The sequence below is a fragment of the Pistacia vera genome, unplaced genomic scaffold, assembly GCF_008641045.1.
Source record: "Pistacia vera cultivar Batoury unplaced genomic scaffold, PisVer_v2 Contig892, whole genome shotgun sequence".
Classification (NCBI taxonomy): Eukaryota; Viridiplantae; Streptophyta; class Magnoliopsida; order Sapindales; family Anacardiaceae; genus Pistacia; species Pistacia vera.
In genome coordinates this window covers 27,037-99,125 of record NW_022196770.1, presented here as the reverse complement: position 1 = coordinate 99,125, position 72,089 = coordinate 27,037, and the positions used below count along the sequence as shown (strand labels likewise).

The following is a 72,089-nucleotide window of genomic DNA, read 5'->3' as shown; positions in this document are numbered from 1 at the left end:
TCACCTATTTCCGATTCACATCTTTCACTCAGTTTAGGACAGTCTTCAATTATAAGTTCTCTCAAAGCGATGAGACGATCCATATCCTTGGGTAAAGATGACAATTTTGGACAATTTACAACACGAAGAACTTGAAGTTTTTGCATCGACCCTGGTAGTGCCTTCAAATTGGAACAATTTAGAATCTCCAACCTTTCCAAAGTGTTAGTGGAAAACTGAATAAGCCATTGCGGGAATTCCACCAATTGTGGTAATTCTTTCATGACAAGAAGTCGAAGGTGAGGCCATGCGCTACTAAGTTCATCATGATTGTCTTGCTTATCCGATCCCATGCTCAAATCAAGATTAAGCCTTTCACAACTTACCAAAAAAAGATCTTCTAATGAGCTTAGGCTTCTCACACCGCGTGGTAATGAGATAAGTCTTGGACATTTAGAAATCCTTAGACTTTGAAGGACTCTTAGGTGACCAATATCTTCAAACAAATATTCTAAAATTATGTGCAATTGAAAATCCCCAAACGTCGAAGAGAATGCAAGCAACCAATACCATTGTGGTAGATGCTTTTGTATCGTAGTTAACAAGAGACATCTAAGACTAATTAAGTACTTTACTCTCTTGTTAACGCCTTAATTCTCACAACCCATAGTGATAGATATTGCAAATTTTGTAGCTTGTAAATGGAACTTGGAGTTCTTTCAGTTTAGGGTTGTATCCTAGATGAAGACATCTCAAATGCTTCAAATTACCATTTTTTTAGGCACTACTTCAATAGTTGAAATTTTAAGTGTAACATCCGCAAGAATTGCACCTTGAGACGATTAATTCCAAAAATGATTGGCCAGTACTTTCACCGTAATTGGAAAAAAAGTAATGCTTCTCAAATGACCCAAGTTAGGTAAAATGTGTGGAACATCTATTATAGGTGCATCAACAAAATGAAATGATAAGTGTCGATGTCTTTTTGTACAAATTTGGTTAGTGGATTCAATATAAGCACTCATTTTCATCAATGATGTGGCAAGATCATGCATAAGATCATGAATTTTAAAATAGTACAAATTCTCATAAAGTTGTACAATATCTTGGAAAAAAGATCTGACATTAATTCTTTTATATATTGCATACCAATAGTTTCCATATTTGATTTTCCTCGTGGGATTGAAGAAGCCCATGGGTCAACCAAAACTGAACGAAATCAACACTATAAAAGAATGGTCTTTTGGAAAAAGGAAGAATAAGCAAAACATTGTTTCAAGTGAGGTGACAGATGATTATTAACTTATCTTAGAGCATTTAAAATGCTTTTCATTTTGATCCAACATCCAAATCTCATTATCCCTCAAATTTTCCAGTCTCGTTCGAAGTGTGAGAATAAAGTAGACTTCTAATGCTCTTACTGCCAATGGAACACCTCCACATTTTTTTACATTCTATTCCAATTTCATAAGGTGGGATGTTGCTTTCTTGCCCTTCTTTAAATGCATATTACAAACACTAACAAGCAGTCGCTAAGAGAAAGACTTTCTAACTTGCATGTAGGTACATTGCCCATAATTGAGGCAACACGATCAAAACGTGTAGTTACAAAATTTTACTTCCACTAACACATTCTATCAATAAATTTCTTAATTCAACCCCCAACCCATATCTTCATTCCAAACATCATCCAAAAACTAACAAATATTTTCATGGCCTAAGATATCACATAGAATTCTTTGCAATGGTCTATATCTCGTGATATTTTTTGCCCAGTTGCAGATTGAATGATGTCAATTAGTAGTTTTTTTAAAACAAACTCATTTGACACACATACCCACATTTTCAATGTAAAATTTCCTCACCATTTTATCATTATAACCAATTTGGCAAGTGTGGTTTTCCTAGGCCTCCTATCCCAACAATAGGAATGACAGAAACATTTTCATGGCCTCACTTGGACGTAATAGTAATTTTATAATCTTCTCTTATCTTTATCCCTACCAATAACATCTGAAGAACGCACAAATGAGTGAGTTTCCCTCTCCTCTCCCAACCTATAACATGATTGCTATCAACTTTCTCAATGAGATTAAAATTATCCTTATCAACTGCTATTTTTGCTAACCTCTTTTAATCTCCTTAATTTTATGCCCCAACTTAAAACGGAAAGCAATTGGATTGAGGATGCAAAAAGTAGTGTACCTTTCTTTCAATGCTTTGACTATTCACCACTTGTTTATGCAAACCTCCACCTCAATCTGTCTAAAACATCTTCGGCATCATAGCAGATCTCTAAGCTTTCCCAGCCAAACTTTGAGCTTTTATTATGGATCTGCTTGTCCTCAGCATCTAAGAGAACAACTTTGATAGTGGTTAAGGTGTCAACAAGCTCTTGTGCATCTTTTGGACACCCCATGCAAAGCCCATTTCATTGGAAGCAAGGGATGATAGCTTCACAAGAGTTCCTTAGCAATGACAGAGACGATTGTTTCTGACCATTTTGAAAGAAAAGAAAATTGCAGGATTTTGTGTTTGTGATGTGTGAAGTTGATTGTTATATGAAATACTGATTAGCGAGCATCAGCATATCATATATATATTATTGGACCATACGCTTCCACACGCAATTACATCATTGCTTTGACCGAGGAAATTTCCGACACATCGCATTCTGCAATTGCAAGCTTGCTTAGTTAGCTGTATGAAACCAATTGGAATCGAACACGTATGCATAGATCAGGTAAGAGACACGTGGCAGTACTCAGATCACTAACCCGATTCTAATTAAAAATGCAACTAATGGAGTATAGTTACTTAATAATTAATTAAGTTATGATAATGACTTCTCCACCGTGACTGTTTTCACACGCTGGATTCAACTAAACTGTGGGGCATCACTTTTAGGTCTCCATTAGCCATTTGTGATCATCATCTTGGGATTAATGAATGAAATTCATATAATTTAATTAATAATTAATTGTACGCTGTATTAGGAGCAACAGTTAAAATAATTAATAACAACTTATTTGCACTTTTTATATATATATATGGGAATTGATGGCCACCCTTTGTCACGATTAATAAATTCAAGAACCATAAAAAGATTTTGTTTATTTTTTCTGGTAGCATTGTGAACGGACAAACATGCCAGGTGGGATCACCACCGCTCTAATGTGAAGTGGAAAGCTAAGTAGGAAACACGATTCATAAAGCTAAGCAATGTTACGATAGATATCTTTTCACAACATATCTTTTCACCATCATAAAATTTAACGATATACTTTATTAATTCATTTATCCAATGTTGGTTCATGCATATTATTATTATATTAATTAATATTAATATTTTTATACTCGACATTCAATTAATTGTTATTAATGTAATTATATTTATCTATCATATTCAATTAAACAAAAACAATGAATCAAATTAATTCATCAAACAAAACTTATAATCATGCATATTAATTATTATTATTAATTAACATTAATATATTTATACCTTTCATATTCAATAATATTACTAATATTAAATATCTTTATCCCTAGTCTTCATATTCAATTAAACAAAAATAATGAATCAAAATAAATTCATCGAACAAAACATATAATCATAAAACTAAATTTTAATATAAAACGTTAATCATAAAACATTAATATAAATGTGAATTATATTTGTCTAATACACACATCCAACAAACATTGAATGTATCTTGTTATATAGATATTTGTATTATATACCAAATATCTAAACCAATAACAGCAGACACTTACAACAATTTTAGCTTATGAGTTATTGTAGTGAACAAATAGAAAGTATTTTAGAATTATATAGAATTATATATATGGATATATAGATTGGCAATTAATACCTAATTGAGTTGAATATTATTCAAACAAAGAATGGTAGCTGGCCTCTGGACTTTGTTCATGATGAGTCAATGTTCAAGCAAAGATTATAATATAATATATTTTTGTAAAAAAAGGTGAAAATTCTACGATAATATTTATTAATATACCCAGAATTTTTTTTTATTAATTTGATTAGTAATGTGCTATAGATTTTTAGAATCCAAGCTTAAGCTCTGGAATTTTTTTCTTGATTGTTTAAATAAACTCTGTATCAAATAGAAATTTGGTGTTTGAATATTCACGTGTATAAATACTCATCTCTTTTGCAAATATTCTTTATTAAAAAAATAAAAGTTGGACAAAGTTCTTATGTGAAGAAATTGTTACAGGACAATATATATTTGTTTTCAATTTAGGTTTTTTTATTTATTTTTATTATAGTTCATAACATAAGTAAACTTGTCAAAATAAAATAAAATAAAAAAAAATTGATTTGGAGTTCGGAGTTTGGATTTCACATGTAGAAACTCATCCTTTTTCAAAGATATCTTTAAAAAAAAATTAAAAATTAAAAAATTAAAAAATTAAAAAAATTAAAAAAATTATTGGAGAAAGTTTATATGTGAAGAAATTGTTACAAGATCAAATTTTGTAATTTCCAAATTTGGTTGAAATTTTGTTTTCCAATAGCATCCTAACATAAGTAAACTTGGTCTAAATTTATTAAAAAACTTCATTTATGTATTAATTGAAACTTATTAATTTGTAGTTGACACCTTTAATTATTATTATTATTATTATTAGGGAGAACAATTTACACATACCCAAGGTTTATCGAAACGACAAGTTGGTACCTAAAAGGTTTTGAAATGACAAATGGGTACCTTCCGTCATGTTATGTTAGTGATTTTCATTTGATAATAGTAAAAAGACTAAATTGCCCTTGAAAATTTGATATTTTAGTTTTTTATAAATTTAAAAATTTCTAAAAAAGACCCCCTAGGTTTACTAATTTAACTAAATACCCCAATATATAAAAATTTTATAAAATAACAAAAACACCTTTGCCACCCACGGTGTCAGATTTCGGCCACCATCGTCGGAATCTGGCCAAAAATTGTGTTACGACACAGACCCGTCAGATCTGTGTTGTAACGCATCGATCTGGCCTTTTTTCGGCTAGATCTGTGGCTAATCTGGCCGTCGATGTCGCAGATAGAGTTTTGCGGCCTCGACGGCCAGATCAGCCACAGATCTGGTCGAAAAAGGCCAGATCGACACATTACGACACAGATTCGATAGGTCTGTGTCGTAACGTAATTTTTTAGTTAGATTTTGACGATAGTGGCCGAAATCTGGCACTACAAGTGGTGAAGGTGTTTTTATCATATAACAAACTTTTTTATATATGGGGTGATTAGTTAAATTAACAAACTTATAGAGTTTTTTTTAAAATTTTAAATTTATAAAAAAACTAAAATATCAAACTTTTAAAATATTTTAGTCTTTTTATTATAATTAAATGAAAATTATTAACAAGACATGATGAAAGATATTTATTTATTATTTTAAAACCTTTTAAATACCAATTTATCATATCGTAAATTTTTGATAGGTGCAAGTGGTTCCTCATATTATTCCACCAAATTAATATAGCCTATAAATTTTGCATGGTCCATCAGTCACATCAACTAAGAAAGATATTCCGGCTACTATTCTGTGGAATAATTATTCTGCAGAGTTTTTATTGAATTAATTACTGGACCATACGCTTCCACACGAAATTACATCATCACTTTGACCAAAGCAAATTTTCGACAATTCGCATTCTGCAACTTGCAAGCCAGATTTGTTAGCTGTATGAAACCAATTGGAATCGAGCACGTATGCATAGATCAGGCAAGGACACGTGGCAGTAATCAGATCACTAACCCGATTATAATTAAAAAATGCAACTGGGCCATCTCGGGCTCCACGCCTGATTCTGCTCATTTTGTCACCTTGATTTCTACGAGATGACTCTTCCACCGTTGACGTGTTTTCACATGCTGGATTCAAATAAACTGTGGGACCATCACTTTTAAGATCTTTTTGTGATGATCATCATCATCTTGAGATTAATGAATGAATTTCATCTTCAGCTAGGGCTGCTCAAGGAGGCGAGTTGCTCGTGAGTCGGTTCGACTTGGCTAGAGTACGACTCGTTAACGGTTTGCCTCGTCTGGTATCGAGCCAACTTAGTTTGATTTGTTCGAGAGAACGAGCCGAGTTCGAGCCTGCCTCGGCTCGGCTCGATAGACTCGTGAGCCGAGCCAGGCTCGAATTATCAGGGGGGTTTTAGGTGTTTTTGTAAAATATGGGGATTAAACTGAAAATTTTTAAAACTAAAAGTTTACAAAAATAGCAAAAAAAACCCCGATATTAAAATCCCTAAAACGCGACTGAAAACCATTTGCCAACGAATCCAAACCAAATCAGACTGAAAACAAGAAGAAGAAGATGGGAGGAAGGGGAGAGCAGTCAAAACCAAACAAATCAAGCAAAGTGTTGTTCAAATATGGTAAACAAGTCAAGATGCCGTTGGGGTTTGGTGTGTTGCCATTTGGCTTCTCTGTGAGGTTACTCTTTTCTCTTCTGACTAGGGAACCTTGTTAATGGTTGGTGCTGGTGATGGCATTGTTTTTGGGTGGGCTGTGTGATTTGTTTTTGGTTTTTTCTTTTTTGTTGGTGGTTGGAAGGTGGGACATGCGGCTTTGTTGGTGAGTGCTCTGGGATTATGTTTTTTTTGTTGGTTGTGTCATGTGGTGGTTTGGTTCTCTTCAAGGAAGAAGGAGGCAAGGCTTGGAGGCTACTGGACTTTTTGTTCTTGGAGTGTTTGCAGCAAATGGGTGCTTTGCAGGTGGCTGGTGTTAGCGGTCTGGTGTGTGACTTCTCTATTGGTTGGTCTGCTGATGGATCCCGGTTTTCGTTCAGCTGGTGTGGCTGTGAGAGTGTTTCGTGTGGTCTCTTAGAGGGGGTTTTGAGATGCTGGGGGTTGGGTTCTCTGCTTTGGGTTTTAATTTTAAAAAAAAAAAAATAAACTGCATATTTTAAACCCCAATAAAAGTGAACAGATGGCAAGCGGCGGTGCGGCTCCTTCAGTCCTTGTGCCATGTATTTTGTTTCTTACTAACGTTTTTTTTTTTTTTTAAACTGTCTCATCCTCTTTCTTTACTCTTTCTTTTGTTGGGGCCCTCATTTTCTTTCTCTTTCTCTACATCTGTGTATTTTGTTTCTTACCATTTTTTTTTGAAACTGTCTTGTCCTCTTTCCCTTTCTTTACTCTTCTTTTATTTGAAACAGTAAAAATTTTAAGAATTAAACAATTACAGCTTCATATCACAACTTAGAAGGAAAGGAAAATTTAGTGAAAAAATCACAGTTTAAAGCAAAATAAGAAAAAGGGCAGACGCCAAAAAAAAAAAAAAAAAGAAAGAAAAACAAAAAAAAATTGCAGTTTAGACAAAATTTACCGTTTAGAAGAAAGAAAAAAAAATTAAAGGGAAATAAGAAAAAGGGCAGGCGCCCTGCGAAATTTTGTAAAAAAAATTGAAAAAAAAAATTATTTGGAGATGGCTCGCGAGCCGGCTCGAATTCGGCTCGGTAAACCGGCTCGCGAGCTAGCTCAAAATATACTAAATTTACTATCGAGCCGAGCCGAGTCATATAATTTATGGCTCGGCTCGACTCGAACTCGGCTCGTTTACTCATTTTCTCTCACGAGCCGAGCTCGTTAAGCCGAAAACTTGGCTCGGCTCGGCTCGATAACACCCCTATCTTCAGCAATGTTACAGACACCGGTGTTTTTACACCGAAATTTTATACCGACTGACATGTGTGCTGACTCAATCATCCAAATCATTCAACGTGTTTTGGCGTTATTAAATTTGATCTAATGAACGGCCATCCATAACATATGGACGGCCGTTCACTCATATGGACGCCCGTCCATATTATATGGACGGGGTCCATTTACTATAGACGGGCGTCCTGATTTAGAGGACGCCCGTCCATTGCTAAATAAAAATAAAAAATATTAAAAAAAATTAGGGACGGCCATTCACAGGTCATGAACGGCCGTCCATAAACATTGGACGGGCGTTCATATGTTAATGGACGCCCGTCCTTTAATTTTGGATGGTTTTTAAAATATAAAAAATTAAAAAAAAATATGGGACGCTCGTCCACAAATTGTGGACGGGCGTCCCTAATGTGTGGACGAGCGTCCGTATAGAATGGACGCCCGTCCATAATTTTGTTTAAAAATTTAAAAAAAAATATTTGGACGGTCGTCCCATTCCTTAGGGACAGGCGTCCCTTAATTATGGATGGCCGTCCATAGTTAAGGGACGCCCGTCCATTCCTTAGGGACGGGCATCCCTTAAGTATGGACGGCCGTCCATACTTAAGGGACGCCCGTCCCTAAGGAATGGGACGACCGTCCCACCTCTAATTAAAATAAAAAAAAGAAATAAAAAAGTTTTAGGTTTATTTAAAACTTTTAAAATAAAAAATTAGAATTAAAAACGTTTTAGGTTTATTTTGCACTTTTTGGGAAAGCGTTTGAAAAAAAACGGGCAGCGGTCTTCTTCTTCTTTCTTCCATCTGAGCTCTGGTTCGTCGGGTTCTTCATCCCATCTGCGCGCATCTGGTTCATTCTTCTTCATCTCCAAAAAACAAATCACCGCAGTATAAGATACTTCTGTTTCTCAATTTTTATTTTTTTATTTTTTTTTGTTGTGGAATGTGTGGATTTACATTTGTGTTGAATGAGTTGATTTGATAAAGAGAAATCCAGTCAATTTGGTGGGATTGGTTTGTGTGATGACAATAGAAGTGTTCTGTTTTGAGTGTTTTGGCTTGGAAAAAGCTTACATTTGTTGTTGTGTGTATCTGCTCTCTTTGAAGGCCGTTGTTGGTTGTGTGATCTACTCTCTGGAAAAAGCTTACACTTTCGTTTTTCAATATTATGCATGATACAATTAAATTAAGCCTACAAAATACTGTCAAGTGTTATAAACAATCAGAGTTGGGAGCTTGAACTACCAATGCAGGCTTAAACATATGTTTTTGTCAGTAGACATTGTAATGCAAAACATCGGTTTTTTTTTTTTTTGTTGCTGTTGTTCCTAACTGATTGAGTAAGTTGAAGATTAGTTTAAGCTGTTGCAGGTTGAGATGAGCTGTAGATTTGGTGCTTCTAATTTGGTGAGATGAGCTGTAGATTTGGTGCTTCTAAATATTGGTTGAGAGCTGCAGATTTGTGCTTCTAAATAAGGATTATAAAGCATTTTTGCTGAAAGTTTAATGTTCAAATTTGAAGTGGATTGAGTTGAGCTGCAGGTTTAATAAGTTGAGTTGGAGTTGATTTGATTGCATTTATGTAGATTTATAATAGAAAAGACTTACTTATGGTTCTCATAACGCTTACTTTTTCTTGGTTTAATTATATGCAATGATGGCTTGGATTCCATGTGTTTATGACTTTTATGTCGACCGAAATTTACATGTAGTGGTGGCTGGTTTTATATGCTTTATGGGTTGCATTTTTGTTGAATAAAAGCAGGAATTGGAGGCTGGAATAACTGGTTCTGGACTACATATTGGGCAAAATGCGTCCAGAACCATGTAATTCCAACCTCCAATTCATGGTTCTGGACTGCTGTTTTCCCAAATTATGCAGTAAAGGTGGCTGGGATTTTATAAGGTTCTGGACTGCATTTTTGCCCATTGATGCAGGTAAAGGTGGCTAGGATTTTAAATAAAAATCCCAGCCACCTTTACCTACATAATTTGGGCAAAAATGCAGTCCAAACCATGAATTGGAGCTGGAATTACATGGTTCTGGACTGCATTTTTGGCCAATTTATGCAGGTAAAGGTGCTGGGATTTTAAATTTAAAATCCCAGCCACCTTTCTTGTATAATTTGGGCAAAAATGCAGTCACAACCATGTAATTCCAGCCTCCAATTCATTGTTCTGGACTGCATTTTTGACCACATTTGCAGGTAAAGGTGGCTGGGTTTTAATTTAAATGCATCATATAACACATACCCAAAGAAATCCCATTCAAACACATACAGAAATCAACAGCTCTTAATATGACTCTCCCAGAATGTGGATTAATTTTGATAGTATACTGTTAAAAGTGGGATACATGGTTATGCTGTATGTGTTTGGATAGTACTATGATATTTTTTTGCAGGTTTTAGATGAGCAGAAATGGTAAGGAGGAGACAAAAAACACAAGCACTCTGGTGCTGGCTCTTCGTCATCTGGAGTCCATTTTGAGACGGCAACATAAAAAGCAATACAAAGAGATGGCGAAAGATATTTTTCTGGAAGAGTTTGGATATAGAATTTATAAGTAGTTTGGGTTTAGGTGATAGATTAATGGTTGGATTCGTAATTTGAAATGGGAGCAGTTGGCGGTATTACATATGACGGATATAAGCATTTGATTTACGAGTTTTTTAGTAGTTTGGAAGTTGTGGAGACAAGTACTGATGATTTACCGCCGTATACAATGTTTTTTTATTAAGAATCAGAATTGTGTAGTGAGGCCACAGGACTTAGCAAACTGGATGGATTGATTTTGAAGGTTTGGATAGCGTACCCAAAACGTGGGATTCCAACCAGCTTGGACGGATGTTTCTGGAATAGGGGTTTATCATCCACGGTGTAAATCTACGAAGTTAAAGAATCCTGCCATGAGAGTTTTTCACAGATTTCTGACATTCACACTTTAATGGCAGGAAAGAGACAAATGGGAATGTGACAGTGAAGGATTTATGTTGATGGACAGCAGCTAACGGGAGCAAGTAAATTCAGCTCAGTTATGATTAAAAAGTTGGGAGAGATTAAAGCAGAAAAAGGTGACTTTATTGGGGGATAATTGTTACGCTAATATGTCAGAAGTTGGGTTTTCACCACCCCTTTAGATGAAGCCAATAAATAACGTTTTCTGCAAATAGTTGGGGGATGTCACATTGTCTAAAATGGGTTTGATTAAAAGAATGTGACAGGAGAATGGTTGTTGATAGGGATGAAATTGAGGAGAGGCAACGGTGCGGAGGTGTCCCTATTCTAGAGGGGAAAATGAAGGACGAGTCTATGTGCGGAAAAGAAGAAGAACGAGTATGGACCTGGATCTTCTCAGAATGTAGAACAAATGTCTTCTCAACCTTAGATGAAATAGTAAGCAGAATTGATCGGATTGAAAGGTTTCAAAGAGAGTTTTTCACGTATTGAGAGGAAAATGCAAGAACAACAGGATCAGTTGCAAAGTGTTTCAACTCGTTCGCATCAAGAATAGAAGAAACGGTTGACATCCTTGGGGAACGCATGACAGAAATATCCAACATGATGAAGAAATTCTTACCAGCCTCGTCCTCCTCCAGTCAGCCTCCACCCCCTACACTAGGATGAAGAACACTGAACAATCTCTGTCTTCTCAACATTTGTATAGTTAATAGGGCACCGACTATGAATGTTAATTGTAATTATGTGTAGTTCAAATACTGAACTGTATGTACATAAAATGTTAATTAATAAAGTTTGATTTCACAATATATTCTCAATTAGCTGAACTTCTCCAATTTCATATGACTGTTATTTTAGTATAAATGTTATGTATAGATTATATGTGGCACAGTATACTGAAATGAAATGTAGAATAATCTGAAATAAAATGTGACGATATATATACTGAAACATCCAGAATAAGGATATATATACATTTATGTTATTATTATGATTCAACACCCTACAATCAACAGTGTACTCTTACCCAACTAGCAACAAAATAATCAAATAAAACAACTGATGCCAAAAAAATATCATACCCTAAATCTAAAATGAAATGTAGAATAATCTGAAATGAAATATAACGATAATATATATTGAAAACATTCCGAATAAGGATAATATATACATTTCATTATATTATGAATTCAACACCCTACACCAACAGTCTACTCTTACCCAATCAGCAACAAAAGAATAAAACAAAACAACTGATTCGGCATATAGCTCAACTGCATTCAGCAAAATTAACCACAAGCAAGTAATTCTACCGAATACAAATGCAACAATGCTCCAACCAGTGGCAGTATCAAATCTCTCCTAACGAAACATGTTCATCATTTACATCTTCCTGTCCAGGACATAATTACTATGCTTCGAGATTCTGAACCGGACCAGTGGACAACTGTCAATGTTTAATAACCACAATTTAGCACATGTTATAGAAAACTCAAGTTTTTACAATTATCCAACATACATAACACATACCGGAGTAGCAACAATATCATTTGACAACACTGAGTTCCCAATACAGTTTCAGTAATGTTGGCTCGCTCTGCTGATGATTCTTTCCCTAAAAGTAGCATACACACTAATAATCAAGTAATATTATAATAAACTTCAAATACGTAAATAATCTTTAAAAACAAATATCATGTCAGAATGGGGTGTATAACTCATACCAAGTCTTTGTTTTCGGAGGTTTTTATTTTTAGCTCTACATACTTTCGTCAACCTTCGATTGTTTTCTTTTGCATGGAGGACGACCTTTGCTGCGAGCTACCCGTGGACTATAATAGACTATTCCCCTCTTTCTGAGGATTGTCCCCCTCTTTACTAACAAATCCCCCCTCTCTCTTCCTCTGCTCCAACTGATTTTTCACTCCAGTAATCAATTCCATCAACATGTTACAGTCTTCCTCATTGTTGATGCCATATCGCTACTCAACATTAATTAGACAACTTCTCAAACGCTGTCCTTCAACGTTTGTGCTCCACCTATTATAACTTACCTGGATTTTCGTATGACATCTTTTTATGTTTTTCCTCCACGCCGTAGAATGTACTTATCTGGAATGTGTGAAACCTTTTTATGAATCAACACAAAAGGGCATGTCTGCATAAAATCCCTTTGAACTCAAACAAATGACAATTGCGGCGAATATCACATGAAATTTCTTCAAAGTAAACCAAAGGGAACAACCGATTACTATCTCCAAACCAAATACTTCTAAAACCTGATACTCCTCATACGAATCGGACTTTTTCAGAAAAGATAATTCACAATAAATCTTCCCTGCAATCTCTTCTTGAAACTCTTTAAATTTTGCAGTTGTGTATGCATTTTGAAATTGTTTCTCAATGGGGTAATTCGTTATGCATGGTATCCAAACTTGAAAATCTAAAATCAGCCTTCCTCTCCTTTTCCACTTTATCTCGCAATGCATTATCATATTGTTCCACAAATTGTTTCAATGTTGTTTGTAATTTACATATCCATCGAAAATGCATGCATACTTTCACTACGTTAGGTATAGACATACCTGCCCAGAATGTATCTTTAAAATGCAGGCACCCACGTAATCTTTCTTTATACAATCCAGATACCATTCATTCTCAAGGTTATACACATCAATGAATTTGTTCCACCTTTCTTCGAACTCTTCACGTGCCAACGAATCATACACAATATTTTGTAACGTAAACTTATAGTTTCAATTCGTTTACTCTCTTAACTTCTCAGGCAGTTTCTTCATTATATGCCCAAACACCACCTATGTCTTGTACTAGGGAAAACAATCTCAATTGCATTTTGCATGGCCTTATCTTGATCTGTGATAATTCCTTAGGAGCAACATCCATGCATTCAAGCCAAGAACGAAAAAGCCATACAAATGTCTCTGTGTCCTTATGTGAAATTAACCCAACCTAACAATGTCGAATGTCCATGATGATCAACCCCCCAAAAGCCGCAAATGGCATATCATACTTGTTCGTCAAATACGTTGTGTCGAAGGTCACAACATCACCAAAATCTTTATGCGGCCCTACATCAGCATCAACCCATAGCACATTCTTCAATCGACTCTCTTCATCTACATCAATCATGTACCAGAAATTGGAATTCCCTTTTGCATTTTCATAAAATACTCAGCCCTGCCGAAGCATCTCTACCTCCAAGTCGTAGCCTTCTACCTTTTTCAATTAATTCCTACAATCTTTTTGTAGAAATGACAAATTCTCTACACCTCCTGCCTCAACTGAACATGACTGAAAATTTTTACACGGTCTAATCCCAGCCTAGATAACTTGAAGCCTCATTTTCACAAAAGGCTGTATCGTTTGGTTTACTTTGAAATATCTTCTTTTCGTCGGACTTGAGATCATGTTTATGTTCAAGCACAACTGACTTAATTTCCCATTTGTATTCACCATTCAAAGTTGCACTAATCCGACTCTTACATCTGTTTTTGCAACATTTGTTTTTTCAAGGTATTTCTGCATTTACTTTTCTCCTTCCCAGAACAAGAACACGCCACTGTCACGTATCTCATAATTCCATCACTCTTCTTTCTTGACGTACGTATCTTGCTTCAAAACCCATTTTATTCCCATACCTTCTGTAATACTTCACCAAACTATCAACTGAATCAAACACCATTCCAATATGAGACTCCACCTTCCTCTGCACATCCCGTATCTTCTAATTCATCACATTCATTTTCCTGATTCAATGGTTTTATAATAATAAAATTGAATGTAAACGCATCATAATAACAATACAATACACCATATTTACACAAGTTTCTAAAACAATTTACCTCAACATCATTGAAACGAGGCAAACTGGACTCTTCCATATTCAGTTATTTCATGCACAACTAATACCAGTTTTTACGTTCACGAATCTAGTTCACAACTGTCACCAACAAATATTATCTATCAAACATGTATTCAATCCATTCAAACATATATTCAATCTAAAATAGAATATAAAATAAGTCAAAAAATTTTTACCTTCACAAACAAATCCTAGCTTTAGCAGTTTGATATTTACTTTTGTTTCAAGGTTATCTCTGTAGGACGAGATATTGCTGCTGGTGCTTGGACGAGATATTGCTGCTGGTGCTTGCCTGTTGAGGAAGTAACCGGCGTCAAGGAATCACAACACGCAAGAAGGGAAGCTAAGAAAACCAAATGGCGCAGACGAAGAACAGAAGAAAAACAAATGACGGAGACGAAGGAAAAGAGAAGAAAAAAATTTGGCGCTTAAATGAAGCATATTAGACAAGCCATTCGTTATTATTAATTAAAAAAAAAAAATTTAACAAATATGGACGCCAATCCATGTATTTTGGACGGCCGTCCTAGTAGATGGACTGACGTCCATGTAGTTTGGACGGTCATCCCTAGTAGATGGACGCCAGTCCATATACTAGGGACGGCCGTCCATATTTACATTATATGACATAAATGGGACGGCCGTCCTTCTAATTTGGACGGCCGTGCCAATCCATATAGATGGACGCCCGTCCAAATTAGCAGGACGAGCGTTCATCATTTAGGGACGACCAATCCATATAGGGGGACGGCCGTCCAAATTAGCAGGACAGGCGTCCATCTCTATGGACGCCCGTCCAACATATTATATGGAATGGACGCCCGTCCTGCTAATTTGGACGGGCGTCCCATTTATGTCTGTTTTCAATCGGTCCAACGTGGCGGCTTTCACGTGTTTCGGTGCAATTTTTTAGTGCAACTTTTCGGTGGATATAGCATTTTTGTTTCATCTTTGGTTGTTTTTCGGTCAACGGCCAGATATGGTCAAAAAAAATATCATATCAATGAATAATCGATCAGTTTTGATTATAGTGTAAGTCGTTACGATAGATTTTAGTTGATAAAAATATCATATCAATGAATAATCGATCAGTTCTGATTATGATGTAAGTCGTTACGTTAGATTTTAGTTATCATCGATGATAATTGTTGGAATCTAACAAATATAAATGAATTGATGATGATTGTTGGAATCTAACAAGATGAATGAAGTATTTTTGTTAATTTTTAAACTTTTTTTTAGAGATATTTAGTGAAATTAATAAACTTAAGGGTCTAAAAAATTAAAAAAATAAACTAATATTTCTAGAATAACGTGTCAAACAATATTTGAGGAATATGATTAAGAATATGGGTGGAAATATTGAACCAAATGTATCTTAAGGCTTCATTTTGTACACTCTCTTAAATATTATTTTAGTTTTTTAATAAAATTAAAATCTAAAAATATATTTGTTTTAATATTCTTAAAATTTTATTCTATTTTATTTATCTCACAAAACATTAATAATTATTTTTTAAAATATAATCTAATTTAATTTTTTTAAATATTATTTTAAAAAGTATTTGAACAATGAACGGACCTAAACTGTGGGGCATGACTTTTAAGGTCTCCAGTAGCTCTTTGATGATGATCATCATCTTGGGATTAATGAATGAAATTCCATATAATTTAATTAATGATTAATTGTATGCTGTATTTGAGACGAGAGTCAAAATAATTAATAACAACTTATTTGCACCTTTTTTTTTCTTTCTATAGGATTGGTGGCCACCCTTTGTCACAATTAATAAATTCAAGGACCATAAAAAATAATTATAAAGGATTTTTGTTTATTTTTTTTCTGGTAGCATTGTGAACGGACAAACATGCCAGGTGGGTTCATCACCACCGTTCTAATGTTAAAGTGGAAAGCTAAGTAAGGAACACGATTCCTTCTCTGATTTGCAAAATCCTAAACCTAACTATTTTGCATTTGAAAGTGAAGTAAAACTACATTTCATAAAGCTAAAGCAAATGTTACCGATGAGTTCCCTCATTTCTTTTGATTTTACTTTTTAAATTCATTATTTTTATAGAGACTACTGCTAAGAACCAAAGAGTTCTTGATTGGGCTACGAAGTCCTCAATTAAAAAAAAAAAAAAAAAACAAATTATACGTGTAATTTTTTTTAACATTTGGTATGATGAAATAAATATAATTTAGCACAGCCAAATCTAGGTTCTTTGATGTAGTACCCATAGAATAAGATCTTTCAATCTTTTTATCCTGTCTACTTAAGAAAAACAAAAAAAGATATTTAGAAGTTATTTTTAATTTGAAATTATTCTATAAGTTACAAAATTATTAAGTTCTTCATATTTTCTATGAAATTGAGAGACGAGCTCACATTATTTACACAGTGATTTGCCTACACAATCAATTAAAGCATCGCTAATATGAAATGGTGTAACTTCAACTTTTTGACTTACTTTTTAGAGTGAAATATTATTTGAGTTATACTCACAGGTCACAATATGGTCAATGAGGTCAAGTTAGAAAAAATGGATGGAATTGGAATTAGGTGACCATCTCTTTACTATTGTCAACAAATTTCTTCATTTCAGAAATTAAACATGACAGTTCGATTCTAATTTCACAAGGTGTGGAGTATATTATATTTAGGTTGCGTTTGATTCGGAGTAATATAGGATTAATCCTGTAATCTTTGTTTAATTTTTAAGATTCTCTTATTTGGTTGTCAAGTAATAAAACGTTATGTAATCTTTTATTGCAAATAATAAAAACCTAGTGTTTACTATTGGTAATATTAAGGGGGCGTTTGGTTTGGGGAATGTTAGATTACTGAAAAGATATATTACCTTGAAGATTATTGGGAATCTTTAGGAAAATGTGTTTGGTTAGTTGGTAGGTATGTTATATTAATATGTTTGGTTATGGAGAATAAATTGGTGGGTATGTTATTTAAATTACTAAATTATCCCCTTTTCAAATATTAATATAATATTATTTTTATTATTAATTTTTGAATAATTTCTTTTAACCCCCAATATTTCAGATATAGTTAAAACATCCCCGCTTATATAAAACTTTAATTTATTATGAAATCACCCCCACCTCCTGCCGCCATCGCAGACCACTGCCTGAAGTCTTCGAAAATCCCCATCAGTAGCTCACCATGACCTAAAGGTTCCGATATGGCCGTTTCTGGCCACATCAGGCCAGATCTGGGCAAGATCTGGCCGTTAACGGCCAAATTTCGCCCAGATCTAGCTGTTAATGGCCAGGGATCTTGCTGTTAAAGGCAAGTTCCATCGATTTGGCCTGATATGACCTTTTTCGGCCATCAATATGACCAAAAACGGCCATCTCGAAGCCTCCCGAAGCCTCCCACAGAATCTTGTTCTTTTTTAGGGACTCTGGTGAATTTTCGGCGGCGGTCCATGGTGGTTGGCCGTTGTCGATGGTGGTGGCCAGGTGGCAGTGCTGGTGGTGGCTGAGTAGCAATGGTGGTCTATAAATTGTTTTAAATATAAGGACATTATTGTCCAAAATTTTAGTTAAACAAGGGTAAAATTGAAATAGGATATTAATGTAAATTTATTTTAAAATGAGGGCATTATTGTCCAAAACTTTTATTAATAAGGGATAAAATTGTAACAAAAAAAGATAACCCTGGTAATCTTATAATACCTAAGAAAATAGAGGTAATCAGATTACCTCCAATATTACCAATAGTAACTACTATTGGTATTTGAAGATTACCAGAATCTTATATTATTTGACAACTAAACATGGTAATAAAATAATATAAGATGACATTACCTCAATAATCTCATATTACTGCCAACCAAACGCCCCCTAAGGGTAATCATATTACCTTCCCAAGGGGTGTTAATATAAGATTATCGAGATAATCTTAATTTTGACCCTATTTTACTTTTAATCTTTTATCATTTCGGACACGTTTGCTCTTATATGTTTACCAAATAACAATTACTCATACCCCCTACATTTGAGAATTTGGCTAAAACACCTCAACCACAAAAAAGTTTAAAAGTTAATAAAATACCCTCAACCACCCAAGACCACCGCCGGCCGCTAGCCACCACCATTGGTCGTCAATGAAAGTTGTCATATTAGCACAAGACTAATGGGATTTTGTCAGTCGTGTGCCGGTAAGGACGTTTCCGACAATGTATCACAAATCCATGGCCGAAAACGACCAGATCTAGTCGTTTCATGGCCAAAGATGTGGCCGTGAAATGTCATAGATCTGGTCGTGAAATGGGCGCCATTATATAAAATAAAATAAAATAAAAATATATTATTATATAAAAAGGAGAGCAATTTAGTAATCTATATAACATACCCACTCATTTATCCTCCCAACCGAATATATTATTATAACATACCTACTAATTTATTCAAACTAACTAAATATATTTCTCTAAAGATTACCTGGTAATCTATCTTTCCAATAATACAACATCCCTAAACCAAACGTATTCTTAGACTATAGTATATGAATAACTTAATTCATTCTAAGTGAAAATTTGGATTTAACTTATGTGTAAGTTACAAAATTATTAACTTATGTGCTCACGTCAAGCCAAGTTAAAATAAGTCTTGAAGGAGGCGTTTGGTCGGGGGTTAAGTGGGATTACTAGGGTTATGTCATCTTATATTACTTGATTACCATGTTTGGTTGTCAAGTAATATAAGATACCGGTAATCTTCAAATACCAATAGTGGTTACTATTGGTAATATAAGAGGTAATATAATTACCTCCATTTTCTTAGGTATTTTGATATTACCAGGGTTATCTTTTTTTGTTACAATTTTATCCCTTATTAATAAAAAATTTGGACAATAATACCCCTACTTTAAAACAAATTTACATTAATATCTTATTTCAATTTTACCCTTGTTTAATTAAAATTTTGGACAATAATGCCCTTATATTTAAAATAATTTACAGACCACCACTCCCACCCAGCCACCACCACCACTCCCACCCAGCCACCACCGCCGACAATGGGCCAACCACCACGGACCGTCGCCGGAAAATCGCCGGAGTCCCTAAAAAAGAACAATATTCGGTGGGAGGCTCCGGGAGGCTTCGATATGGCCATTTCCGGCCATATTGATGACCATTTTTGGCCATATTGATGACCATTTTCAGCCATATTGATGACTGAAAATGGCCATATCAGGCCAGATTGATGGAACTAGCCGTTAATGGCCAAATCCTAGCCATTTCCAGCCAGATCTGGCCTTGATGGCCGAAAACAGCCATATCGGAACCTTTTGGTCAAGGTGAGGTACTCACGGAGACTTTCAAAGACATCCGGCGGTGGTTTGCGGTGGCGGCAGGAGCTGGAGGTGATTTCATCATAAATTAAAGTTTTATATAAGCGGGGGTGTTTTAGCTAAATCTGAAATAGTGGGGGTTAAAAGAAATTATTCCAAAATTAATAATAAAAATAATATTATATTAATATTTAAAAGGGGGATAATTTAGTAATTTAAATAACATACCCACCAATTTATTCCCCATAACCAAACATATTAATATAACATACCCACCAACTAACCAAACACATTTTCCTAAAGATTCTCAGTAATCTTCTAAGGTAATCTATCTTTCTAGTAATCCAACATTCCTAGTAATCTAACATTTCTGAATCAAACGTCCCTTAATTATTATGTTGATTGTTTTTTAAAATGAGTCTTTATTAGTGGAGTCTAGGTGTCATTAGTGGAGTCTATGTGTCCAGATAACGTGTCTTATCATCTATAGTTTAGCGGAGTTACTTTTGATGAAAATGATGAGACTTAGTAGTGTTGTAATGTAATGTCTTACTATTAATGAGACATTATGCTTATCAATAAAGATATTGAAATTTCTTGAAGTTTATTCTATTGGAGGTTGTAAATTTCCTTAAAGTAGCTTACATTGAGAATTCCAAAAAAGTGAAATTAGGTTGATCAAGAGGGAAACATGCCTTGCTTTCTCCCACTTCAAGGCCAAACGCCCACTCTTTTTCCCAACCATGCAACACATTTGAATATTATGAAAGAAGTTTTTCATATACTACTATTAAACAATCCAAATAAATAATAACAAAAAAGAGGAGGCTAGGGTTTCATTGATACTGCACAATTCAATTGAATACTAAAAGTATGATTTAACCTAAATACAAAGATATATATAGGCTAAACAAAGGAAATAATGAAAAGACAGATCTACCCTTAATAAACAATAAAACAAAATAACCCATATTTCTTAACATCTCCCCTCAAACTCACGATGCGGCGGCTACAAGCATCGAGAGTTTGCCAACTAGAAAACGAAAACGGGAAATAGAATGCGACTTGGTAAAGAAATCTGCAATCTGCAAAGAAGAAGAAACAAAGGGCAAGGTAATGGTGACAAGCTTGAGATGATGACGAGTAAGATGAAAATAGATCTCAATGTGCTTAGTTCGTTCATGAAAAACCGAGTTGTGAGCAATCTGAATAGAACTCTGGTTGTCACAATACATAGGAGTGGGATGAGAAAAAGGTGACTAAATTACCAGAATCACATAACTGACCAACAGAAGCAAGATTTAATGTAAGTTTTGGAATATGACAAACATTAGAGAGAGACAAGTGAGGTGTGACAACAGAACCAACACCTGTTAAAGGCATATGAGTGCCATCAGCAGTCATGACAGGAATAGAAGACGAAGGAGACACAGAAGCAAAAGATGAAGAATTTGGAGACATATGATGTGAAGCATCAGAATCCAAAACCCATATAGAATGTGACATACCTGAAGAATTATGAGGTAACTGACCTACGGAAGAAGAAGCAGACATAGCTTGTGGCTGTAAGGTCGAGGAAACTTCTAGAATGCTCAGCCAGAGTGCTAGGATCCGTGAAAGGACCTGATGAAACTACTGTTGCAGTATTAGATGTGGTGGTTTGTAACCCTGAGGTGGTCTTAAGCAATTAGATTGTGATTGGTTGCCAGTTCAAGCTTGAGATTGCTGCTGCGATTGATTCTGCTGCCTCAACTTAGGACACTGAGCTTCCAATGACCTTTTTGCTTACAGAAACTGCACTCATCGAAGGCAACCCTAGTGTAAGGTTTATTCTGATTATTAAGACTGGCTTTGAAGGTACTGCAAACAGAAGGATTAGAATTAGAGCAGAAAGAATTCTCTTTTCAGAATGAGACTTAAGACGTATTTCTTCAGCCAATAACTCACTGACAACTGAGTCAACAGAAGGCATTGGAGAACGATGCAAAATTGAACCTCTAAGTCCTTAAAATCACTGCGAAGTGCCGTTAAAAATTATACAACCGTTGCTGCTCCTTATGAGCAATATAGGCACCACATGCCTTTAATTCTGCAGATTCTGTAAGAGCTAATTGATCCCAAAGATTTGTCATAGCAGAATAAAACTCATGAACACTCATATTCTTCTGCTGAAGAGCTTGTAATTCTCCAATTGATACTGCTTTGCAAAATTTGACTAAGTAAATAACCTTTGTAGATGATCCCAAACCTCCTTTGCTGTCTCATACTTCGCTAATTGTGTACCTAGGAATGCCCAACAGAAGTTAATCCACGTAATAATTTTTGCATTGTTTGCTTCCCAGGCATCTATCAAAACATCATAACCCTCATCAGTATTCTTAGGTTTCACAGAAGTTCCACTAACATATCCCCACATCTTTTACCCTTAAGAAAATTTCTCATCACATAACTCCAATACGAATAATTCTTGTCATCTAACCTCACACTTACAGACTGAAGCGAATCGTCTCTTTCAGTAGCCATATTCAAACAACAAAGAAAACCAGAATGCAAAGAGGGAAAACGAATACCAGATTGTCGAAATTGAACGAATACCAACGAAATACCAGATTGCCGAAATTGACGATACCAACGAAATATCAGATTGCAGAAACTGAACGAATACCCTCTCTAAAAATTTTGGGGCTCTGCCCCGAACCTAGACAGGGCGCGCTGCCCCTGTAGACCCCAGCCAACTCACCGCGGAGTTGGATCCGTGCCAGCTATGTTTAAGATTAAGCCTCGTCTTATGAAATTTTGCTCTGATACCATGTTAAACAATCCAAAGAAATAATAATAAAAAGAGGAGGCTCAGGTTCATTAATACTGCACAATTCAATTGAATACTAAAAGTATGATTAACCTAAATACAAAGATATATATAGGCTAACAAAAGGAAATAATAAAAAGAAGATCTACCCTTAATAAACAAAAAACAAATAACCCATATTTCTTAACAAAACAACGTTGTAAGATTGGTCTAGTTCCCGATGAAATCAGGATTTTTTTCCTGTTAAAGAACAATCAAATGCCCTTGAAATTAACAAATCACTCATTGTAAGCCAAATTCAGGCATAAGGTATTGTTCAAGCATAGCGCAATTGAAAGCCACAAACATGTAGATAGGATCTTCCTTACTAATTTGCACTTTTCAAAGATTAGCAAATGTTGAGGAAATTTCCCCGCCCCCTCTAGAACTATCTATGTTACTGTTAAATTCACCAATAAAAGTTTCTGATTTCATAAGATGAATCTGAGGTGTGAAAATTATTGTTATACTTTCAAAATAACTAAAGAAAAATATGTTAAACAGAATGAATAACAAACTACATCTGCACTAGTTTAACTAAGTACCCAGTTCAGGAGGGATCTGTTCCAAATTGTTGGAACCTAGAGCCCTGCATTGCATATATAAGAAGAATATAACTCTTTACTAGTCATTACTTTTCATAATCATACATTTGTAAGATAAGTATTCATAAGTTTCCAATGATCAACATGTTTTTTCAAGCAGAATTATAGGATGAGTGTAATTGCAGGGTATGTACAGGCGCAATGCTTCACTGTGATTTTGAGTTTTCATAAATTTATTCACATATATACATATGTACTAATTTAAGTATCTACCCTTTAATTTAAGTTCTTATTTTTTGATATTAACAAACAAATATCTATGTTTGAATCTCTTATACAATCATTTTCATCAATTTCAAATAAATATGATTTATCAAAAAATAGAAATTTGTCTCCAGATTCACTAGGTAAATAGAAATCCAAATTTAAAAAAAAAAAAAAAAAAATTATAAACTTCTGAAACAAAATAGGGATCTTAACATTTGTGTCCTTAACTTTTGCAAAAGTGACAGTTTAGTCCCAAGAGCTAAACGACATAAATGCTTTTTGATTCAGTGACAATTGAGATGCATATAGAAACTTTTACTGTATATAATTCCTAATAGGTGGCCTTTAAGTGAATTTAAACTTTGCGGTCATGTTGGACACAAAGAGTCTTTACTAATCATCATATATATCAATATTTAAATCTAACAATGATTCCTTAAAATAGATCCATTGATAGGATTACTAACGGAAAATCAATTTGCACCGAAACTAGGTCGTCACCAATCTGCGTCGCGGAAGGCCGACTTCTAATAGATAATTTACTCCATTTATTCCTACAGAACTAGACAACAATACAATTTGTAAAGCCACAGAGAGAGGGTAATTATAGAAAAGAATTAAACGTCAGAAAGAAAGCAACTTAGAGCATGGAGCATGCTTATTGCATGGGAAACTTCTTTGAAGACAGTTCCATCCGAGAATAACTAGCAATCACAGAGAAGTTGTTTTGCATCTCAACCGCCAAACCCTGTCATATCCTCATTGCTGGCTGGAATTTTTTTTTTCTTTTTAATAGGGAAAGTTAGAATCCCAGATATCAAAACATGGTGGCACATTGTTAGATTCTGAAATTAATATAAGGTGAGAAAATATAATTTGAAATTTTAACAAATCTAACTACAAAACAACAGAAATTAATGGCCACCTACAATGGTGTAGCTAGCTTTTCAACCCAGAAAAATAAACTCACTTCAATCTTGATAAGTGATTAAAAAAAAAAAAAAATACACGAAACACTAACACATTTCACTATCACTACCAATAAGGGAAAATTTAGATACTTTTTAAAAGATAATGAAATCAATTGCTAACGAATCAAATGATTTTGCTAAGTAAATGAACATTGTCCAATTTCTAAATATAGTACTTAAAAAGCTAAGAAAAGCATATAAAGATCCACAATCAGGATTATATGTCGAATTAATATAGAGATGAACTTTTATACATCTATATCCAAACCTACAACCTGCAATACAATATACTCAATAACATTTCATGCCACAAAATACAACAATCCAAATATTACAAAAATTCTATCATCACTGTAATCTTACCATGTATAGCGCAAATTTGAAATTACATACTAGTCATACTTCGATATCCAAAATTCCAAAGACATTCACAATAAGCTAGTTGCAGACAAGATATTACAAGAACAAGAAATATGGTGAACTTTTTCTCTTACATCCAGTACATGGCATCAAATTCATCATCTATGTTATTGCAACAGGAAACTTCACAACATTAAAGTCCTAATAGTTGGAGGTAACAACAATAAGTTAACCAGTTACATGGATTTGTGGCAGAAGTAGCGTATTATACACTCAGTTTCAGCAGCGAAAAATTTTCACTCCCCACTGCTATCATGTCACTGAACCGAGCACATTTACGGAAAGAGGAAGGATCAACTCCAGCCAGGCTATCACATTGCATTTTACATTGGCTCTTCTTTCTGCTTAACTTCTTGTGAAAGAGGATGTAACAATTATTTTGTTCAAAAGGTATTTTGTGTCCTTAAAAACTCCAATCAGCAAACAACTTGGCTTTGAAGTAACAGTTTCCACTTCGACTCTCCAGCAACATGTTAATGACGCTGAATTGGTGACACTGACTGCACAATAGGCAACTCCATTATTCAGAGCTTCATTTCATTGAACTCTCTAAATGGGATTATCACCAAACTTTGGTTATTTCTGAAGACTCCAGGCTAGAAATATAATATAGACCATCAAAAAGCATGAGTTTTTGCATTAAGGTACTTGGAGAAAGAAAAAAAACAAGTAAAAATCAAGTTTATTCTCTTTCCTTCAAGAAGATAAATCTTTTCCCTGTCCAAGCTATCAGAGTTTGCTCTTCACCCATAATTCCAAAGCAAAACACCAAAACTGAAACATCAGCCTTTTTGTCAATGTCCACGATTGCTACTCCGGTGCCAATAGCCACTGCAAGAAAAATCTCAAAAATAAAAAGTTTGGATTATAGATTGCTCTCCGGTCATTCTTATCAATCTATGTTGAGTGTTTGAAATACTTGCAAAAAATCTACTAGATATTTTGAAATACTCAGTAGCCATTCTAAAAGAGTAAGGAAGAATGGTAGTAAGGAATGATGAAGCAGCTTACATGGTCCCACAATCTGGCTGATGTAAGTTTGTGTCATCACAGTTTGCCAATTGAAATCTAATATCTTGGGCAGAGTTTTGCATCAAGTAAAATATTACTCGTTTGACATTTATGTATGATCTTTGGCTAGAATCCTCATGAAGATATGCTAGACCTCTGCAGTTCCCAAGCATATTTTAACAGGGTAGGCCAATCAAGATGCCTCTCCCTTCTTCCTGCATAAACATAGCTGCAATCATAAGATCTTCAAGAGTTATAACTGATAATTGAGAATCACCCACAATTATCTCCAGAAATACTTGGAGCTCATTGAAATATGTCAATCAGCTCTTGGAATCCTTTGCCTACTCTTTTGCTCAGTGAGCTAATTTTAGTTTTTAGGGCTAAATTTGCAGTTTTGTTATAACTATGCATTTTACAAAGCAGTGCAAATATTTCTTTTATATTAGAACATTGAAATCATCACAAATGTATTTTGTACGTAGAATTATTGTTATAATTGATAGTAATCATAGGAGAGAAATCACATTACTAATTTGGAGTTGTTGCAAGAAAAGCAAAGTAGAAAATTTAACTAAGGTTGATCATCAATTAGCATCCTCATACCAAACAATATTGATCAAGGCTTTTGTTTTAAGATAAACAAGGAGGAGCCTAGTTCCCCAATGCAGCACATATAATTTCACAAGATTGCGATGTTGCACTGCAATTATGGTAGTGATCTCATTACAAACTATTTTTCCCTTGGTAGGATCCTATGAAATTGCTTCACAACTATACCTTCTATCAGAAAGTGTACCCTTTAACAACAGATTATATATAAATCATAGTTGCTCCATCCTTGGTGAGTATCCAAAAGCTAAAATTCACCTAGTTTTCCAGGACAAATCATTCTTTATGTCACATTGTCCACCTTCCAAATTGATTTCACGCGATTTGGAGCAAGGAATGGACACGTGAAATCTCCACAGAGGTCTGGAGGTCTGGCGCGCGCTTACCGTGACAGGAGCAGGTCACATTCTCCCTCACGTGATTTCCAAGCATAACAACCTGGATGGCTGGACTTGAGTTGAGAGGAGGAGGCTAGATCGGAGCTCAAGGATGATCAGCGATGAGTGACATCGGTGACGTGACAGACTAACAGTTAGTGAGGAGGAGAGGAGCGGGTGCGACAGTGGCAGCTAATGTGAGAATTGAGAATGAAATGAAATGAGATCGACGGTTACCCAAAAGTACAGTGAAGCACTTTTTTTTTTTTTTTTTGCGAGTATCCGCGAGTACACCTAACACAAAAAAGGGTGATTCGGGTACTGTTCACACAATTCTAACATATTAATCGATATCTATTAGAATATTCAGATATGAAATGATCTGAGGTACAATACCCGTTTTGCCAGGTCTTGATACACCATTAAGAGTGAGTTAGGGATTTGTGCAGCTTAAGAAATAATTACTTAAATCTAAATATCTCAACTAAAAGGTGTTGTAAATTATTCAAAAGTTGGATTTTTATATAATTACAAAAAAAAAAAAAAAAAAAAAAACACTTAAACAAATTTATACTCTAATTTATTTATAAATAATTTTTTAATTAAATTAATAAATATAATTAAAAAAAATTAGAAAATCCGAAAAGTGGTGGATGAATGCCCTTGCTGGTGCCAACAATGTTGCAAATCCACCCACACAAAAATGAATTCATAACCAGTTCAGTTTTGATGGAATTTTCAACTTAATTGTGTCACTCTTATTTAGCTTTCCTGCACAACTTTTAAACACAATAGAAATATTTTACTAAATGGGGTTCACTTCAATCTGAAAGCTAGCTATTGATAAATTAGTAAGTAATATTTCTTAAAAAATAATAAAACTTATTCCATTCTTGATTCAGCATCAGCCACTCTAAGCAATAGACGTAGAAGATGTTGGTGAAAGGTTGAAAGGTGGACATGATCAAAGTTAGAGGAGCTGCTTGTAATTTCACATATGTCATTTACAAGCAACGGTGTCGTTTTGTAATGGTTGTTTGTTCACTTCATTAGCTCACTATTAGTACTTTACTCTTTCAATTCAGTTAACTTTCTCTCCTTCGAAACTCAGTGTATATAATCCTAAACATTGTAATCTCTCACTTTTTACAGATCAATATATAGTACCTTCTTTTCTTCATTTTCAGTTTCTTTCAGTTTCTTTCAATTTCTTTTAGTTTCTGTTATGGTATCAGAGCCAAAGACTAACGTCAATGGCAAAAATTTCTGGAAATTTCAGCTCTAACGAGACTCAGTGAAGATGTTTGACAGCTCCACTTCAGTTTTCTCATCTAGTCTTCAAGTGTTAGTCCGAAGCTAACAAGAGATAATTATAGAGATAATTATCGCTTCTGGAGATCGCAAATCCTCAGCTATGGAGCTCATGATCTTGAAGAACACTAACAGGTCAAGCTCATGTCCTGAACCTCTTATGCTTTAGATAGTTCTTGAACATGAGCTAGGTGAAGAGGAATTAAAGAAAAACCCTAGGCAAAGAAAGAATCAATCCAGCTTATGTAACTTGGAAAAAAACTGATAAGTTTCTTGTTACGTGGCTTCTTGCGTCAATTTCTGAATGTATGTTCAGTGTTGTGTCCAAATGTAGATTTGCTACTGATATCTAGTTCGCACTTGAGACTGAACTTTTGAGTGAATAATGCTAGAGCCCCATTTAAAAAAATTTTACAAAATACAAAAGGTAACATGAGTGTGAATGAGTATGTTAAAGATGAGGGAATTGTTGAGAGTCTATCAGCAAGTGGTCAATCATTTCGATGAAGACTTGCTCCAACATGTGTAGATGGCCTGGGACCAGAATTTGATGCAGTCGTTGTCAATCTAACTTCTAGAATTGAATCAAAGTTTGATTCAATTTCATTACAGGAGGACAATTTTTATTACAAAAATATGAAAGAGGCTTGAGAAGTTTTAACTCCATTGATTTTCTTCATAGTTCCATCAATGTTGCTGCTCTTAGTATGTCCATAAAACGATCTGTGTTCAAATACTATGTTGATGCCATCTGCTCATACTGGTTCATCAAAGGAAGCTCTTGGACCTCTAATCAGTTGACCTCTCTGCAATATTCATTACCAGCATTACCACAGGTCTATCACTCATCAGCTTCTTAGAATGCTCAACACTATTCACTTGATTTTGGAAACCAAACTGGTGCCTTCAATAGTACATTTTCTTCTTATCGACCTACTGGATTTGTTGGACACTGGCAAGGCACACGGCAGAGCTAATGGTAGAGGGAAGCCAATTTGTCAATTGTGCAGCAAGATTGACATACAGCACCTCAATGTTACCATCAGTACAATGCAACTATAACGGAGCACCACCTCAGTTTTCTGGAAACCAGTCTGCTGTTGGTACTGGTTCCTAATATGTTCCATTCTGGGAACACATATTTGGTGGACAAAACCCTTCCTTCTTGAATGTTGGCTACCGAATGTTGGCACATCTAATGGAAGTCAGCAGCAAACTATGCTCCTCCCACTCAGTTGGATCAAAGATAAAAAATAAAGAAAAGGAGAAGTTTGAAATCTTAACAAGAAAGTTAAGTTCTTAAGTTTCCAGCTCTTTGGGAGAGGCCTAGAAAGTAGATTGCGGCAAGCCTCTCTAGCACATGAAAGACATAATTATAACAAAATCAAAGTCATATACCAAAATAATCAATACAAACTAAACTAGGCTTGAATTCGAAGGGTATTTTCAATACTTACAAATACTTCAATTGAGATAATTTCCAATAAATGCGGCAAGGACCAATGAAATAATTTCGTTTGATTCTACTGTAATATTAACAGAAAAAACTAAATCAAATCTAAATAATGTCCACTAATTAGAAAACGATAAAGGTCAAATTTAACTTATACAAATCAAAGGCAGGGAAATGAATGGGAAAATCCATACAAATTGTCAGAAATTTCAAAGCCACTAGTTCTTCTGGAATTACTCCTTTTATTTCCTGTGCAATACACTCTTGCAAAAATAAAGACAGTTTCAATCATAGCTCCTCAAATTTGACCCGATTACAGATGCAAGCTCTCTTGGCTTAGGAAAAGTACATTAAAAGGATAAATTGCAAACACAAATTTGGGGAAAGTTTAATCAAAAGTTAAGATCCCTCAAAGCGTTGAAATAATCTACACAGTATAGCATAAACAGTTCAATAAAAAGTTATGAAGAACTCAAAATCAATCCAATAACACAAAATTAACCCAAAACCAATTCAATCTAAGTGAATATAATTTGTCCGTGCTTGAACAAAACGTGAACACAGTTAATACGAAAGTGTTCCCAACAGTATAGCACACAACGGTTTTGAGGAAATTTTCAACTTAATTTTGTCCCTCTTTATTGGCTTCTCCTACACACTTTTAAACAAAATAGAATATATTTTGCTAAAGGGGGTTTCACTTCAATCTAAAGCTAGTTACTGATAAATTAGTAAATTTAATAATTAATTGTAAAGTAAAATACACAGATAAAAGACAGAGAGAGAGAGAGAGAGTACTACCTTCATTAGGGTCAGTAATTTGAGCAGTGGAGTTGTGGAATTCGAAGAAAAAGATGAAGCAAAATGGAAACCCTGAAGAAAAAAGTAGATTTTTCACTTTCAAATTCATGTTGTGCCTTTACATGAGAATGGTTTCTAATTATATTAGCATTTATGTTAAAGCCAATCAGGTATGCATGAAAAGACTATAAACTATTCTTCTTCTAAATAATTATGATTTACGTTAATTCCACTTTTTAAAACCGGACCTGACCGGTCGTCCAACGGTTGAACCGGAACCGGTCACGTATTCGTCTGAGTCAACATTAAAACCGTCATTATACATAAACCGCATTAACCTGGTCAAACCCAGATAAAGTCAATGAAGCAGACAAACGGTCTGATTTCAAAACCCCAACCCTACCCAATCGCACTACCGCAGCCCATTCCTCGATTTCCTTTCTCTATTTCTCAGATTCTTCTCTTCTCAGTTTCTCCACTAAATTCTCAGATTTCTCAGCTTCTTCGAAAATTTCTCATAATTTCGTTGATGATTTTTTTTTCTATAAAAACGCATGCCATCTTGTGTATGTACAGAGAAAATGGAAAACGAAAACGAAAAGGAAGACTTAGATATAATCGATTACAAGATTGAAACTTGCGATAAGAATTGAGTCTTTAAGGCCGGTGCGTGTCCAGGCAGAACCTTGACTCCACCAGATCTTCATCTTCCCCAGTTGCTTGTATATAGCATTAGTCTCCAGCTTCAATGGTTCTGGTCAGCGAAATATGTTGAGGAGGGGAACTGACTGAGTATTGTTTCACATAATCAGAGTTTTGGTGTTTGAGATGAAGAAGTGAGTCATCAGAAGAAAAAAAAACAGGGGATGTCTGCCCTTGATTAGCCATTGTTTGTCTAGTAATGGATGGTATCGGTGCTGAACCTGTTTTGTTTGGTTTTCGAATTTTCAATGTTTCCCAAAACCAAAGCATTGGCTCCCTGGAAATGTTGCAACTGTTTTCCAAGGCCAGCTGTATTCCACTACTGGTCATGGCCAATTTAAGTCTCAATTGTTGTAGAATGGGGCTGAAACTATATTGTATCAACATTTGGGTACACAAAAGCCAAGATCCTTTAATTCTATTGTTTGAGAAATTTCATACTTCTATTAAGGTTAAGGATTTGTGGAGGAAATTAAAAGATGGTGAGAATTATTTGTTGCATGAAGTGGTGTCCAATCTCATTCCAGCCAGGGCCTTTTGGATAAAGTTTTTTAAAAAATGTGCTGATGTCATCACACATGTGATGACGTCATCGATCCAAACGGCTGGACCGGTTGAACCGTGACCCGGCCAGCAGAGCGGGTTGCCCTTCAGTCCGGTTTTTAAACAACGGTAATTCTTTGCTATTAATTCAAATTCCAAACTTGGACATCAATGCTTAATACACATGCTTAATACAAAAGAAGTAAAGTACAATTCCTTTTGTCAATTGATAAAATTAGGGTTCAAAATTAGGTATTTCAACGCCATTGAATGACATATCTAGTCCAAATTAAGAAACTACAAAGTGCCCCTGCCTTGACATGTGAAAACATTCGAATTTAGAAATCTTATAATAACAAAGCCATTGAATGACATAACTACTCCAAGAAATTATTCTAGCATCTATGACTAGGGTGACTAAAAAAATGATGGTTACTTCCATGAGACATGTATAAATTATGCTACGAGCACATTCCAAAACAAGCTACAAATGGAAGAAAGGTAATCAAGAAATGATTTTAGGAGTTTACATGGTCCTTGCAACTCCTGTGCTGATGTAAGTTTTATCATCAAAAGCTTTGCAATCCAAAATTTGAAATCTTGGGACAGTGCTTGTATCAAGTAAATATTACTTACTTGACATCTCGATGTACAATCTTTGACTTTGACTCCTCGTGAAGATATGCTAGACCTCTTGCGGTTCCTAAGCATATCTTAAATTGAGTGGGCCAAATCAAGATGTACACCCTATTTCCTGCATAAATGGGGCATAATCATGAAGAACTTTTAAGAGGTATAGAAATTGAAAATTGAGGTATCAGGAATATAATTCCAAGAATGATTTGGAGCTTTAAAAACATTGACAATCTACTCTAGAAAAACATGTTGCTTGCTCTAAGAAATTAGCTAGCTATTTTTGTAGTTTTGATCTTCTTTAGAGTTGTGATGTTGTCACAAAAGGCATACTACAAAGCAGAAAAATAATTCTTCTTTAAACTTGGACTGGTTAAAATACTTAAAAGTCATTAAAATTGTATTCGTACTGCAGATTTATAGTAATAAGTGACCGTACAAGAAAGGTCCCATGTATAATGTTTCAGTTGCTTGCGAGAAACCAGATAGAAAAATTGTAAACCTAAGTTGATTATGAAGTAGTTTCCTCATACCAATAATGCTTGATCAGGCTTTTTTTCATGATATTCAAAAACAAGAGGTGCCTTGTTCCTTCCATGCAGCATCCATACAATTTCACAAGATTGCGATGTTGCACTGCAGTTATGGCCGCAATCTCGTTAATAACTGATTTTTCCCTGGTGGGATCCTTGTGAAAGTTGCTTCACAGCTATCACCCTTCCATAAGAAAAGCGTACCTGTAGTGCAGATTTAACAACATAATCATATCACTCCTTGGTGAAATGCAAAACTAAAACCACCTAGTTTTCTGTTATATTGCTATCTATGACCACGCATTAGATATAATCCATGCAACCTAAGATCCAATAACTATCTATAACATGTAACTTCTAAATGTAAGACATAAAAGTTACCTTAATAAACGTTCCAAATCCTCCCTCTCCTAGCTTATTTGATACGCACAGTCTTTTGTTCCAGATTTCAACTCGCATAAGTGAAATTTTGGTAGGTCCTATTCCAAGTAGTACTACATATTGAAGCAAGACAAATGATTACATAACCTTGAAAGACTTGCAATAGAAGAGAGAATTCACAACAGAACTTTGCTATCTTATGAAACAACTATGCTAGCCCAATTATCATTTGTAACAGAGATATTATAAATCCAGTATTATGTTTAGGAGTGCTAAAAATAATTCAACACTTCTGTTACAACCATATTCTGAATCTACTTTCATGGAGGCTTAACTTGAGCAGAAGTGAATAATGCAAATTAATTGATTTTCAGAGGATTTTAGATTATGCTATTACTGTTAATCTATTGGGTCCTCTACCTTCCGTATCATTTGTCTTCTCCCCCCCAACCCCACCATATTCTAGTTCTTCTTTATCAGTGAGAAGTATCATACACAAATTACATATTTATATGATTCATCTAAAAGAAGATTCGAGAGATCACATAGTCTACCTGGAGTGAACTAGAGCTGAAATTAATGGTCTACTAACGTGGACCGGTACACAGCAGGTCCCTTTACCAGCCCAAAATAGTGAATCTCAAGATGTTATCAGTCACCTTAGCATCAAAGCTTCTGCAATTGCTCTTCTACACCGTGCCTCTTTGTATGTCAAAATCCTTCATTGGGAGTTCTCTACATGATATTTAAGAGACAATATATACTTTCAATATAAATAATAAGATTGTAATGTAGGATCGTAAAGGACAGGGTATGTTTACAAGATCTCCAAATTACAATTTGATGACCGAATGTTTACCTGAATATACACATCCAAAACACTTCTCAAGACTCCCCATTTTCTTGAGGTTCGACTTGATAATTATTTCAGTGAAGAACAAAAGCTACATTGTAAACCCATTCTCAAGACCAAGTCCATAATATGAGTGACCCAGGGGATTGTCTGCTGTCTGATAAAGATCTGGTGTTGTAGTGTTAATCACTTTGAGCTGGATTTAGGAGTGTGTTAAATTGTCCTCAGAAAACAAGCCCAATTACTAAGTGCCCATTTTTCAGATTTAACACATTAAAAGAAGCTCCACATGTCGGCTTCCTACACATATTGCGACTCTCAACATGTACCACCACACTTAATTGCTAACCTTGAATCTGCAAGAGAAAGATAAAAGCCTAATGGAATATTAATCTGAATACAGCAAAGAATCAAACAAAATTTGAGAATAATAACTTCCAGTAACTTAATACGAAGACCATCGCTAAATCAAACTATAACAGCTGCACACATATTTATAAGACATGGAGCTTGATGGAGAACTATTATTTTGAAAGTTTATGGCCAATGCATACATATAAAACAATAGAGTTAACAAAAGGAAGGAGAAACAGAGAATCATTAGTTCAAATGTTTTTGAAATTCAGATCTAATGATGAAAAGAAGAGCAATAAATATATCATTAATATATACCTACTAAATGATGAAGAAGAAGAAAGATTCATTAGTCATAACTAATTTTCTGTCAATTTGATGATCTTGCCATCGAGTCGAATGTACGGGATATAAGAAATCTTGGACCAATCTTCACCTATTTCCCGTTCGTATCTTTTGCTCAGTTTAGGACTGTCTTCAATTGCTAGTTCTCTTAAAGAGATGAGACTATCCATATCCTTGGGTAAAGATGACAAGTTTGGGCATTTCCTAATATCAAGAACTTGAAGTTTTTGCATCAACTCTGGTAGTGCCTTCAAGTTGGAACAATTTAGAATGACCAACCTTTCCAAAGTGTTAGTGGAACACTGAATAAGCCATTGCAGGAATTCCACCAATTGTGGTAATTCTCTTGTACAAAGATATCGAAGGTGAGGCCAAGTGCTAATGAGTTCTTCATGATTGTCTTGCTTTTCCAATCCGATGCTCAAATCAAGATTAAGCCTTTCACAACCAAGCAAACAAAGATCTTCTAATGAACTTAGGCTTCTCACACCACATGGTAATGAGATAAGTCTTGGACATTCAGAAATCTTTAGAGTTTTAAGAACTCTTAGGTGACCAATATCTTCAAACAAATATTCTAAATTATTGCAATTGGAAATCCCCAAACGTCGAAGAGGATTCAAGTAACCAATACCATTGGTTGGTAGATGCTTTTGTATCGTAGTTAAGATGAGACATCTAAGACTAATTAAGTACTTTACATCTCTTGTTAATGCTTTTAATTCCTTACAATGCGATAGTGATAGAAATTGCAAATTTGCAGCTTGTAAATGGAACTTGGGAGTTCTTTTATTTTCGGGTTGCTTCTTAGATCAAGATCTCTCAAATACTTCAAATTACCAATTTTTTTAGGCACTACTTCAATATTTGAAAATGCTAAGTCTAACATCCGCAAGAATTTGCACCTTGAGACGATTAATTCCAAAAATGATTGGCTAATACCAGTACTTTCACGAGTAATTGGATAAAAAGTAATGCTTCTCAGATGACCCAAGTTAGGTGAAATGTTTGGAACATCTATTATAGTGCACCAACAAAATGAAATGATAAGTATCGATGACTTTTGGTACAAATTTGGTTAGTGGATATCACTATTAAGCTCTCATTTCTCATCAATGATGTGGCAAGATCATGCATGAGATCATGAATTTTAAACCAGTACACATTCCCATAAATTTGTTCAATATCTTGGAAAAAAGATCTCAACATTAATTCTTTTATATATTGCATACCAATATTTTCCAAATCTTGATTTTCATTGTGGGATTGAAGAAGCCCATGGTCCATCCAAAACTAAACCAAATCATCACTATCAAAGTCATAGTCTTTTGGGAAAAGGGAACAATAAACAAAACATTGTTTCAAGTGAGGTGGAAGATGATTATAACTTATTCTTAGAGCATTTAAAATGTCATTTTCTTTTTGATCCAACTTCCAAATCTCATTATCCCTCAAATTTTTCCAATCTTGTTCAGAAGTTGAGGAATAAAGTAGACTTCCTAACGCTCTTACTGCCAATGGAACATCTCCACATTTTTTTACAATATGTATTCCAATTTCCACAAGGTTGGGATGTTGCTTTTCTTGCCCTTCTTTAAATGCATTTTAACAAACACTGACAAACAATCATCAAGAGAAAGACCTTTTAACTTGTATTAGGTATAGTGCCCATAATTGAGGCAACACGATCACTACGTGTAGTTATGATAATTTTACTTTCACTAACATATTCTATCAATAAATTTTTTAATTCAAACCACTTCCCATAATCTTCATTCCAAACATCATCCAAAACTAATAAATATTTTTTATCGATTAAGATATCATGTAGGATCTTTTGCAATTGGTCAATACTCTTGTCAATATATTTTCGTCCAATTGCAGATTCGATGATGTCAATTAATAGTTTTTTCAAAACAAACTCACCTGACACACATACCCACATTTTCAACGTAAAATATTCGTCCACCATTTTATCATTATATACCATGTAATGCCCCACTTGAGGTACGTACTTCAGATTTGTTGTATGGCTTAAATGTTTATTGATTTGGTTTTAACTGAGTTTGTATGTTGAGTTAGTTGAGTGTTTGCCTTAAAATTGGTTGAGTTTTGAGGAATCTTAGAATTTCAATCTTCGCCGCGGCGACGTTGGCTTGAGTAAGACGGCGTCGACTTTGTAATTTTTCGCCGGGGCGATGGAAGTTTCTTCGCCGCGGCGACGAGTCAGTTGAAAATTCTAGAGAATTCTTCCTTTGGGGCACAATGACCATTTTACCCCTAATTAGTAGGAAAAGTGGGGAGTAAAATGTAAGGAAATTTCATGGAGAATAGGTTAGTATGGGGGGTGTGAGTGAAATGAATCAAAAGATATAGATGGAATTTCCAAGAAAGAGCAAAGGCAAAATGGGAAAGAAAGGTTATAATATGAGCTAAAAAGGGTTAAGTGTAGAGAACCCTTCATTGCACCCCTTTCCACCGCCATATCCATTCTCTAACTCTCTGAATCTTCCATTCAATTTTCCTAAGATATCTAAGGGGTTTAAGAGAGTTTTTGAGCAATTTTGAGTAGAGAGTTCATCTAAAGCATCCTAAGGTAAGGAGTCTTGCTTTAGATGTGAGTTTTGCTTATGGTTTTATTAAAGTCTTATATTGTTATTATTGTTCTTGTTGTTGTTTTAAGTTCAAGAGAGAAGACAAGACAACAAGGGGAAGGAAAAGTGGTAGAGAAGTCACTTGTTCACAAGGTAAGTAAATCCAACCCAAGTGGAGATTTAAGAACTCTTTTGAGTAGAGATTTATGTATGCATGTGTATATCTTATGTTCATTGGGAAATTGAGATGAGATGAGATTATAGACATTAATGAGTATTGAATGTATTGGAATATGAGAAGTGTTGAGATTTTATGGTGTTGAGTTGAGTTTGATTGAAGTTGAAGGGAGTTTGAGTAAACCCTATAGAAGTGTTTGTTTTATTGACAGGAAATTAGAAGTTTATGAGAGAGTTTTCTCCCATATTGGGAAGGTTCAAGAAAAGAGAAAAGTTATAGTTTAAGTAGAGTGTTATATGCACATGAGTTGTATGATGAAATGCTTAAGAGAAGCATGAGTAAGAGTAGAAAGCCTTAATTTTTTTGCTACATAGCATAATTGCATCTCATAAGTGCATTAATGAACATGAGTCACATATGTGCATTAATCATGCATTAAATATGCATTAGAAAAGAGAGTAAAAGAGAGTAGAGAAATTGAGTTTAAACTACTTTAAGAGTAAAGAGAAAGAGAGAATGAGCACTAGAGAACAAAGAGAAAAGAGAATAGAGTAGGTTATGCGATGGGGAACCTGTGAGTATGGGTAGAGTATTCCCGCATGTACACCACATTGAAAGAGCAGCATGAGTATGAGAGAGAAGTGGTGTAGGCCGTGAGAGTGCATGCGGATCTCACGGGCTACACCCAAGAGTACCCGAGAGAGAGATTATTCACTCACATGGCCAAGGGTTCCGAATTCATGCATAACCAAGTCCGATCGGCTAGAATAAGTAAAAGTCACGGAAAGTGGGAGTGAGTCCCAGCCGTGCCCCCGGTCAGATGGGGTCGTGACTTGCTAGAGAGAGAGAGTTAATAGAAAAGAGAAAGAGAAACAAAGAGAGAAAGCAAAGAGAATAATGGGGATTGTAAGGAAAGAATTAGAGAGAGAGTTACGGGGATAGATGAGTAGAGGATTTACTTACTGAGCATTGTTTTGTGCTCATCCCATTGTTTCGTATGTTTTTGCAGGATCTAGGTGAGGACACAGTCGGATGGATGTCGGCAAAGCGAAGGGAAATGGCTACACTGGTTACTTTATTGTACATAGTTTTGTATATGACATGAGTTTTGTACAAAGAATATGTATGTTTAATAAAAGAAAAATTTGGGCTCAACTTTTTATACTATTTTACATATATTTTACTATGCATATTTTATAAGAATATGAGTAGAAAGCAGTCATTACATACCAATTTGGCAAGTGTGGTTTTTCCTAGACCTCCAATCCCAACAATAAGAATGACAAAAACAATTTCATGACTATCACTAGGACATAATAGTAGTTTCATAATATTTTTTTTATCTATATCCCTACCAATGACATCTGAAGCATGCACAAATGAGTGAGTTTCCCTCTCCCAACCTATAACATGATTGCTATCAACTTTCTCAGTGAGATTAAAACTATCCTTATCAGCTGCTATTTTTGCTAACCTCTTTTTAATCCCCTTAATTTCATGCCCCAAAGTAAAATAGAAAGCAACTGGATTTGAGGATGAAAAGAAGTGGCATACCTTTCTTGTAATGCCCTGACAATTCACAACTTGCTTGCGCAAATCTTCCACTCAATCTCGTCAAAAACATCTTCAGGATCGTAGCAAATCTCCTTAAGCTTTCCTAGCCAAACTTTTAGCTTCTCATTGTGGATCTGTTTGTCCTCAGCATCTAAGAGAATAGCTTTAATAGTGGTTAAGGTGTCAGCAAGCTCTTGTGCATCGTTTTTGACACCCCATGCCAAGCCCATTTCACTGGAAGCAAGGGATGACAGCATACCCAAGACTTTCTCAGCAATAGCAGAGACGATAGTTTAGGAATCAACCATATCATTAACGATAAAGGAAAGTTTCGATACATTCTGAACGATAATGAATACCGATTACCGACTGAATTTAATGATTTCTCCAAGATAAACAAACAGTGTCCAATTTTTAAATCTTAATACTTAAAAGCTAAGAAAACTAGAAAAAGCGTAATAAAGATCCCAAATCAGGAATTGTATGCTTGAATTAATATAGAGATTGGAACTTTTATAGGTCTATATCCAAACCTTACAACCTGCAAATACAATACAACATTTCATACCACAAAAATCACATCCTAAATTACAAAAATTCTATCGATCACTGTAATCTTACCATGTATAGCGGCAAATTCTTGAAATTATACATATTGCTCATACTTCCCATATCCAAAATTTCCAAAAGACATTCCAAATATGCTAGTTGCAAATGAGATATTACAGGAACAAAATGAGATATTACAAGAACAAGAAATATAGTGAACTTTTTCCTCTCTACATCTAGTACCATACGATGGTCATCAAAATTATCATCCAATGTTTATTGGTATACGAGGATAACTTCACAACATTACAAGTCCTACGATAGTTTGGAGGATAACGATCAATAAGTTAACTAGCTGCACGGATTTACTGGGCAGAAGTAGCGGTATTATACACTCAGCTTCAGCGAGCAAAGAAATTTCTACCTCCCCTCTGCTATCATGTCACTGAACCGAGCAACATTCACTGGAGAGAGCAATGGATCAACTCCAGGGCTATCATCAATTGCATTTTCACATTGGCTCTTCTTTCTGCTGTAACTTCTAGTAGAAGAGGATGTAACAATATCTTTGTTCAAAAGGTTATTTGTTGTGTCCTTAAAATCCCAATCAGCCAAACAACTTGGCTTTGAAGTAACAGTTTCCACTTCGATCTCTCCAGCAAGCATGTTAATGATGCGTGACATTGGTGATGCTTGACTGCACAATAGAGCAACTCCAATTATTCAAGAGCTTCGATTTCATTGAACTCTACTAAACTGGGATGTATCACCCCCAAACTTTGGTTACTTTCATGAAGACTCCAGGCCTAGAAATATAATATAGACCATACAAAAAGCATGAGTTTTTGCATTAAGGTACGTTGGAGAAAGCAAAAAAAACAAGTAAAAATTCAAGTTTATTCTCTTTGCCTTTTCAAGAAGATAGATCTTTTCCCTGTCCAAGCTAGTATCAGAGTTTGCTCTTCCACTCATAATCTCCAAAGCAATAACACCAAAACTGAATACATCAGCCTTTTGNATTACAAAAATTCTATCAATCACTGTAATCTTACCATGTATAGCAGCAAATTCTCGAAATTGTACATACTGCTCATACTTCCGATATCCAGAAATTCCAAAAGACATTCCAAATAAGCTAGTTGCAGACAAGATATTACAAGAACAAGAAATATGGTGAACTTTTTTCTCTTTACATCCAGTACGATGGCTATCAAATTCATCATCTAATGTTATTGGCATACAAGGATAACTTCACAACATTAAAAGTCCTACCATAGCTTGGAGGATAACAATCAATAAGTTAACCAGTTACATGGATTTAGTGAGCAGAAGTAGCAGTATTATACACTCAGTTTCAGCAAGCGAATAAATTTCTCACTTCCCCACTGCTATCATGTCACTGAACCGAGCGACATTTACTGGAAAGAGGAACGGATCAACTCCAGTCTCCAGGGCTATCATCAGTTGCATTTTTACATTGGCTCTTCTTTCTGCTATAACTTCTTGTAAAAGAGGATGTAACAATATCTTTGCTCAAAAGGCTATTTATTGTGTCCTTAAAAACTCCAATCAGTCAAACAACTTGGCTTTGAAGTAACAGTTTCCACTTCGATCTCTCCAGCAAGCTTGTTAATGACGCATGACATTGGTGACACGTGACTGCACAATAGGCAACTCCAATTATTCGTAGAGCTTCAATTTCATTGAACTCTACTAAATTGGGATCTATCATCCCCAAACTTTGGTTATTTTCGTGAAGACTCCAGGCCTAGATATATAATATAGACCATTCAAAAAGCATGAGTTTTGGCGTTAAGGTACATTGGAGAAAGAAAACAAAACAGGTAAAAATTCAAGTTTTTTCTCTTTACCCATTCAAGAAGATAAATCTTTTCGCTATCCAAGCTACTATCAGAGTTTGCTCTTCCACCCATAATCTCCAAAGCAACAACACCAAAACTGAATACATCAGCCTTTTTCGTCAAGTGTCCATGCATTGCGTACTACGGTGCCAGATAGCCACTGCAAGAAAACCCAAAAATAAAGTTTGGATGTACAGATTGCTCTAACGGTCATTCTTATCAATACTTGTATGTTGAGTGTTTGAAATACTCGCAACAAAATCTACTAGATATTTTGAAATACTCAGCAGCTCATTCTAAAATGGAGTATTAAGGAAGAATGGTAGTTAAGGAATGATTGAAGCAGCTTACCTGGTCCCTACAACTCTGGTACTGATGTAAGTGTTAGTGTCATCACACAGATTTGCCAATTAGAAATCTGATATCTTTGGGCAGAGTTTTGCATCAAGTAAAATATTACTCATTTTGACATCTTGATGTATGATCTTTGGCCTAGAATCCTCATGAAGATATGCTAGACCTCTTGCAGTTCCCAAGCATATTTTGAACAGGTAGGCCAATCAAGATGCCTCTCCCTTCTTCCTGCATAAACATAGCTGCAATCATAAGATCTTCCAAGAGTTATTAACGTTGATAATTGAGGAATCACCCACAATTTATCTCCAGAAATGACTTGGAGCTCATTGAAATAATGTCAATCAGCTCTTTGGAAATCCTTTGCCTACTCTTTTGCTCAGTGAGCTAAATTTGTAGTTTTATTAGGGCTAAATTTGCAGTTTTGTTATAACTAGATGCATTTTACAAAGCAGTGCAAATATTTCTCTTTATATATTAGAACATTTGAAAATCATCACAAATGTATTTTGTACTGTAGAATTTATTGTTTATAATTGATAGTAAATCATAGGAGAGAAATCACATTTACTAATTTGGAGTTGCTTGCAAGAAAAGCAAAGTAGAAAATTTTAAACTAAGGTTGATCATCAATTAGCATCCTCATACCAAACAATACTTGATCAAGGCTTTTGTTTTAAAGATAAACAAGGAGGAGCCTAGTTCCCCCAATGTAGCAACCATATAATTTCACAAGACTGCGATGTTGCAATGCAATTATGATAGTGATCTCATTAACAAACTTATTTTTCCCTTGGTAGGATCCTAATGAAATTTGCTTCACAACTATTACCCTTCTATCAGAAAGTGTACCCTTTAACAACAGATTTATTAATATAAATCATAGTTGCTCCATCCTTGGTGAGTATCCAAAAGCTAAAATTCACCTAGTTTTCCAGGACAAATCATTCTTTATGTCACATTGTCCACCTTCCAAATTGATTTCATGCGATTTGGAGCAGGGAATGGACACGTGAAATCTCCACAGCGTCTGGCAGGTCTGGCATACGCTTACCATTCTGACAAGAGCAACTCACATTCTCCCTCACGTGATCTCCCATGTCAGCCCTAGATTTCCCAGGCATAACAATCTGGATGGCTGGACTTGAGTTGAGAGGAGGACTGGCTAGATCGGAGTTCAAGGGATGATCGGCAATGAGTGACATCGGTGACGGTGACAGACTAACAGTTAGTGAGAGAGAGGAGAGCAGGTGCGACAGTGGCAGCTTAATGTGAGAAATTGAGAATGAAATGAAATGAGATCGACGGTTACCCACAAGTACATGTGAAGCAATTTTTTTTTTTTTTTTTTGCGAGTATCCGCGAGTACCACCTAACCCACAAAAAAGGGTGATTCGGGTACTGTTCACACAATTCTAAACATATTAATCGATATCTATTAGAATTATTCAGATATGAAATGATCCGCGGGTACAATACCCATTTTGCCAGGTCTTGATACACCATTAAGAGTGAGTTAGGGATTTGTGCAGCTTAAGAAATAATTACTTAAATCTTAAATATCTCAACTAAAAGGTGTTTAGTAAATTAATTTCAAAAGTTGGATTTTTATATTAATTACAAAAAAAAAAAAACACCAAAAAAACCAAAAAAACACTTATAAACAAATTTATACTCTAATTTATTTATAAATTATTTTTTAATTAAATTAATAAATATAATTAAAAAAATTAGAAAATCCGAAAAGTGGTGGATGAATGCCCTCGCTGGTGCCAATAATGTTGCAAATCCACCCACCACAAAAATGAATTCATAAACAGTTCAGTTTTGATGGAATTTTCAACTTAATTTTGTCACTCTTTATTTAGCTTTCTCCTGAACAGCTTTTAAACAAAATAGAATTATATTTTACTAAATGGGGTTCACTACAATCTGAAAGCTAGCTATTGATAAATTAGTAAAGTTTAATATTTCTTAAAAAATAATTAAAACTTATTTCCATTCTTGATTCAGCATCAGCCACTCTAAGCAATAGCGTAGAAGATGTTGGTGAAAGGTTGAAAAGTGGACATGATCAAAGTTAGAGGAGCTGCTTGTAATTTCACATATGTCATTTACAAGCAACGGTGTCGTTTTGCAATGGTTGTCTTGTTCACTTCATTAGCTCACTATTAGCTACTTTACTCTTTCACTTCAGTTAACTTTCTCTCCTTCGAAACTCAGTGTATATAAATCCCTAAACATTGTAATCTCATCGCTTTTTACAGATCAATAATATCGTATCCTTCTTTTCTTCATTTTCAGTTTCTTTCAATTTCTTTCAGTTTCTGTTATGGTATCAGAGCCAAAGACTAACATCAATGGCAAGAATTTCTAGAAATTTCAGCTCTAACGAGACCTCAGTGAAGATGTTTGACAGCTCCACTTCAGTTTTCTCATCTAGTCTTCAAGTAGTCAGTCCAAAGCTAACAAGAGATAATTACAGAGATAATTATTACTTCTGGAGATCGCAAATCCTATCAGCTATTGGAGCTTATGATCTTGAAGAACACTTAACAGGTCAAGCTCAATGTCCTGAACCTCTTATTGCTTTAGATAGTTGTCTTGAACATGAGCTAGGTGAAGAAGGAATTAAAGAAACCCTAGGCAAAGAAAGAATTAATCCAGCTTATGTAACTTGGAAAAAAATTGATAAGTTTCTTGTTACGTGGCTTCTTGCATCAATTTTTGAATGTATATTCAGTGTTGTGTCCAAATGTAGATTTGCTACTGCTATCTAGTTCGCACTTGAGACTGAACTTTTAAGTGATTCTAAGGCTAGAGCCCTACATTTAAAAAATCTTTTACAAAATACTCAAAAAGGTAACATGAATGTGAATGAGTATGTTAAAAAGATGAAGGGAATTGTTGAGAGTCTATCAGCAAGTGGTCAAATCATTTCAGATGAAGACTTGCTCCAGCATGTGTTAGATGGCCTGGGACCAGAATTTGATGCAGTCGTTGTCAATCTAACTTCTAGAATTGAATCGAAGTCTGATTCAATTTCATTACAGGAGGCATAGTTTTTATTACAAAAATATGAACTGAGGCTTGAGAAGTTTAACTCCATTGATTTTCTTCATAGTTCCATCAATGTTGATGCTCTTAGTAATGTCCATAACAGATCTGTGTTCCCAAATACTATGTTGATGCCATCTGCTCATACTGGTTCATCAAAGGAAGCTCCTGGACCTCTTAATCAGTTGACCTCTCTGCAATATTCATTACCAGCATTACCACAGGTCTATCACTCATTAGCTTCTTAGAATGCTCAACACTATTCACTTGATTTTGGAAACCAAACTGGTGCCTTCAATAGTACATTTTCTTCTTATCGACCTACTGGATTTGTTGGACATGGCAGAGGTCGCAGTAGAGCTAATGGTAGAGGGAAGCCAATTTGTCAATTGTGCAGCAAGATTGGACATACAGCACCTCAATGTTACCATCGGTACAATGCCAACTATAACGGAGCACCACCTCAGTTTTCTGGAAACCAGTCTGCTGTTGGTACTGGTTCTAATATGTTCCATTCTGGGAACACATATTCTGGTGGACAAAACCCTTCCTTCTTGAATGTTGGCTATCCGAATGTTGGCACATCTAATGGAAGTCAGCAGCAAACTTATGCTCCTTCCACTCAGTTTGGATCAAAGATAAAAAATTAAAGAAAACGGAGAAAGTTTGCAAATCTTAACAAGAAAGTTAAGTTCTTAAGATTTCCAAGCTCTTTTGGGAGAGGCCTAGAAAGTAGATTGCGGCAAGCCTCTCTAGCACATGAAAGACATAATTATAACAAAATCAAAGTCATATACCAAAAATAATCATATACAAACTAAACTAGGCTTTGAATTCAAAGGGTATTTTTCAATACTTACAAATACTTCAATTGAGATAATTATCCAATAAATGCAGGCAAGGGACCAGTGAAATAATTTCTTTTGATTCTACTGTAATATTAAACAGAAAAACTAAATCAAATCTAATATAATGTCCACTAATTAGAAAACGATAAAGGTCAAATTTAACTTATACAAATCAAAGGCAGGGAAATGAATGGGAAAATCCATAAAAATTTGTCAGAAATTTCAAAGCCACTAGTTCTTCTGGAATTACTCCTTTTATTTCCTGTGCAAATACACTCTTGCAAAAAATAAATACAAGTTTCAATCATAGCTCCTCAAATTTGACCCGATTACAGATGCAAACTCTCTTGGCTTAGGAAAAGTACACTTAAAAGGATAAATTGCAAACACAAATTTAGGGAAAGTTTTAACCAAAAGTTAAGATCCCTCAAAAGCATTAGAAATAATCTACATAGTATAGCACAAACAGTTCAATAAAAAGTTATGAAGAACTCAAAAATCAATCCCAATAACACAAAATTAAACCAAAACCCAATCTCAATCTAAGTGAATATAATCTGTCCATGCTTGAACAAAATGTGAAACAAGTTAATATGAAAGTGTTCCCTACACAGTATAGCACAAATGGTTTTGAGGAAATTTTCAACTTAATTTTGTCCCTCTTTATTTGGCTTTCTCCTACACACTTTTAAACAAAATAGAATATATTTTGCTAAAGGGGGTTCACTTCAATCTAAAGCTAGTTACTGATAAATTAGTAAAATTTAATAATTAATTTGTAAAGTAAAATACACAGATAAAAGACATGGAGAGAGAGAGAGAGAGAGAGAGAGAGAGAGAGAGAGAGAGTACGTACCTTCATTAGGGTCAGTAATTTGAGTAGTGGAGTTGTGAAGTACGAAGAGAAAGATGAAGCAAAAGTGGGAAAACCCTAAAGAAAAAAGTAGAATTTTCACTTTCAAATTCATGTTTGTGCCTTTACATGAGAATGGTTTCTAATTATATTGGCATTTATGTTAAAGCCAATCAGTTATCCATGAAAAGACTATAAACTATTCTTCTTCTAAATAATTATGATTTACGTTAATTCCACTTTTTTAAAAACCAGACCTAACTGGCCGGTCCAACCGGTTGAACCGGAAACCGGTCACGTATTCGGTCCGAGTCAACATTAAAACCGTCATTATACATTAAACTGCGTTAACCCGATCAAAACCCGGATAAAGTCAATGAAGCAGACAAACCGGTCTGATTACAAAACCTCCAACCCTACCCAATCGCACTACCGCAGCCCATTCCATCGATTTCCTTTCTCTGTTTCTCAGATTCTTCTCTTTCTCAGTTTCTCTACTAAAATTTCTCAGATTTCTCAGCTTCTCTTCGAAAATTTCTCCATTAAATTTCATTGATGATTTTTTTTTCTATAAAACGTATGCACATCTTGTGTATGTACAGGAAGAAAATGGAAAACAAAAACGAAAAGGAAGACTTAGATATAATCGATTACAAGATTGAAACTTGCGATCAAGAAATTGAGTCTTTAAGGCTGGTGCGTGTCCAGGTAGAACCTTGACTCCACCAGATCTTCATCTTCCACAGTTGCTTGTATATAGCTGTTAGTCTTCAGCTTCAATTGGTTCTGGTCAGCGAAATATGTTGAGGAGGGGAACTGACTGAGTATTGTTTCCACAGAATCAGAGTTTTGGTGTTTGAGATGAAGAAGTTGAGTCATCAGAAGAAAAAAAACAGGGGATGTCATGCCCATTGATTAGCCATTGGTTTTGTCTGGTAATGGCATGGTATCGATGCTTAACCTGTTTTGTTTTGGTTTTCGAATTTTCCAATGTTTCCCAAAACCAAAGCATTGGCTTCCTGGAAATGTTGCAGTTGTTTTCCAAGGCCAGTTGTATTCCACTACTTGGTCATGGGCCAATTTAAGTCTCAATTGTTATAGAATGGGGCTGAAACTATATTGTATCTAACATTTGGGCTACACAAAAGCCCAAGATCCTTTAATTCTATTGTTTGAGAAATTTCATACTTCTTGTTAAATGGTTAAGGATTTGATGGAGGAAATTAAAAGATGGTGAGAATTATTTGTTGTATGAAGTGTGTTCCAATCTCATTCCAACCAGTGGCCTTTTGGATAAAGTTTTTTAAAAAATGTGTTGACGTCATCACACATTATGATGATGTCACCAATCCAACCGGCGGTCCAACCGGTTAGACCGGTTGAATCATGACCCAGCCAGCAGAGCGGGTTGCCCTCCAGTCCGGTTTTTAAACCAATGGTTAATTCTCTTGCTATTAATTCCAAATTCCAAACTTCAGACATCAATGCTTAATACACCTGCTTAATACATAAAGAAGTAAATGTACAATTCCTTTTGTCAATTGATAAAACTAGGGTTCAAAATTAGGTTATTTCAACGCCATTGAATGACATATCTAGTCCAAATTAAGAAACTACAACGTGCCCCTGCCCTGACAATGTGAAAACATTCTGAATTTAGAAACTTATATAATACAAAGCCATTGAATGACATAACTACTCCAAAGAAATTATTCTAGCATCTATGACTAGGTGACTACAAAAAATGATGGTTACTTCCATGATGACATGTATAAATTACGCTACGCAGCACATTCCAAAACAAGCTACAATGGAAGAAAGGTAATCAAGAAATGATTAAAGGAGTTTACATGGTCCTTGCAACTCCTGTGCTGATGTAAGTTTTCTTATCATCAACTAGCTTTGCCAATCCAAAATATGAAATCTTGGGACAGTGCTTTGTATCAAGTAAAATATTACTTACTTTGACATCTCGATGTACAATCTTTGACTTTGACTCCTCGTGAAGATATGCTAGACCTCTTGCGGTTCCTAAGCATATCTTAAATTGAGTGGGCCAATCAAGATGTAACACCCTATTTCCTGCATAAATGGGGCCATATCACAGAAGAACTTTTAAGAGTTATAGAAATAGAAATTGAGATTCGGAATAATAATCTCCAAGAATGATTTGGAGCTCTTAAACCATTGACAATCTACTCTAGAAAAACCTGTTGCTTGCTCTAAGAAATTTAGCTAGCTATTTTGTAGTTTTGCATCTTCTTTAGAGTGTGATGTTGTCACAAAAGGCATACTACAAAGCAGAAAAATATTCATTCTTTAAACTTTGGACTGGTTAAATACTTGAAAGTCTTAAATTGTATTCGTACTGCTAAGATTTATAGTTAATAAGTACCGTACAAGAAAGGTGACATGTATAATGTTTCAGTGGCTTGCAAGAAAACCAAGATAGAAAATTGTAAACCTAAGTTTTTATGAAGTAGTTTCCTCATACCAAATAATGCTTGATCAAGGCTTTTGTTTTCATGATATTCTATAACAAGAAGACTGCCTTGTTCCTTCAATGCAGCATCCATACAATTTCACAAGATTGGATGTTGCACTGCAGTTATGGCAGTAACTCGTTAATAAACTGATTTTTCCCTGGTGGGATCCTTGTGAAAGTTGCTCGTAGCTATCACCCTTCCATAAGAAAGCGTACCCTGTAGTGCCAGATTTAACAACATAAATCATATCTACTCCTGGTGAAAATGCAAAACTAAAACCAACCTAGTTTTCCTGTTATATTGCTATCTATGACACGCATTAGATTAATCCATTGCAACCTAAGATCCAATAAACTTCTATAACAGTAACTTCTAATGTAAGACATAAAAGTTACCTTATAAACTGTTCCAAATCCTCCCTCCCCTAGCTTATTTGATACGTCAAAGTCTTTTGTTCCAGATTTCAACTCGGCATAAGTGAAAGTTTTTGGTTTAGGTCCTATTCCAAGTAGTACTACATATTGAACAAGACAAATATTACATAACTTTGAAGGACTTGCAATAGAAGAGATGAATTACGCAACAGCTTTGCCTATCTTATGGAATACACTACTGCTACCCATTTTTATCATTACACAGATATATTATAAATCCAGTATTATGTTTCAGGAGTGCTAAAACATATTCAACACTTCTGTTACAACCATATTCTAGAATCTACTTTGCTTAGATGCACAGGGCTTGAGCAGAAGTGAATAATGCAAATTAATTGATTTTTTCAGAGATTTTATAGCTGTTATTCTGTTAAATTCTATTGGGTCCTCTTACCTTCGTATCATCTTTGTCTTCTCTCATCTCAGAAAAACTAAAATATCAGTATGACGCCAAATCACAGAGGACTTATACCATCACCAGTCTAGTTCTTTTATTCAGCGAGAAGTATATCCAAATTAGCATATTTATAGTAATTCATCTAAAAGAAGATTCAGAGAGATCACATAGTCTACCTGGAGTGACATTGAGAGCTGAAATTAATGGTCCATAACTACCTGTGACAGGTACACAGCAGGTCCCTTTAGCAGCCCAAAATAGTGAATCTCAAGATGGTTATCAGTCACTTAGCATCAAAGCTTCTGCAATTGCTCTTCTACACCAGTGCCTCCTTTGTCATGTCAAAATCCTTCAATTGGCGAGTTCTCTACATGATATTGAAGAGACAGTATTATACTTTTCAATATAAAAATAAATAGATGGCATTGTAATGGTAGGATCAGTAAAGGACACGAGTATGTTTCACAAGATCTCCAAATTCAATTTGATGACCGAATGTTTCCTGAATATACACATCCAAAACACGTCTTCCAAGACTCCATCATTTTCTTGAGGTTCGATCTTCATAAATTATTTCAGTGAAGAACAAGCTTACTTGTAAACCCCATTCTCAAGACCAAGTCCATAATATCTGAGTGACCCAGGGGATGTCTTCCTATCTGATAAGATCTGGTGTTGTAGTGTTAATCACTTCTGAGCTGGCGTTTTGAGGAAGTGTGTTAAATTGTCCCTCAGAAAACAAGCCCACATTACTAGTGCCCATTTTTCAGGATTTAACACTTAAAAAGCTCCACCATCGTCGGCTTCATACACTTATTGTCGACTCTTAACTATGTACCACCACACTTAATTGCTAACCTTGAATCTGCAAGCGCAGATAAAAGCTCTAATATAATTATCTGAATACAGTAAAGAACCAGACAAAATTTGAGAAGTACTTTTATTTTAATAACTTCCACTAACTTAATACAAAGATCATCACTAAATCAAATATAACAGCTGTACACACAGTTATTAGACATGGAGCTTGATGGAGAACTATTATTTGAAAGTTTATGGCCAATGCATACATATAAACAATAGAGTTAACAAAATGAAGGAGTAACAAAGAATCATTAGTTCAATGTTTTCGAAATTTAGATCTAATGATGAAGAGAAGAGCAATAATATATCATTAATATTTACCTACTAACTAAGGAAGAAAGAGATTGATTAGTCATACCTAATTTTTGGTTGATTTGATAATCTTTCCGTCTAGTGTATCCGCGGGATATGAGCATCTGGCAATCATCATCTTCTGTTTCTTGTTTGTATCTTTCACTCAATTTAGGACAACCTATAATTAGAAGTTCCTAAAAAAGATGAGACGATCCATATCCTTGGGTAAAGCTACAATTCTGGACACTTCTCAATACCAAGAACTTAAGTTTTTCCATCACTCTGGTAGTGCCTTCAAGTGGAACAATTTTGAAGATACAACCTTTCCGAAGAGTTAGTGGAACACTGACTAAGCCATTGGGAATCCACCAATTGTGGTAATTCTTCTATAAAGAGAAATCGAAGGTGAGCATGTGCTATGGAGTTCATCATGATTGTCTTGCTGTTCCATCTTATGCTCAAATCAAGATTAAGCCTTTTACAACTATCAACCAAGATCTTCTAATGAGCTTAGGTTTCTCACACCATGTGGTAATGATATAAGTCTTGGACATTCATAAATCCATAGTGATCGAAGACCTTAAGGCAACCAATATCTTCAAACAAATATTCTAAATTATTGCATTTGCAAATCCCCAAACATCGAAGAGAATTCAAGCAACCAATACCATTGGTGGTAGATGCTTTTGTATCGTAGTAAACAAGAGACGTCTAAGACGAATCAAGTACTTTGCATCTCTTGTTAACACTTTTAATTCCTCACAACCAAATAGTGATAGAAATTGCAAATTTTGCAACTTGTAAATGGAACTTGGAGTTCTTTTATTTTAGGGTTGTCCTAGATAGAGATATCTCAAATGCTTAAATTACCAATTTTTTAGGCACTATTCAATATTTAAAGAACGTAAATCTACATCCGCAGAATTTGCACCTTGAGATGATTAATTCCAAAAATGATTGGCTAATACCGTACTTTCACTAGTGATTGGACAAAAAGTAATGCTTCTCAGATGACCCAAATTAGGTAAAATGTGTGGAACATCTATTATAGATGCATCAACAAAATGAATGATAAGTGCCGATAACTTTTGGTACAAATTTGGTTAGTGGATTTCACTATTAGCACCCATTTCTCATCAATGATGTGGCAAGATCATGCATGAGATCATGAATTTTAGACGTGACAAATTCTCATTAAATTGTACAATATCTTGGAAAAAAGATCTCAACATCAATTCTTTACATATTGTTTACCAATATTTTCCAAATCTTGATTTTCATTGTGCGATTGAAGAAGCCCATGGGCCATCCAAAACTGAACCAACTCATCATTGGCAAAATAATTGTCTTTTGGAAAAATGGAACAATAAACAAAACATTGCTTTAAGTGAGGTGGCAGATGATTATAACTTATTCTTAAAGCATTTAAAATGTCATTTTCTTTTTGATCCAACCTCCAAATCTCATTATCTCCAATTTTTCCAATCTTGTTCAGAATTGAGGAATAAAGTAGACTTCCTAACGCTCTTACTGCCAATGGAACACCTCCACATTTTTTAACAATTTCTATTCCAATTTCCACAAGGTTGGGATGTTGCTTTTCTTGCCCTTCTTTAAAAGCACTTTAACAAACACTAACAAGCAATCATCAAAGAAAGACTTTCTAACCTGTGTAGGTATAGTGCCCATAATTGAGGCAACACAATCACTACATGTAGTTACCATAATTTTACTTCCACTAACACATTCCATCAATAATTTTTTAATTCAAACCACAACCCATAATCTTCATTCAAACATCATCCAAAACTAACAAATATTTTCATGGCTTAAGATATCACGTAGGATATTTTGCAATTGGTCAATACTCTTGTCAACATATTTTTTTGAGTTACAAATTGGATTTTTCAATTATAGTTTTTCCAAAACAACTCATCTGTCACACATACCCATATTTTCAACTTAAAATATTCACCCACTATTTTATCATTATCACTAATTTGGCAAGTGTGGTTTTTCCTAGGCCTCCTATCCCAACAATGGGAATGATAGAAACATTTCATGGCCATCACTTGACGTAACAGTAATTCATAATCTTCTCTTTATCTTTATCCCTACCAATAGCATCTGAAGCACGCACAAATGAGTGAGTTTCCCTCTCCCTTTCCCATCCTATAACTTGATGCTATCAACTTTTTCAGTAAGATAAAATTATCCTTATCAGCTGCTATTTTTGCTAACCTCTTTTTATCTCCTTAATTTTATGCCCCAACGGTAAAACGGAAAGCAATTGGATTTGAGGATGAAAAAAAGTGCCGTACCTTTCTTCCACTGCTTTGAGTATTCACCACTTGTTTATGCAAACCTTCCACCTCAGTCTCGTCTAAAACATCTTCGGCATCGTAGCAGATCCCCTTAAGCTTTGCCAGCCAAACTTTGACCTTCTGATTATGGATCTGTTTGTCCTCAGCATCTAAGAGAATAGCTTTGATAGTGGTTAAGGTGCCAACAAGCTTTTGTGCATCTTTTTGGACACCCATGCCAAGCCAATTTCATTGGAAGCAGGGGAGAATAGCTTACCCAAGAGTACCTCAGCAACAACAGAGACGATTGTTTCGGCCATATCTTTGAAAGAAAGGAAAGTTGTAGGATTTTGTGTTTGTGAAGTGGTGAAGTTGAATTGTTGTATGAAATAATGATTGGCGTGCACCTGCATCTTCTTGAATTAATTATTGGACCATATGCTGACCAGACGCAATTACATCACTGCTTTGACTTTGACCATGGTTGTCAAATCGGGTATCATATCGTATATCGAAAACCTAATTTTTTGAATTGTGTATCGCGTATCGTATCGTATCGTATCGTAGGATACACCTTTTTAAAAAAATTAATAAAATAATCAAAATTTTATAAAAATTAATATCCTTCCCAAGATTAATTAAAGAATTTTGTGGTATTATTGGCTTTAAATTATGGTATTACATAATCAAAATTAATCACAAAATTAAGAATTTATATTATTTTCTCTCAATCATTCATATCATTTCCAAGCTCAATGATATCTCCACTTATATTATTATTATCATGTAAAATAGGTAACACGTATTCCTCTTTACTTTCTCCATGCAAAATAGGTAAATTTAGACACGTTTTAGTGAACGGGTTGGGTGACCCGATTTCGACCCGAAATTTTTTTGGGCCTTTGGCCTAAATTAATAAAGTCGTATCGATCTATATCGATATTTTTAAGGATACGAACAGATACGTATCGTATCGTAGGATACATATCAACGTATCGAAAGGTTTAAGATATACTCTTTGATACGTATCGTTGGCGGCTTATATCAAATTATATTATATGATACGCATCCAATATCGTAAGATACTAACAACCATGCTTTGACACCCTGAAAATTCCTGGCACATCACATGCAACTTGGAAGCCTGTTTAGCTGTATAAACCAATAGGAATCGAACACGTATGCAGATGATAAGAAAAAGACACGTGGCAGTAACTAGATCACTAACCTGATTATTGTTAAAAATGTAACTTGACCATCTTGGGTTCCACGCCCCACTCTTCCACCGTTGACGTGTTTTCTTAACAAAACTGTGGGGTCATCACTTTTAAGGTCTTGATTGGCTCTTTTTGTGATGATATATGATATCATCATCTTGGGATTAACTAATGAAATTTATCTGTTTAATTGTCTTCCATATAATTTAATAAATTAATTTTATTGAATAATATTATACTTATATTATAGGTTTATGAAACAATTTACGCTCCGTTTGACTTATTATTTTTATCCATATTCTCAATCATATTCTCTAAATATTATTTGGTATATTATTTAAGAAATATTAGTCTATTTTTTTAAATCCATTAAGTTTATTAATTTTATTAAATATCCCCAAAAAAAAATTTAAAAATTAACAAAAACACTCCCACCCACCAATATTTGTCAGATTTCGATAACCATTGCCAGTGATAACCGGAATCTATCACAATAGTCTACACAGCCACAAAAAATGACCGATAATTCACTGATCTGGTATTTTCCAGCCAGATCCACAGTGGATCTGGCCATTAACGACGACCATATCTTTAGCCATCGCTGACGGCCAAAGATGGACATTTGCAGTCGTTGACGGCCAGATCTAGCCGTAGATCTATGGATCTGACCGGAAAAGGCCATATCAATGTCCTACCTGTCAGATTCGATCGGTCTGTGGTGTAACGTAATTTTTCGGCTAGATTCTGACGGTGGTGGCCAGAATCTAGCACTGTGAGTGGTGAGGGTGTTTTTGTCAATTTATTAAATTTTTATATATTTGGGTGTTTAGTTAATTTAGCAAACCTAGGGGGTTTTTATAAATTTTTAAATTTTACCTCGTAATACTCCTTCATTCAACTATCCAATATTATTCTAAAAATTCTATTCAAAATAATAAAACAAACGGACTCTTACATGTTATTTATTTTTTTTATTTTTTTTTTGGAAACTTAATTTTTTTATCTAACATAAGCTCATTAGAATTGTAAAATAATAAATGTAGGCGCTACAAAATTAATAGATCAATGTTTAATTGTATGATTCGAAAGAAAAAAAAAAAAAAGGATAAATTACATTTTCTCACATTATGTTTCATAAAAGAACTATTTCATCCTTATTAGTTTCAGAATATAACTTTCCCTTATTAAAAAGAAAAAGAAAATAGTAGATTATAGGGTGCTGGCAATTGAGATGAAATTCTCTGTGATCGTCAGTAATATTTCAGATGAAATTGTCTTCAAGAAGTTTCCATACAATAAGAATGCTCCGCACGGTAAAAAGCTGAGGGGACATCATATTAAACAATGATGTTTGAATGATGTGCAGACAAATCACTGTATAAATAATGTAGTTTATCTCTTGATTTCATAAAAAATATGAAGAATTTAATAATTTTGTAACTTATACGCACTTCATTATGTTAATCCAAATTTTTACTAAAAGGTTAACCTTTTATTGAAAATTCTCACTTGAATAATTAAAAAATTTTCTCAATCAAACAACTATTAACTAATGATAATAGTTTCGCTCTACTTCAATAAACTCTATTCTATAAGCTTTACCAAGTAAGCTCTTCTAAAAGCTTCTATATTTTCATACAGTACCAAACAACATCTTTATCAATGAAAAGGATAAGAGAAGAAATGAAAGGGATAAGACGAAAATACTAATATAAAAAGGATATTAATTATTTCAATGCTATATCAAATAAATTAATTAAACGAAATACTAATATATCACTAATGTCAAAGTTTTCAATTTTTCTGAAAGCATTGAAACGAACAGAATTAAATGACCTCAAGAATCATATGAAAATTGCTATTTTTTCCCATATCCAGAAGTTCTAAATAGGCTAACTCCAGATCAGATATAAAAAGAACAAGAAATATGGTGAAATTTTCTCTTTGCATCTAGCAGGATGCTCATCAAATTCATCGTCAAATATTGTTGGTAACAACTAAGTTCACAACATTATAAGTTCTACAATAGTTTCGATTTGAAAATGCTGCCAACATCAATAAGTGAGTGTTTCGCATGGATTAAGTTGGCAGAAGGAGCAGTACTATTCACTTGATTTCAGTGAGTCAAGAAATTTCTAACCTCCCTCTGCAATTATGTCACCGAACCGAGTGACGTTTACAGGAGTGAGCAGTGGTCAACTCCAGAACTAAGATCAGTTGCATTCTCAGAATGGCTATTCTTTTTGCTGTAACTTCTTGCAGATGTGGATGTATCATATCTTCGTTAAAAAGCAGTTTGTCGTATCCTTAAAATCCCAATCAGTCAAATAACTTGGCTTTGAAGTAACAGTTCCCACTTCTATGTCTCCAGTGAGCATGCAAAGAACGCGTGACATGGTGGCCGTAATGCTGGTGATGCTGAGTGCACAACAAAGCCACTGCTATTACTCGAAGAGCTTCGATTCATAAGCTCTGTTAACTGGGGATCTATCAACCCAAACTTTGGTTACTTTCATGAAGACTCCAGGCCTGGAAATAGATATAGACAATTCAAAAGAAATCGTTTTTTCTCAACTAGGAATCATAGAAGAAGCAAACAAAATTAACAAATCAAATTTCAAATTTATTTCCTTACCCATTCAAAAGATAAATCTTTTCACTATCCAAGTTAGTATCAGAGTTTGCTCTTCCACTGATAATCTCCAAAGCAACAACACCAAAACTGAACACATCAGCCTTTTCTGTCAGGTGTCCACGCATTGCATACTCCGGTGCCAGATAACCACTACAAATAATCAAGTGTTTCTCATGGTTAAAACCAAAAGTCAAGCCTGAATATGCTCTCAAACTGAATTTAATGATCAACCGTATCCCATGTGCCCACTCGCCTTTACAATGTGAAAACCCTGACATTTAGCAAAACTTGAGAATAACAAAGCAACACAATCACAAATCAAGTCCCCCCCAAGATTATAGCATCAATCACTATGTGACATAAAAGATGACACAAATAGTTCTCTCAACATACATGTATTGCTCTCAGTCATATCAATACATGTATGTTGACATTTTGAAATACTCTACAACAAAATCTACTAGGTATGTTGGTAACTTCCAAGACAACATGTATAGAATACATCATATTACTTTGCAGCACATTACAAGTATTAAGGAAGAGTGGAGTCAAGAAATGATTGAAGAGCTTACATGGTCCCTGCAACTCTTGTGCTGATGGGAGTTTTCGTGTCATCATACAACTTTGCCAAACCGAAATCTGAATCTTTGGGGCAGAGTTTTGCATCAAGTAAAATATTACTTGCTTTGAATCTCGATGTACAATCTTGGCCTTGATCCTCGTGAAGATATGCTAGACCTCTCGCAGTTCCCAGGCATATATTGAACCGGGTAGGCAATCAGATGCAAATCCCTTTTTCCTGTAGAAACAATGGCTACAATCATTTAGATCTTTAGGAGTAATTGATTTGGAGAATTGAGGATTTAGGAGCAATGTATCCCAAGGAAAGATTGGTGCTCATTAAAAATGTGAATCCGGCTCTATTGAACTTGTTGCTTGTTCTTATTAGTTTGGCGAGCAAATTTTGTAGTTTTGTGCTTCTTTACAGAGCAGGTCAAATGTTTCATTCTTTAACCTTGGATGCTTTAAACATTTGAAAGCAATATTGTATTTGTACAGCAAGATAAATCACAAGAGAGATATCATATCAATTGCATAAATGTCGCAGCTGATTGCAAGAAAAGAAAAGTAGAAAATTTCTAAACTAAGGCTGATCTTCATACCAAACAATACTTGATCAAGGCTTTTGTTTCAAGGTATTCATAAACAGGAGGAGCCTAGTTCCCTCGATGCAGCAACCATGCAATTTCACAAGATTGCGATGTTGTACTGCAGTTATGGTAGCATCTCATTAACAAACTGATTTTCCCTTGGTGGGATCCAAGTGAAAGTTGCTTCACAGCTATCACCCTTCCATCAGAAAGCTACCCTGTAGCACCAGATTTGATAACATAAATATGTCTGCTCCATCCTTGATGAGTATCCAGGGAAAATTCACGGTTTTTTTGTTATAATGTCAAGCACATCATACCTTACCTACACTACACACTCAGTAACCCAAATTCCTAGTAATTATCTATTGTTCTTAGATATAAAAGATACCTTGACACAGGTCCAAATCCTCCCTCCCTAGCTTATTTGGAGGGTTTAAGTCTTTTGTTGCAGATCTCAACTCAGCATAACTGAAAATTTTTGGTTTAGGACCTATTCCAAGTAACACTGCATATTGAAGCAAGATAAAAGATACATAACATGGAAGGCTTTGCATGATCAGAGATGAATTACACCAGCGGCTTTGCCTATTTCACGAAATATCCTATTCCAAATTTTGGAAGCAGGAGCTCAAATATCATGACCTTATAACAAATAGTTATTTTAAATCCAGTATCAATGTTCTTAAGTGAACTAGAACAAAGTTCACCGTTCACTATATTGTGGGATGCTAAAGTAAAACTAAATTCATTGATTTCATAAACAAACTTGGTTTCACAGATTTTCCTTCTGCATATCATTGCCTTTTTATCCCATGTAAAAAATAAAATATCAGTATCAAGCCCAAAATTCCGAGAGCCATGGCAATACAACAATCAGCCAAGTCCGGTTCTTCTTTCGTGCAATACCAACAGTTGGTTGAAATCTAAGTAGGAAAATTCAGTTATGTATATCAGAATGAAGCATAGAAGCACATCTATTGTAACTCATCTTAATAAAGAGTCAAAGTATCGCATACTTCACCTGGAATGACACTAAGAGCTGAAATTAATGGCCCATAGCTACCTCCAGTAGGGATGCAGCAGGTCCCTTTACCAGCCCAAAATAGGTGAATTTCAAGATAGTTCTCAGTTACCATAGATTAAATTTCTCTGTAGTTGCTCTTCTATCCCCACCTGTCTTCTTTGATATGTCAAAATCCTTTGACCGGAGGGTTCCCTACAGGAAGGATGTGAGTGTAAAACCCCGACTTCTCAATGTAAATATAAATAGATGGAAATGTAATAGTAGAATCAGTGTACGATAAGGTTATGAACCAAAATTTTCTAGAGAATTTTTACCTGAATATAGATATCAAAAACACGCCTTCCACGACTCTTCCATGTTAGTGAGCCTTGATCACCAAAAACTGTCTCAGCAAAGGACAAGCTCACGTTGTAAGGTCCATTCTCAAGACCAAGTCCATAGTATTAAGTGATCCAGGGATTGCCTTGAAATGCGATAAAGCTCCGGGATTGTGGTGCCAGTCACTTCGAGCCAGTATTTTGAACATGGTATTAGATTGTCCACCAGGAAACCAACCTGATCACTAACCCCATTTTTCTGTATCAAGTACAACAAAAGAAGCTCCACCAAGATCATAGTCATCAGCCTCGTACACTACTTATCAACTTTCAGCGCAACACCACCACCACACTTGATGCAAAACTTGAATCTGCAATTGCAAAGATAAAACTTCTGGTGACAATTGTTATCGAAATCCTACACCAAATATTTAGACAATTGATGGAGTACTTTTATTTGGTAACTTCAAGCAACTTAAATAGCTCATGATGCAAACATTTTACAGACATAGATATTGAAGGAGAGCTATCCTGTTGAAAGTTAAATGCCTATACATGGTTTCCATTCTTTTTTTTTTTTTTTTATTTTTAAATTTATTGATACCCCTGAATTCCTTGATCTTTCTCATGAGTTCATTGAGTTCAAAAGCAAAGACTATTGCAAAATCCTACAACTTTGCAATTTAGAAACTTGTTTAAACTTTGAACTTTTGCTGGAAGTCAGGGTCTTATTAGTCCTCAACCACACCCTTAGGGTCCATACAGCTCAATTTTCTAACAAATGTCAAATAAACTAATAAGAATTAAGTCAAAATGCTTTACATGCATATCCACAACATTCAGATGGCTGGTAGGTATTGAAACTCTCTCTCAATTAACACATTCACTCTATCACGAGCAAGAGCTTTGCCACACTTTGTGAAATTTTCTTCAAACTTGTTTACTATAACAATATCAACAGTTAATCAATAGCGTTTCTAAGAATAGAGAGCTGAAAGAGAATTTCAATTGTGTGCAACAGTCTAAAACAAGCTAAGCTCACTTCTTGCTCTTACCGAAAATTTTTGTTCTGACATTCAGAAGCATGGTATTACATGTAAAGCAGGGGAAGTGTAATACCAAACTATAATAAGAGAAGTTTAACTTACAAGGAAAAAGGACAAGGGTCCATTTATTACAACTGGAGCATAAGTAACAATACAATTTATAAAACCTCAGCAGCATCTATACTGAAGAAACAACAGAGAAAGAAAGAATAAGGGTAGTACACTAAATATATAAAAAGAATTAAGAGCAGAAAAGAAAGCAGCTTACAGCGTGGAGCATTCCTATTGCAGGGGAAGTTTCTTTGAAGACAATTCAATCAGGGAGAATACTGGCAAGCGTAGAACATTACCAGTTATCTTTGTAAAGTAGCATATTGCTTTGTGAGGTTTTATATTTCTTTTTCTTTTTTTTTTTTTTTTTTTTTTTTTTTTTTTTTTAATTTATCTTTAAGGAAGTGCTTTTTTTCAAAAACCAAATCTGACATTTTATTTACCAAAAAAGGAACTATAACTCACCTGATATGAGCTATCAAATGTGAAATTGTTGCCCACTAGATTCCTGTGCAATTTGATGCAAAGATTAACATACTTCAAAGTTGAAGTATATTGCTAGAGATGTATATATATATCTTAACTTGAGAAATAGTCAACTACATTCGAAGACATTAGAAATGAGCTTTGCCTTTATGCTACCCCAAATGGTTATTCCAAGCGACATTGTTTGGACATAGAAAATTATAAGTGCATCAAGGCAATTAGTAGTGTACTATTAACTATTTCTGATGATTGTCACATGATAATAGAAAAACACGGTCTAAAGTGACGTGTTGCCCATGAAGATAATGCCCAATAGATTCTCATACAATCATCTGCTTTTCTCTTGAATTGGCAAGATTGTTGTAAATTTTATTATTGATTCCTTGTATTATTATCAAATACTATAATCTATTAACAAAAAAGGAAAGAGGATTTGAGTGAGCTCCACAATGCCTAAGCTCCAAAGCAAGGTGTGAATTCCAAAAAAAAAAAAGAAACAGATGGCAAAGAAATTATAATGGATCGAGAGACATACAGCTGTTGTGAAACGTAGCCCACGAGGGCAAAGTTCCTGATAGATATTGTAAGATAAACTCTGCAGGAAAATAGTTGATATGCACCAGTGAGTAGGAACATATGCACATAAAACTGAAAAGGAACTATTCAGTTAAGATTTTCAATTGCTTTAATCAATTACTTGTCAAGAGAAAGTGGCTACACTATTGTTCAGATTTTTTAATGGGTTGGCCTAATTCCAAGTACATATCTGTAGCAGTAGTGCCTTTTCATTCTTCTATTTTGCACGATGAAAGATTTATCTCTCTTTTTTTCCTGATAATCTATTCACTAAGTGTTTGGCAGCAACAGCTATTCAAATTGGAGCCTCTAAAAATTTCAAGGCAAATACAATAAATAGACGTATAGCATCCATTTACTGAACTTGATATAATAGGCATTATTTCAAAGAGAACTGAAATTAAGGCTTACATGCTTTGAAGATGTAGAGCTTTTGCTCAGGAAGGATTCCTGACAGACTATGTTTCCAAAAAACCTGGCAGAGAAGCAACAAGCAAAAGAATGCATATTTAATGCAAGAATAAGCTTCGACAAAAATTTAAAGTAAAAACCTAACTTAAATTTAAGTTCTTAAATCAAGAATTGATGGTTTTGATGGAGAGAAGCTTCAAAAATTTACAAGTGGTAAGAGAATCAATACTGAACAAAGCACTTGGGATTTGACCAATTAAGTTGTTGAAACTCAAATCCCTGCAAAAAGAGAGAAATGATAAAAAAAAAATAAAAAGGAATACACCAACAAACAATAAGAGACACACCCATGGAAATACAATACTATCTTACAGAGTCTGTAAACTTTGATATTCTCCAATATAGAGGAATGCTACCATAGATCAGAGAATTTCTTAGAGACCTACGGGAAAAAAAAATGATTAGTGTCAAAATGAATAGCTGAAAAGAAATTAGAAACTAAAAAGTTAGATTAATAGAATGGAGTACGTGTAACTTACAAAATAATTAAGTTCTTCATATTCTTTATGAAATCGAGCGATGAGCTCACATTGTTTATATCAGTGATTTGCCTACACAATTAATCCAACATCACTTATGATACGTGTCACGTTAATTTTTTAAGCTAGTTTTTAAGGGTATATTATCTGAGCTATACCAATGTGGTCAATGAGGTCAAGTTAGAAAAACTGGATGGTATAGGACCTTCAAAGAGTTTCCCCCAAATTTCCTAAAAAATTTGAAAACTAGTCAACAAAATAATCAAAATGTTAATCCAGACAAAACTAAAGAAAACTTTGCTATCATTCACATCTGACACATTTGAATCTCGAAGAAGTTTTCATATATTACAACGTTGTAAGATGGTCCAGTTCCCAATGAAATCAGGTATTTTCCTGTCAAAGAACAATCAAAGCCCACCTGAAATTCAAAAAATCATCATTGTAAGCCAAATTCAGGCACAAGGTAATGTTCAGGCATAGCAGCAACCGAAAGCCATAAAATGTAGATAGGATCTTTCTTACATAATTGCATATTTCGAAGATAGCAAATGTCGGGGAATTTCCCCGCCTAGTCCAGAACTATCTATGTTACTGTTAAATTCACCATAAAGAACTTCTTAATTCCATAAGACTGAATTTCTGATGTGAAAATTACTGTGGCAAAATATAAATAAAGAAAAATATATTAAACAAATAGTAAGAAACCTACATTTGCTCTAGTTTGAATAAGTTACCCAGTTCAGGAGGGAGTGTTCCAGAGAAATTGTTGGACCAGAGCTCTGCATGGCATTTATCGAGAAATATAACTCTGGTGGTTATAGTTTTCACTAATTCATACATTTGTAAGAAAAATCACAATTTTCCCATTATCACATGGTTTTCAAGCATAATTTATGGAGAAATGTAATGCAAGTTATGTATAAGTACAATGGCTTCAACTGTGATTTTGAGTTTTCATAAACATGTATGCAACGCATTGAATCATATGACACTTTTTTTTATCTTAAGACTTCCATTTTTCTTTTTATAGGTTAAAGAGTGGTTTATGGTAACAGTTTCAGAATAAAAACAATATGATCATCATACAGTCATCCCACTAAAAACTATACGTCATTGATGTGGATAGAATTAAAAACGGAGAAAATGAGAGCAAGAAATAGATAAATGAGAGAAAAATTGAAACAAGAGAGAAACTAAAGAGAAACAATTATTCATCATATTGTTTTTTCATCAGTCAACATACCAAAGACAGACAACAGCCTATTTATAATGGCTTAAACAAAACAAAATGCTAGAAATCTACCTAAAAAGTCATTCAAATTCTATTAAAAGTGGGAAAAACTGTATAAAAAAATCTAAATCTAACTTAAAAAGCAATGTCTCCAGGTTCCCAAAATAAATCTTTCTTTAAGTAACAAATTATTTGTATTATTAATTCAGCATCAACCACACTAAGCAATGGCATAGAATAAAAGAGAGAATTTAAAAAAAAAGGAGAAAGTTTGCCAATCTTACAGAAAAGTTAAGTTCTTAAGGTTTCCAAGCTCCTTCGGGAGAGGCCCAGAAAGTACGTTGTGGCCAACCTCTTAGCACACAAAAGAAAAAATTATAACAAAATCAAATCTCATATACCAAAAATAATCCTACATAAGTAACATAATCCAAACTAGGCTTTCAATCATAAGGGTATTTTTCAATACTTACAAATCCTTCAATTGAGATAAATTTCCAATAAATGCAGGCAAGGACCAGTGAAGTAATTTCGTTTGATTTACTGCAATGTTAAATAGAAAAACAAATCCAATCAAATATAATGTCCATTAGTTAGAAAATGATGAAGGTAAATTTGACTTATAAAATCAAGCGCAGGGAAATGAATGGGAAAACCCATCAAAATTGTCAGAAATTGCAAAGCCACTAGTTCTTCTAGCAATCACCTTTTATGTCCAGGCAAATACACTCCTGCGAAAAATAAAGACAAGTTTCAGTCATATCTCCTCAAATTTGACCTAATGACACATGCAAACTCTCTTGGCTTAGGAAAAATACACAATTAAAGGATGAATTGTATACACGACTTTAGGGAAAGTTTTAACCAAAAGTTAAGATCCATCTAAAGCATCAGAAATAATCTACATAGTATAGTATAAACAGTTCGAGTTATGAATAACTCAAAAATCAATGCCAATAACACAAAATTAACCCAAAACCCATTCTCAATTGAAGCAATATAATCTGTCTATACTGAAACAAAACTTGAAACAAGTTAATATGAAAATTTCCCTAAATTTGGTATAGAGAAAAAGAGATTACAACTCAGTGATGTGGCAAATTGAGCCATTTTCAAAGGAACAGTCACATTTGATAGCAGGATTATAGTCATCCAAGCTAGTTGCATTTATAGCGGCTCCACTGCAGGGCTCTCCACTTATGTTCCACCATCTTGGGTTTGCTTTTACATCCCATTGTTGAAATACTGAGTTCAACGCCCTCACTGCTCAAGAAGCATTCTAATTACTTAGAATTGAGAATGCAAGCAAGGTTGCAAGTATCACAGATTTTCATAAAATCATTGATCTTTGAGGCCCATAGGTATATCAGGAAGCATTCAAATTACTCAAATTACTTAGAATTGTGAATTTACCATCCGGGTTTATCGTTGTTGAAGTAAAAGGTTAATAACAATAATTCCCCTTAGTTATAATTAATTATTGTAATCCCCCTAGAGTTATACTAATATATATTATCCTGTGGTTAAGTTTTTGGTTAAAAAAGAAATGAGAGGGCTAATTGGATAAATATTTATTAATTATTATACTATATATTTCAACGGCATATTAACAGCTGGTAACAATAGGAAAATTCATATTATTTCTGAAATCTTAGCAAAAAAATTATTATTTGAGATCAAAACCCAGATAAGATTGAACCTTAGGGTCATTTTAAAAACATTCCCCGCCCCTGTTGGTTTAAAATACTATTCTACACATCCCCTCTGACTCTGAGTCTCTGACCTCCCCTTAGAGCCGTTTGTTAGCAGAAATGTTTAACAAGGAAGACTAAATTTTATAATCACCCTTGAGCACACAACTCAATTCATACCAACAAAAGACCCCCATACTCAAGGAGCCCCAGACAATATTAAGTGTTTGGGATTGGTGTAGCTAAAGAATAATTACTTAAATATTTCTTAAGCTATCAACTAAAAAGTGTTTAGCAAATCAATTTCAGATGTTGGATTTTATAATTTTTAGAATTCAAAAACTACTTTTAGCATGTTAATTACAAAAAAACCCATTTAAACTCTAATTTTATTTATAAATTATATTTAATTAATATAATTTTATAAATTATTTCTCCTGCACAGCTTTTAAACAAACTAGATATATTTTGCTAAATGGGGTTCACTTCAATCAGCTACTCATAAATTAGTTAAGTACAATACTTCATAAACAATTGTATATTCAATAATTAAAACAAATAATTAATTTGTAAAATAAAATACACCCATAAAAGAAAGGAAGAGGGAGAGTACCTTCATTGGGGTCAGTAATTTGAGCAGCGGAATTGTGAATTACCAAGAAAAAGAATAAGCAAAAGTGCGAAAATCCTGAAGGAAAAAGTAGAATTTTCACACTGGAATTCATGTTTGTGCCTTTACATGAGAATTTTAGAGAATTGTTTCCACTGGAATTATATTGGCTTTTATATTAAAGCAAACGAATGGTACATGTCTAGTCCACTGTTACCTAGCCTTCTTAGCTGTAGAAACCAATAGGAATTGGACACGTATGCATAAGGACAGGTTAAGGCAAGAGAAACGTGGCAGTAACCAGATCACTAACCGGATAATAATAATGCAGCTTGGCCATCTTGGGTTCCATGCCTTACTTTTTCATTTTGCTCTTTCCCTCACCTTTGTTTTCACGACATGACTGTTCCACCGTCGACGTGTTTTCACCCGTTGGATTCAACTAAACTGTGGGCCATCACTTTGGAGGCTCTTTTTGTGATGATGACGATGACATCATCATCTTTGGGTTAAATGAAATTTATCTTTTTAATTGTCTAAATTAATTTTATTGGAATATATTATACATTTATACTTATACTATAGGACATGAATAATTAACTCATTCAAGTAAATAAAAAGACTAGCTTTTGAATGAAAAAATTTAGATATAACATAACGAAGTATGTGTAAGTTACAAAATAATTATAATCTGTTCAATTTTTTTATGAAATCGAGAGATGAGCTCGCCTTGTTTTCAAAAGAGTTTCCTCCAAATTTCCTACAGAAAAATTTGATAGACTAGTTAACAACATAATCAAAATGCTTAATCCAGACAAAAGCTATAGAAACTTTTGCTATCATTCACATGACACATTTGAATATCATGAAATAGTTTTTCATACATAACATTATTGTGAGATTGGTCCAGTTCCCAATGGAATCAGGAATTTTCCTGATAAAGAACAATCAAATACCCACCTGAAATTTAACAAATCACTCACTGTAAGCCAAATTCAGGCAACAAGGCAATCTTTAAGCATAGTAGCAACAGAAAACCATCAACATGTAGATGGGATCTTCCTTATATAATTCTCAAATTTCAAATATTAGCTCGTCTAGAACTATCTATGTTACCGTTAAATTCACCAATAAAAAGTTTCTTAATTTCATAAGATTGAATCTGTGATGTGAAAACTATAGTTTTATTTAAAAAATAACTAAACAAATATATATTAAACAAAATGAATAACAATCCACATCTGTTAGTTTGACTAATTTACCCTGTTTAGGAGGGAGTATCCCAGAGAAATTATTGGAACCTAGAGCCATGCATGGCCGAAAAATATCATTCTTCAATAGTCATTATTTTTTCATAATTCATACATTTGTAAGATAAGTATTTATAATTTTCCCAAGATCAACGTGTTTTTGAAGCAGAATTTATGGATGAATGGGTTTTTCAAGCAGAATTTATGGATGAATGGTATACAGGTTATGTACAAGCACAATGGCTTCAACTGTGATTTTGAGTTTTCCTAAACATAGTATGTGATCCATTGAATCATACGACACTTTTTTGTTTTTTATCTTAAGACTTCCATTTTTTTTTTTTTCTTTTTTTGTTTTTTAGGTTAAAGAGTGTTTACAGTAATCAATTTTAGAATAAAAACATTTTGATCGTCATACAGTCATCCCAATAAAAACTGTACGCAATTGATGTAGGATAGTGAGAAGAATTAAAAACAGAGAAAAGAGAGTAAGAAATAGATAGAATGAGAGAAAAATTTGAGATAGGAAACAATTTATTCATCATCATATTGTTTCTTCCATCAGTCCACGTACTAAATACAAGCCAACAAGCCTATTTATGATGCCCTAAACAAAACAAAATGCTAGAAATCCACCTCTAACAAGTCATTCAAATTCTATTCAAAGTTTGTCAATCTTACATAAAAGTTAAGATCTTAAGATTTCGATGCCCCTTTGGAGAGGCCAGAAAGTGTATTGTGACCAACCTTTCTAGCACATGAAAGACCAAATTATACAAAATCAAACTCATATACCAAAAATAATCTAAACTATTAGTAATTAAAAAGCAGAGTTTGAATCTTCCTTATTCAAATAGTAAATTACTTTTGGATATAAATAATTTGATTTATGAGAGAAAGTCTATGTGGGGAAGGATCATATATATATATATATATAAAGATAATCAAGAACTAAGAGAAACATTCTTCAAAAACTTTAATAAAAAAGAAAGAGATCTAATTCAACAAAATTATTACAACTTTATGAAAACACACCAAATTCTTTTACCTTTCTTCCAATGGTTTGATAGTGAAAAAACAATCAATGTCCAAACAAAAACAAAAACAGAACAGTGGAAAATCGCAAGAGGAAAAGATAGTGAAAAAATAGAGTCAATTCATCCACCTTTAACAGAAGTAACAATTCCCTATAAAGGAGTATAANAGCAGTGGGTCAACTCCAGAACTAAGATCAGTTGCATTCTCAGATTGGCTATTCTTTTTGCTGTAACTTCTTGCAGATGTGGATGTATCAATATCTTCGTTAAAAAAGCAGTTTGTCGTATCCTTAAAATCCCAATCAGTCAAATAACTTGGCTTTGAAGTAACAGTTCCCACTTCTATGTCTCCAGTGAGCATGCAAAGAACGCGTGACATTGGTGGCCGTAATGCTGGTGATGCTTGAGTGCACAACAAAGCCACTGCTATTACTCGAAGAGCTTCGATTTCATTAAGCTCTGTTAACTGGGGATCTATCAACCCCAAACTTTGGTTACTTTCATGAAGACTCCAGGCCTGGAAATAGCATATAGACAATTCAAAAGAAATATGTTTTTCTCAACTAGGAATCATAGAAGAAAGCAAACAAAATTAACAAATCAAATTTCAAATTTATTTCCTTACCCATTCAAGAAGATAAATCTTTTCACTATCCAAGTTAGTATCAGAGTTTGCTCTTCCACTGATAATCTCCAAAGCAACAACACCAAAACTGAACACATCAGCCTTTTCTGTCAGGTGTCCACGCATTGCATACTCCGGTGCCAGATAACCACTACAAAATAATCAAGTGTTTCTCATGGTTAAAATCCAAAAGTCAAGTCTGGATATTGCTCTCAAACTGAATTTAATGATCAACCGTATCCCATGTGCCCACTCGCCTTTACAATGTGAAAACCCTTAACATTTAGCAAAACTTGAAGAATAACAAAGCAACACAATCACAAATCAAGTCCCCTCCAAAGATTATAGCATCAATCACTATGTGACTATAAAAGATGACACAAATAGTTCTCTCAACATACATGTATTGCTCTCAGTCATTTTCATCAATACATGTATGTTGACATTTTGAAATACTCTACAACAAAATCTACTAGGTATTGTTGGTAACTTCCAAGACAACATGTATAGAATACATCATATTATACTTTGCAGCACATTACAAGTATTAAGGAAGAGTGGCAGTCAAGAAATGATTGAAGGAGCTTACATGGTCCCTGCAACTCTTGTGCTGATGTGAGTTTTCGTGTCATCATACAACTTTGCCAAACCGAAATCTGATATCTTGGGGCAGAGTTTTGCATCAAGTAAAATATTACTTGCTTTGATATCTCGATGTACAATCTTTGGCCTTGAATCCTCGTGAAGATATGCTAGACCTCTCGCAGTTCCCAGGCATATATTGAACCGGGTAGGCCAATCAAGATGCAAATCCCTTTTTCCTGTAGAAACAATGGCTACAATCATTTAGATCTTTAGGAGTAATTGATTTGGAGAATTGAGGATTTAGGAGCAATGTATCCCAAGGAAAGATTGGTGCTCATTAAAACATTGTGAATCCGGCTCTATTGAACTTGTTGCTTGTTCTTATTAGTTTGGCGAGCAAATTTTGTANTCAAACTCTTCCAAAAAATTCCCAAGAATTTTCCCAATGTGAAAAAATTTCACTAAGCACATTGCAAAAGGCAGCTCAAATTGCTCTTTCAAAAAACAAAGAACTTGTTCCTACGGCTACACCACTAAAAGCCCTTAAACCAGGACAAAAATATATTCAAAAAGGAATTGCAACTAATCTTTTGGTTTTCGAAGAAGGATATGATTTTAAAAACCCTAAACAATTAGTTCAACAAATTTTTCCAAAAAACTTTCATTTTATCCTTGAAGATTTAAGGAAAACTAAAAATTTTTATGAATTTCTTCTTGTTGATTCTGACTCTTGTGAGTTTAAATACTATGAGGATAAAAACCAACCAGGATTTATCACTCATTCAACCTTTCATATTATGAAAATCCTTAGTCCTTCTGATTGGGGATCTAACCCAAACCAATTCAGAAAATTTTCCCAAAATTTTGACCCCCTGGATATAATTACTGGGACTATCAAAGAGCTTGGAACAGATCACTCTTTCTCCAAAATAGTCATCACAGGCACTCTTGGATGATTTACTTCAAAAGGAACACTTTGTTCAAATTTCCCAATTGGTTTTCCCAATGGTGGGATCATTTTGGATTAATTCCTGAAATCCTACCCCCAACTGTCCAAGAAGGATTCAATAAGTTCAAGCTCAAGTTCAAAGTTTCTGAAACAGATTCAAACTTCCCTCCATCACTTCATTTCTCAGCAAAGTTCCACCTCTCGTGGATTTTACAATGGGAATATGAAATTGTCCAAAATATTAGCAATCTCCCTAATTTGATCCGGAAATTTAAAGTCAAGTGGTGGGATAAATTTGATGCATCCCACCTGTCCAAAGAAAAAATTTAACTTTGTCTCTCAAGTTCACCTCATCAAACTTAGGCAATACCCCCCGAAATTGCAAAATTTTTACAGAAAAAGACTGTGGCATCAGTATCCTTAGCAAGAGCCAAGACAAAACAAGAACTCAAAGACCACCTCAAGACTATTCTTTCACAACTCCGAGGTGAAGAAAAGGAAGCAGAAGAAGAAGACGGAGAAGAATCTTACCAGAGCTCTAGTGCCTCGGTCAACCTCGCTCAGAGCAATGAAGATGACTGCTATGGAATCATCTAACTTATTCCAAACAGTTCGAAATTACCGCTTCTCTAAAAAAGAAGACTGGTCGAAAAACCGACATCAGCTTCAGAGAATATCTGGCATAATATTGAAGAGTCAGAGATTCCCTACAAAAGAGACATTTAATGCTCTTTAAAAAAAAATATTATTAAAATATTCACTCAATAGTATTCATGTGATGCTATAATGAGATAAAGTTTTCTGTAAATTAGAAGCATTCGTGTAATGTGGACCAAGCTTTACCAAGCCAATTCTAAAACTTTCTCTTTCATTCTCTTTTGATGTAAACTTCCAAAAGCTCTCCAAAAAAAAAGCTTTCATTGTAAGTTCAATATCTTTCAAGTTCTTTGATTATTCTCTTTTAATCTTTCAAGTTCTAGTTCTTTTATTAATCTCTTCATCATTCATCATGTTTGGTTTTAATGTTCATTTAAGTTTTTATTTGTAATGTTTATTTAAGTTTTTATTTGTGTTCTTTGTTTCTTTAGATTTTTGTTCATCACTTAATTTAGTTCCAGTGCGGCACTGCCGCCGTCACTTAGTTAAGTGTTAATCTCACTTCTTAATATGATTTCAGTGCAGCTCTGCTGCCGTTCTATTATTAAGTTGTAAGATTATTTAAATTAATGTTT

General features: G+C 34.5%; 3 protein-coding genes, 1 long non-coding RNA gene and 1 pseudogene across 4 annotated transcripts; all 5 read right to left on the bottom strand.

Moving 5' to 3' along the window:
• Window positions 1-39,782: 39,782 nt before the first annotated feature.
• Window positions 39,783-59,074, bottom strand: LOC116119535 (annotated as a pseudogene).
• On the bottom strand, window positions 50,768-53,778 carry LOC116119531 (putative disease resistance RPP13-like protein 1). The gene is made up of 2 exons (XM_031405470.1): window positions 53,439-53,778; window positions 50,768-50,824 (listed from the first exon to the last, which is right to left on the bottom strand). Exons 1-2 carry the CDS (start codon window positions 53,655-53,657, stop codon window positions 50,813-50,815), a joined length of 231 nt encoding a protein of 76 aa, XP_031261330.1. The 5' UTR covers window positions 53,658-53,778; the 3' UTR covers window positions 50,768-50,812.
• Window positions 59,075-59,293: 219 nt separating the features above from the next.
• LOC116119532 lies at window positions 59,294-59,894 on the bottom strand. Its single transcript, XR_004126408.1, has 3 exons — window positions 59,765-59,894; window positions 59,448-59,642; window positions 59,294-59,349 (listed from the first exon to the last, which is right to left on the bottom strand). It is a non-coding gene; the product is annotated as an uncharacterized LOC116119532 (long non-coding RNA).
• A 4,918-nt stretch (window positions 59,895-64,812) lies between these two features.
• On the bottom strand, window positions 64,813-66,537 carry LOC116119530 (probable LRR receptor-like serine/threonine-protein kinase At1g56130). Its single transcript, XM_031405469.1, has 3 exons — window positions 66,415-66,537; window positions 65,193-65,373; window positions 64,813-64,841 (listed from the first exon to the last, which is right to left on the bottom strand). The coding sequence occupies exons 1-3, from the start codon at window positions 66,524-66,526 to the stop codon at window positions 64,820-64,822; spliced, it is 315 nt and encodes a 104-aa protein (XP_031261329.1). The 5' UTR covers window positions 66,527-66,537; the 3' UTR covers window positions 64,813-64,819.
• Window positions 66,538-68,828: 2,291 nt separating this feature from the next.
• LOC116119534 (probable LRR receptor-like serine/threonine-protein kinase At1g56140) lies at window positions 68,829-70,254 on the bottom strand. The gene is made up of 3 exons (XM_031405472.1): window positions 69,913-70,254; window positions 69,324-69,474; window positions 68,829-69,215 (listed from the first exon to the last, which is right to left on the bottom strand). The coding sequence occupies exons 1-3, from the start codon at window positions 70,167-70,169 to the stop codon at window positions 68,829-68,831; spliced, it is 795 nt and encodes a 264-aa protein (XP_031261332.1). The 5' UTR covers window positions 70,170-70,254.
• Between the last annotated feature and the right edge of the window lie 1,835 nt (window positions 70,255-72,089).

What these genes read in the sequence shown, in the direction of transcription:
- LOC116119531 (XM_031405470.1), bottom strand. Translation starts at nt 53,657, where the DNA reads ATGGGTGTCCAAAAAGATGCACAAAAGCTTGTTGGCACCTTAACCACT.
- LOC116119530 (XM_031405469.1), bottom strand. Translation starts at nt 66,526, where the DNA reads ATGAATTCCAGTGTGAAAATTCTACTTTTTCCTTCAGGATTTTCGCAC. An exon ending in AATTACTGACCCCAATGAAG is followed by an intron (nt 65,374 to 66,414) that starts GTACTCTCCCTC and finishes CTTCTTGAGCAG; the next exon opens with TGAGGGCGTTGAACTCAGTA. An exon ending in ATTTGCCACATCACTGAGTT is followed by an intron (nt 64,842 to 65,192) that starts GTAATCTCTTTT and finishes TATTTTTCGCAG; the next exon opens with GAGTGTATTTGCCTGGACAT.